At 44.3% G+C, this 67,074-nt stretch overlaps 8 protein-coding genes across 15 annotated transcripts in view; 2 read left to right on the forward strand and 6 right to left on the reverse strand.

Moving 5' to 3' along the window:
* Positions 1–2,593: 2,593 nt before the first annotated feature.
* On the reverse strand, positions 2,594–9,899 carry cfap77 (cilia and flagella associated protein 77). 2 transcript variants are annotated; one of them, XM_023959541.2, is made up of 7 exons: positions 9,763–9,899; positions 7,545–7,705; positions 7,276–7,372; positions 5,646–5,874; positions 5,475–5,568; positions 5,069–5,170; positions 2,594–2,754 (listed from the first exon to the last, which is right to left on the reverse strand). In XM_023959541.2, the coding sequence occupies exons 2-7, from the start codon at positions 7,605–7,607 to the stop codon at positions 2,689–2,691; spliced, it is 651 nt and encodes a 216-aa protein (XP_023815309.1). In that variant the 5' UTR covers positions 7,608–7,705; positions 9,763–9,899; the 3' UTR covers positions 2,594–2,688. The 2 variants fall into 2 exon arrangements, with proteins under 2 accessions (XP_023815309.1, XP_023815310.1); XM_023959542.2 differs by having other exon boundaries at positions 7,545–7,733; positions 9,763–9,888.
* A 117-nt stretch (positions 9,900–10,016) lies between these two features.
* On the forward strand, positions 10,017–19,682 carry mrnip (MRN complex interacting protein). 2 transcript variants are annotated; one of them, XM_078953896.1, is made up of 8 exons: positions 10,017–10,249; positions 10,370–10,401; positions 11,783–11,842; positions 12,003–12,106; positions 13,755–13,827; positions 13,899–14,014; positions 14,250–14,307; positions 19,252–19,682. In XM_078953896.1, the coding sequence occupies exons 1-8, from the start codon at positions 10,165–10,167 to the stop codon at positions 19,459–19,461; spliced, it is 738 nt and encodes a 245-aa protein (XP_078810022.1). In that variant the 5' UTR covers positions 10,017–10,164; the 3' UTR covers positions 19,462–19,682. The 2 variants fall into 2 exon arrangements, with proteins under 2 accessions (XP_078810022.1, XP_023815308.1); XM_023959540.2 differs by lacking the exon at positions 10,370–10,401 and having other exon boundaries at positions 10,017–10,224.
* On the reverse strand, positions 19,631–22,172 carry sqstm1 (sequestosome 1). 2 transcript variants are annotated; one of them, XM_078953895.1, is made up of 9 exons: positions 21,834–22,171; positions 21,300–21,395; positions 20,938–21,206; positions 20,667–20,811; positions 20,526–20,594; positions 20,320–20,456; positions 20,102–20,245; positions 19,981–20,059; positions 19,631–19,905 (listed from the first exon to the last, which is right to left on the reverse strand). In XM_078953895.1, exons 1-9 carry the CDS (start codon positions 22,000–22,002, stop codon positions 19,745–19,747), a joined length of 1,269 nt encoding a protein of 422 aa, XP_078810021.1. In that variant the 5' UTR covers positions 22,003–22,171; the 3' UTR covers positions 19,631–19,744. The 2 variants fall into 2 exon arrangements, with proteins under 2 accessions (XP_078810021.1, XP_023815306.1); XM_023959538.2 differs by having other exon boundaries at positions 19,981–20,245; positions 21,834–22,172.
* Positions 22,173–27,338: 5,166 nt separating this feature from the next.
* Positions 27,339–31,397, reverse strand: rnf4 (ring finger protein 4). Of its 2 annotated transcripts, none has more exons than XM_004086490.5 (8): positions 31,154–31,397; positions 30,350–30,424; positions 29,880–30,045; positions 29,463–29,545; positions 29,354–29,366; positions 29,168–29,282; positions 28,815–28,866; positions 27,339–28,338 (listed from the first exon to the last, which is right to left on the reverse strand). In XM_004086490.5, exons 2-8 carry the CDS (start codon positions 30,359–30,361, stop codon positions 28,189–28,191), a joined length of 591 nt encoding a protein of 196 aa, XP_004086538.1. In that variant the 5' UTR covers positions 30,362–30,424; positions 31,154–31,397; the 3' UTR covers positions 27,339–28,188. The 2 variants fall into 2 exon arrangements, with proteins under 2 accessions (XP_004086538.1, XP_078810025.1); XM_078953899.1 differs by having other exon boundaries at positions 30,350–30,399; positions 31,154–31,285.
* A 1,362-nt stretch (positions 31,398–32,759) lies between these two features.
* On the reverse strand, positions 32,760–37,798 carry LOC101172641 (selenoprotein T2-like). 2 transcript variants are annotated; one of them, XM_020701728.3, is made up of 7 exons: positions 37,627–37,798; positions 37,274–37,529; positions 36,822–36,932; positions 36,135–36,261; positions 35,978–36,065; positions 35,539–35,674; positions 32,760–33,730 (listed from the first exon to the last, which is right to left on the reverse strand). In XM_020701728.3, exons 1-6 carry the CDS (start codon positions 37,796–37,798, stop codon positions 35,553–35,555), a joined length of 876 nt encoding a protein of 291 aa, XP_020557387.2. In that variant the 3' UTR covers positions 32,760–33,730; positions 35,539–35,552. The 2 variants fall into 2 exon arrangements, with proteins under 2 accessions (XP_020557387.2, XP_020557388.2); XM_020701729.3 differs by lacking the exon at positions 32,760–33,730 and adding an exon at positions 34,608–34,734.
* An 86-nt stretch (positions 37,799–37,884) lies between these two features.
* cox18 (cytochrome c oxidase assembly factor COX18) lies at positions 37,885–42,076 on the forward strand. Its single transcript, XM_020701707.3, has 6 exons — positions 37,885–38,238; positions 38,966–39,066; positions 40,457–40,611; positions 40,686–40,801; positions 40,873–40,980; positions 41,225–42,076. The coding sequence occupies exons 1-6, from the start codon at positions 37,885–37,887 to the stop codon at positions 41,384–41,386; spliced, it is 996 nt and encodes a 331-aa protein (XP_020557366.2). The 3' UTR covers positions 41,387–42,076.
* A 1,788-nt stretch (positions 42,077–43,864) lies between these two features.
* polr2b (RNA polymerase II subunit B) lies at positions 43,865–57,143 on the reverse strand. The gene is made up of 25 exons (XM_023959544.2): positions 56,931–57,143; positions 55,748–55,820; positions 55,296–55,446; positions 53,402–53,514; positions 53,110–53,329; positions 52,868–53,026; positions 52,623–52,787; positions 52,350–52,546; positions 51,766–51,885; positions 51,031–51,217; positions 50,795–50,938; positions 50,511–50,650; positions 50,313–50,424; positions 48,358–48,512; positions 47,783–47,981; positions 47,532–47,700; positions 47,312–47,408; positions 47,137–47,231; positions 46,814–47,064; positions 46,625–46,714; positions 46,303–46,410; positions 46,105–46,218; positions 44,464–44,624; positions 44,165–44,360; positions 43,865–44,080 (listed from the first exon to the last, which is right to left on the reverse strand). Exons 1-25 carry the CDS (start codon positions 56,947–56,949, stop codon positions 43,991–43,993), a joined length of 3,525 nt encoding a protein of 1,174 aa, XP_023815312.1. The 5' UTR covers positions 56,950–57,143; the 3' UTR covers positions 43,865–43,990.
* Positions 57,144–58,917: 1,774 nt separating this feature from the next.
* The window catches only part of gar1 (GAR1 homolog, ribonucleoprotein), a 9,999-nt gene continuing 1,842 nt past the window's right edge, over positions 58,918–67,074 (reverse strand). For all 3 annotated transcript variants that reach the window (XM_004086492.5, XM_020701742.3, XM_078953898.1), the window contains exons 2-7: positions 60,105–60,359; positions 59,730–59,884; positions 59,597–59,656; positions 59,384–59,510; positions 59,221–59,307; positions 58,918–59,149 (exon numbers count right to left, since the gene is read on the reverse strand). In XM_004086492.5, the coding sequence (XP_004086540.1) occupies positions 59,139–59,149; positions 59,221–59,307; positions 59,384–59,510; positions 59,597–59,656; positions 59,730–59,884; positions 60,105–60,327 (663 nt within the window). In that variant the 5' untranslated portion in view covers positions 60,328–60,359 and the 3' untranslated portion in view covers positions 58,918–59,138. The remainder of the gene's footprint in view (positions 59,150–59,220; positions 59,308–59,383; positions 59,511–59,596; positions 59,657–59,729; positions 59,885–60,104; positions 60,360–67,074) is intronic.

The following is a 67,074-nucleotide window of genomic DNA, read 5'->3' on the forward strand; positions in this document are numbered from 1 at the left end:
TTTTATAATTATGGCTCGCAGCAGCAGTCACTGACAGCAAGGACCAGATTGTTTTCTCTGTTGCTGTCTGCATCTTTGAGCAAAATTTGACCCCCGCCACATGCGCGAAAAGTCACCAAAATATGCACACACCTAGGACCCGGCGAAAAATGAATTTTTGGCATACCGGTTCTAAATGACACCCCACCCATGACATCACAGCGGGCGAAAACATAAAAAAAATTAATGGCCCTTTTCTGAGGCCATTAATAAGTGATTACAGACTCTAGTGCAGTTTAGGTGAGGTCTAAACCCCGACTGAAAGTCTTCAAAGTGGCTATTGTCCTGTAGGTGGCGGTAAAGCTGCTCAACTACAACTCTTTCCAGGATTTTTGAAATAAAGGTGAGGTTTGATATTGGTCTATAGTTGGCCAGTAGCTACGATATAAACTGGTCTTTTTCGGAAGAAGGAATAACTTGATTCAACTAATGTCTAATATTTAAGATTTTACTATCAAAGAATTTAAGGAAATCTTCAGAGCTGAGAGTAACAGGAATATGTGGTTCTACTGAGCTCTGACTGCTGGTTAGTCTGGCTATCCATTCTCTGCTATTAAAGAGGAATAGTACTGGGTTCTAGCTCTACGCAGAGCTTTTTTTAAAATATAATTTAAGAGGCATCTTAAATCCAATTTAATTGTCAAATTAGACATTTCTAAATGAATTTTGCTACACATTTACCAGATAACTTTTTGAAAATGAAATGTCAAATACCATTTTCATTATCATTTTAATTAAGTGACAGAATAAGCAGTGTTGAAGAAGAAAATGAAAAAGCATTTTGGCGGATTGCTTTTTGATTTTAATTTTGAGTCAAAAAATGCAGCTTCATTTTGAAAATGAAAAAGTATTTCTGATTTTGACTTTTATTTTTAATTATGCTACAGAATTGCTTCCATAGACATTGAGAGACTTTTTAAACTAATAGTTCACACACCCCTTTTCATCAGTGTATAAGTTTCAACCTATTGTTGGTTTGAACTAATTATTAATGTACATTGCAGTTTACTTTTAAAAAGTTATTTATGGACATTTTCATGGAAACACGAAAAAAATATTTTGGAATAAATGTACAAAATGTTTGACATGTTCAGCAGTTTTGTGTGCCATGACAAAAGCAATCAAATGAAGACTATTAGTTGTAGAAACAATGACTATTCAGCCTGTAAAAGTATACTTAATTTTGACATGATAAAAACAAATTAATAATGATGAAGAGCAAGTCAAAAGTGATCATTTTGTAAAATGTATGTGTGTACGTAATCAACTGCTCTGTGTCCAAAAGCATTTGCTATTGGATGGAATAAACATGAAATGGCCACATAGTTGTGCCCAAATGACCAAATGTTGTGGAGGTTGCACTGACTGTTGTGAGAAGTGCACCAAAGTGACTGAGAACACAGTAAGCAGAGGAACCTTCAGAGCCATGTGTGATTTTAAACCATGACGTCTAGTGTATTACCAACAATAACCTTACAAACTGCTCTTTTCAGGTCATTGACCAGCTCTGCTGCCTTGCGGCTATATTCTTCCATGGAAAAGGCTTCAGGAGTAAACCTCGAGGAGTACCTAAGGTAGCTCGACGCTGCTTGCAGCCATGCTCTGGCAACTCCTGCGACGGCGCCGATGCCAAACTGTAGCAGCCTTGCTGTTTCTTTGGATCCATTGATGACGTGGAGAGGGGGGACCCGCTATGTGGGCGATAGTCTGTCCTCCATATTACACCACCCTGGCTAGTATCCGACCTCTGACCACCAAAGCGCGAGAGCTAGGACATGTCATCCATGGTCAACACTGACCGACGGAGGCCTAAGAAGACCAGCTCATCTTGGATTAAGTCCTCACCTTTCTTAGGATCACTGAGACCCCACAAGGTGAGATCTTGCATAGAGCTCCAGTATGAGGGAGATTGACAGTCATGTTTAGCTTTTTCCAGTTCTAATAATTGCTTCAACAGTGGATCTTTTTTTCACCAAGCTGCTAGGGAAATTGCCCCGTATCCCTTTTTTGTAGCCCTGTCCAGCCTTGTGAAGGTCTTCAATTTGGTCTCTAGTGTCTTTGGACAGCTCTTTGGTCTTGGCCACAATAGTAGTTGGAGTCTTACTGATTGTATGGGTTGGACAGGTATTTTACGTCATTATTTATACATATACTTTAGTTTTTTATTAACTTATCAACCCTATCAATAACAGCTATGATTAGGTATGTTAGGTTCACTCACCGTGAAGTTTTCTGGTGCAGTGTTACTTTGAGGCTTTGCCCCACCCACCATAGCAACCATAGACCAATCAAATCATTGTTATATGTTAAGTACTGCAGTGGCCACAGTTTGAATTTATTGGCATTCATTGACTGTTAATTTTTAAGAGCTGACCTCTAATCTTAAATGGCCCATTTTACCTGATGGCCCAATTTAGCTGATGTCACCCTACCCTAGTGAGATAGTTTGTAGCGGATATGTAGGCCATCCAAACGTATTAATTGTCTGTAAGATTTGTGTGTTTGTCTGAACTTTGTCTAGTTTCTGCTGAAACACACAGACTAACCATGAGAATTTGCAGCAAAAAGACAGTTCATCATTTATTAAAATAGGGAGTCAGTATATCCTTCAAATCAGTTTGGAGAATTCTTCCTGGGCACAAAACTGAACTAATGAGCTCTGAGGGCTTGCTCACGGTCCTTTGGATCCCTGAAGGTGTTAAGAGCTGGCGCCACCTGCAGGGGAAGCAGAAAATGAAAAGAAAGCAGCAACAACAGTATTTCATTGACAATCTGCAATAATTATGTTACATTAAAGTATCTAGGGGAGAACAGTGAAGTTTAAAAGATGTTATCTTTACTTGCACACTCATCTAACCACTTTTTATTTTCATGGTTTTGAATTAGTATGATCAAAACTCCTCCGTATGTACTTATAAAGGTAAAAGTCTAAAATATTTTTACAATTTGCATATGATTAACCAAGTTCAGATATAGGTTGTTAAAGTTAAAACGTGTCTGCATCTTAACTAGGTTAGCAATGCTGATGAAGTTTTTCAACACTTGCTGTCATGAGATGTCAGCTTATTCAAAACTATGGGCAGACCATTTCTGTAGTCAAACTGGCTGGAGATAAACATGTGAAAAGGTCTCATTATATCTGGTTTAGACTGGATAGATCTGATGTTTTTAAGATGGTAAAAGCAGATGGTGTTTCAGATTTAATGTGGTAAAGTTCAAGATGTTCATTATGTCTAGATTTCTAACCTGACTAAAGGGGAAGGCTAACGTTATCTCTGTGTCTCTCTAGGCCAAATATGATCATCTCAGTTTTGTCTGTTTAACTGCAGAATGTTGTTCTGCTCCTCTTGTCCGCTGAATCCATGACAGAGTGAGTCCACTGGTTCATCTGATTTGAGAGTAATTTATTCAGAGTGTCATCTGCATATATTCAGAAGGATATATGATTGTTGTGTGTTAGCTGGCCTGAAATGAAATGCATGTAAAGATAAAAAAGAAGTCCCAAGATGAATCCCTGGGGGACCACACAGGTCAAGATTTTGTCTGTGACACAGTTTTAATGAAGTTAAGCCATTTAAGGGCTGTACTGCGTAGCCAGTCCTCTATTCTCTATAGTGGGATTATATAGTTTGCTGCATGCTACAAGACATTGTGATGAGACAATTAGGAAGAACTGTGAGTTCACTAATGAGGTTCACTAATGAGGAATGCTTTTTAAGGCCATGAAAATCCTCTTTGGAGATTGCATCTACTAACAATAGGATGGCAAAAGTACAAAAGTCACTTTAAGCCCCTAAGGGGGTTTGTTACTTCCAAATCCATATTTTTGATGAGTAAAACACTGGATGACTACAATGAAGGATTTACGAAAACAGAAATTCACTGAAAAAGAAACTCCTGATAACAAGAATCCCTGCAGACTTTTGAGGAATGTTGCTGTTCATCTTTCAGCACATCCTCTCAGTGGCAGGTGCCAATAAATAATAGTAATAATAATAAAAATTATGTTCATGTTTTGTAATTTTGTAGATTTCTACTAGGCATCTCAGACAAATCTATTTTGTTCCTCTATTAGAGGTCTACCAATAGTGTTCTGAAAGATATCTGCATGTGATCGTAACAGCCAATTTGATCTATCCAAACTAGTCTTGAACAGTTCATCTTAAGTCTTTACCTGAGATTAAAACATTTTTCTTTAACCATTCTGGGTTATTACTTTGCTCATCCACCAACTTTCAATCTATCAAATTAGGAACTCAACATCAGACTAGGGGCCAATTATGGTGAAAAAAATGATTCAACCTAAAAAGTTGTAACTTTAATGACCAAGTGTCATTTGTACAGTTAACCAGGCCCTCCAGATGTTTTCCCAGATGCTGTTGGAGGTTGCTGCCCAGATCTTCTACTCGTCTAGTAATTGTATCATTTGACAGATTTTCTTTTGCTCTGGACAAACAATGTCAGCTACTTTCAGCATTTGTTCTTTTTACAAACTCCCCGTCACGTAAGGGTTTGCTATGCCGGGCCATTTCTAAAGCCACATCTTTGTAAACATCTGCTGTGCAGCATAGCCTTGTTGTAGTTGTTGGAGCTCATTGTTGTGCTCATCGCTGGTAAATTTGTCATAGTTTTTATGATTTGTAACATAGTGACGATTTATATTGAATTCTTTGAGCGTTTATCTGCTTGCAAATAAGGCACATGACTTTATCCAGCCCTTGAGGAACGACAAAGTAAGCATTTGTTCATTTAGCTTGAAAGTGCCTTTTCTCCTCGCCAATACATATTTTTCACAATATGAGAACCCCTGCTCTAAGTCCTTTGGTCGCATTTTAAATCAGCTTCCAATCTTTCTGTAAAATGTTCCAGGTTGCAGGGGAGAGTGAAGAAATGCTTTTCTCCCCAGCTCTGTACAAGCAACCCTTCAGAGATTGGTGGAACTGGCTTCACAGTTGTGTCTGTTTCAGTACTGTTTGTCTGCCTTGTAAGGACGCATGTGAGTGTTTATGTAGTTGTATGTGTGCAGTACCTGTGCAAACTCAGGCAGTTTGACAGGCTGTTTTATGATCGGCAGCGATCTGCTCTTCCTCAACAAGACGGTTCTGGTTTCTGCTGGAACAAGAGGTTTGACCTAGAAGCACCAAAACGCATTAGTGTTAGCAACACAGTCATAAACTAACCTGTTATGTGGCATAATATTAAATGTAACAAAGGGGGGCTGCTGGCAGGTGGGGGAAAACTGATGAGTTGAATTGAAGAAGCCTAAACTTTGATAGAAGGTTTTCTTTACTTTGATTTTTTTCCCAGGGTTTTTTGTGTTTCCAAAAATGTTAAGATCCACTTTTAATTTATCCAAATCTGAGATGTTTTTGTGATTTAATTGTGGAAAAACCAACCGTGTGGGTGTTTGAACTTCCTAAATTTTACTCTCTTACCCTTTTTCCAGGTTCTCTGGGTCTGCTTAGCTCCTTCTCCAGCCAGAGGTGGCCATAGGTGTGGGAGAGGAGGTCTGCCATTTTGTCGGATGGCCTGAAGACGCATTGATTGGTCATCAGTCAGTCTGGAGTGATCAGTGATGGACTGGATTAATCAGTGATGGTTCTTACTTGTGTGTTACTCCAAACATAATGTCAGGCACTGAGCGTCCTGAAGCGTTGGGGTTGTCTTTCGAAGAGCTCCAGCTCTGGATGGGGGCTTTGGCCCTCTGGGCCCGGTACTGACTCATCTCTTTGGACGTCACCACACCGGCTCTCACAGCATCCCGGTTTAGAGACATAAAGTTTGTACTTTGAAGGAGCTCCTTGGGGCGGGGTTGCACCTCCCAGTGGGACAGAACTAAAACCAGACATGCAAATAGTAAAGCACTGCAAAGTTTTTCAGAACTGGGAAAGGGGGACTTTGGTTCAACATCCCCTACAGTGTTCCCACTTTTAGCACTGGACAGCAGGTATGGCAGACCAGTCCTCCTTGTAACTACCCCAGCCATTCCTGCTTGTGGCCCTTTCAGCACTGGACAGCACCACTGAGATAGCTGTAGGCAGTAAGACAGAATCCCTGCTCTGTAAAGGTAAAGCTGTCTGGCAACTAAAACAGGGCTTCAGCACGTCAACTTAGCATAATCTGTGCTTGCTATTGGGTAGTAATAAAGTAATTGCGGACAATTATCACCTCTAAACAGTATAAGGCCCAATGCACCTTGCCGGTTAAGCAGAACGTGACAGCGTTCATGAACCAGGACTTCATTCTCAGAGTTTAAGCTTCTCTCTTTCGCATTTTGATCGTACCAGTGTTTCATCTGAAACTGGGCAGCAGACAGGCTCCATCTTTGACATGCACCAGGAATTTTGTTTTCCTGACATACATATTCAGGGTTCCTTAAGGAGAGGACGCTAAAGATTCACAGAGACTGCTCTCTGAAGAAGGACTTTATTCAAATCTCTGTGTATGAGTTAGTATGTATTCACCTCCTCAAACAGCAGCATCAGAAGCCTTAATATAATTTAAGAATGTCGCCATCCCATCTGACAAACAACTCCAACTCTTAGGCATCTAGTGAGCTTCATAAATTCTGCCTATTCTTTTTTTTATTGGTTTTTTGTTTATATCATATATTATGTAAATAAGACAAATTGCAAACCATTCCAATAAACCCATAAATCCTAACAAAACTTGGTGACAATATTTTTCACTTATGGTAGTCCTGACAGACTGACACCACCAGAAAAAACCTACTTCTCATTATCAAACTCCATGTGGATGTGAATATGGTTCCATTTTCCTTAGATGTATACCTTCTGTCTTTATGTCTCAGACACAAGCTTGTTGGTGCACAGCACCACAGTCCTCAGTTTCCAATAGTATTGTTGTGGAAAATACTAAGTATTTGGCCAAGTGTTTGTATGTTATTCTGCACCACAGGGTTCCCACAATAACTTCATGAAATGTTAGACATCTTTCAGTATTGTTTTGGTCCGTAGCTGTGAGAACATGCTAGCAGTAGATTTGTCACAAGGGATTGTGGGAACTGAATGTCTGGAGGCTGGGAGAATGGCTGTGAAATATCAATGTGTGAATGTGCTGAGCCTTGTATTGTTGGTGGCACTTTCACTCATGCAGCCCTTCAGCGTGCAGGAAGTTCCCTTGAGCATAGTGTCAATTATGGGCACAGAGTCCCAGTCCGTTCCAAGGAAGGTCTCCAGAGCCACCGTTTCTGCTGTAGATACGAGCGAGGCTTACCTTCAGCCACGCTTCCATTACAGTGAGACCTGATTCCACATGGGACGTCTGGTTCAGGAAAAAACAGACCCCTGGAACAGGCTCTGCCTAGGGGGGGCTGCACACAAAGGGGTGGGGGGTGGGGGTGTTACAATTAACCAACATTGAATTTATGGCCAAAATCCTCTCAAATTACACTGGAGAACTTCTGAAGCAGCAAGAGCGGCTCTCTCACTGAAACAGACGCAATCACATCTTTGAGTTAGTCTGAACAATGTCATGTGACTCACCTTGATTAGCAGCGGGTTGGTCAGCATGGACTTTCTGACCACGCCCAGCCTCGGTGATGACATGCTCTTTTGTAAAGCTGACAGTGAAAGGTGATGAAGGCAAGGAGTTTGCTGAACAATGATAGGTCACAGCTACTGATCCTCAGGCTTCAGGCTGGTTTCTGAGGTCAGAGGAAGGCTCAGGTGAATCTGTGATGAATTTTTCAAGTGACACATCAGATTGTTTGCTATTATTCACGATTTAATCGAAACACTGCCCATTCTTCCTGGTCTTTAGTCATACAGTAAATGCTCACTGTCCTCATACACACGTGCACACAGATACATTTGAGGGAAAGCCCTTCAAGGCAGCCATGGAACAGAGCAGCTTTTGTAGCATTTTAGGATTACTGAGTGAATTATTGATCAGTTATCAGCATTATCCACTTCACGTCTTGTCATGTCTCGTCAAGCTTCCTGTTGTCTCGTGTGGGGTTTCCTGTTTTATTTTGAAAGTCTAACCTACCTCTCGTTCCAGACCTTCCCCTTCCTGCCTTGTCTGTTCCTCACACCTGAGTCTGCCTCATCATCCCTGATCATTCCCACCTGTGCTTCCCCTCCTCATGTATTTATAGCCTGTGTTTCCCTTTATCCTGTGCCTGTTTGTCACGTGCTTTCACCTGCCAAAGCAAGCTCATCTCTTGAATCTGAATCAAGCAATTAAATCCTTAAGCTCTGCATCTGAGTCCGGTCCTGTGTTCTGCCTGGTCACGTTTTTTCTGATTAACTCATAAAAAACATTTTTATTCTCTTCTGAAAAAAACAAAGTTATCTTTTTTTTTGTAGTTTCAACTGTTCTTCACCTTCTGCTGCTAAATCCCCAAGTCACCCGAATTTTTCTCCAGCTTTGCTGTAACACCCTTTTTTTCATCATAATGATTACATTGTTTTTGTTGTTTGAGGTTTTTTTCTACATTTTAAAACTTTTAAATCACTCTTTAAAGAGTTTGTGCTCTGTTTCTTCAGTAAACAGCTTTGGTTTACTGGATTCACACTTGCATAATCAGAGTATTGTCATTTTTATGCTTCACAGTGGTTCTTTGTTTAGACACAAGGGAGTATATATAGAATATATATATATTTTTTTCTTTTCTATTTTCTTATAAGCTGAAAGTAAACTAAATGATGTAAAAGTGGTCAAATTATTTAGGCCATTTGAAATCTGTTACATAGATTTAGAACAATACTGCAGACAGTCTGGGCTGTTGTGACAATGAGCTTAAACATGGAGGACTGTCTCCTCTTAAGTACAAGATGGACATGAGGCGGTGCCTTCTGGAGCGAGCAGGAAACAGCACCAAACTGCTTCATTTCTGCTGAAGCACAAAGTCCACAGTGAAACTGATGTGAACAATGTTAGCAGAGTGGACTACAGCAAACAGTGAGACAGTTGCACTGCAGCTGAAGTGGCTCACTGTTTCCTTAGGAAGAAAGCAACAGAATCCCCTCTGAGGTGGAGCAAGTGGACAATTATACTCGTGACTAAGGCCAGACCAAGGTTTAGTTTTTAATTCTAGTCTGCTCCAATCAATCTCAAAAAATGAAAAACAAGCAATACAAAAAATAAACTGCTATACTCTTCAGAATTATTAAATAACCTTTAGACTGAAGTTTGAAACTAAATAAAAAAATAAAAAAATGCACACACACACTGGCTTTTGGACCCAACACATGTAAAGAATACTCCACTCTAAAAAAACAACACCTAGCCATGCTTCATCAGAGAACATCCTCTTTGTGTTGACATTTAAGAGAAACTTGACTTAAACATTTCCAAATGAGGTTAAGGACGGAGTCTGCCTCCACTAAAAGTGGTGAAACTTTGCATTACTTTGACTCTTTAGGTTCAGACGGTTTAGTTTTTCTCCTTGAGTTAGTTGCTGTAGTTTCTTCTCAGCATAAATGTTGACTTTAGTGTTCGCTTTGACCTCACTGCACTTGAATGAAGACAAAAATAAACTGCTTTTTTATTGTAATTCATTTATATAAAATGAGTATTTTTAGATGAAAATTCCCGTTTTTAGTGAAAGAGAATGATAACTGAATATTAGGAGAGGCTACAGAACCACTGATCTAGCAGATAAAATGTAAATAAACGACAATTTAAAAATTATCTTTGGGTTTAAGAAACTTCATCATCAGATTCAACAAAAGGGAGTTAAACAGAAAAAGGACTCACTTTGGTGTCGTGTCGGTGTCTTCTGTTGTTATGGCAACACGAACCATTGGCACGGATCCAAACCTACGGAAGCCCGCTGCGCTCAATGACCTTGATGAGGCCAAAAATATTCCCCAAGGAGTCATGAGTAAATAAATAAATAAATAAATAAATAAATAAATAAATAAATAAATAAATAAATAAATAAATAAATAAATAAGGGGTTTATTTCGTCCTCCGGCCGGTTGAGGGCGCTGTCAAAACGCAGGACGCTGAAATTCTCAGGTGACGTAGCAAAGCTTTGAAGTTCTCCTGAATCCCGCGAAACGCGACTGTTGGAAAAGCAGAAAAATTCGAGCCAAACGGCTGCCGTACCAGAGCAGAACCGAGTCGGGGAAGAACTGGAACAGCTGGGGGTCGGCCATGGTGCAGGAATTCCACGTGGTCAGGTGTTTCAGCTGTCAGAGCTTCCAGGTCCAACAGGTGACTTCTGACCACAGCACAGCAGGTTAACGCGAGCAAAGCGATCCTCCCACCAAGAAAACAGTTTGGCAGTGATATAGTAATCGATAAGCTGCTTGGCTTGAGGAATTACTAAATGTTCTTCTTATTTTTAACCCATTACAAGTGAAATATATTCACAGCCTGACACAGAATAAGGTTTGTTTCATTTTTGTAAAATGATAAATAATTTCTTGAACATACAGTAAAGCGGAAGTAAGAGATTGCATTTTTCTGATAATGATTTAATGGAGGACTTGCAAAGAAAATTAATATTAATATTTCCGAGTATTTATTTATTCAAATCTTTGTGAAACAGGAGCAGACAAAAATGCTCTATTTGTGACTTTAAAAATATGCTTAGTGGTCCCCCTGCTCTGCTCCATTCTGATGCATCTACTTGCAAATAGATCCATGAAGGTCTTTGTTTTCCTCGTCTGAGCTGGAATCTGGATCTAAACTGGATGGATAGATCTGATATTGCTCATTATTTTAGTTGCACTGCTAATGTTAGGTTGGGGGTATGAGGGGCTGTTAGCTAGGGGGAGAGCTGGTAAAACAGATTGATGAAGAGAAGTTTGGATGGGTTTATTCCTCACCAACAATCCTGCCCACAATTCTAACTCCTGCTTTTTGTTTTTGTTTGTTTGGTTTGTTGCGTGATGGACTCCAGCAGGTATTCCTTTTGTTTCTGGTTCTGTTCTTAATGTTTCTGGACAGACTTTGTAGGTGCAACCAAGGACTAGAAGGTGTTTGGTTTGGTGAGAGCTTTAAGTATCTTGGAGTCTATTCATGATGGAACGTGGGACTGACAGGCATATGATGCAGCAGCTACAGTAATGCTCTTGATTTACTGTATTTACTGTGTTCCCACTCTCACCTGTGGTGATGAGCCGTGGGTCATGACTGAAATGATGAGTTTCAAGATACCAGCGACTAAAATGAGTTTGGAAACGGCGTGGGAGATGAGATGAGAAGCTCAGTCATCCAGGATGACCCTCTACCTCTAAAGCTGCTGCCCCATACTGAGATCCCACCTGAGATGGCTCAGTCAGCTCTTTCAGATACATCCTGGGGAGGTTCTGGACTTATCCCTCCAGGAGAATCCCCCAGAGAAGACACAGGACATGCAGGAGGGACGATGTTTTGGCTTCCACTAGCAGAACGGGAGGCAGTTTCCTTGGAGAGGAAGGTCTGAGGATCTCTGCCAAGGCTGCTGCTCTGGTGACTCGGGTCTGGATAATGCTAGATAAGTCTTACTGAACATAAAAGCTACGTGCTCAGATGGTTGATATTTCTGACATATCCAAACCTTCAAACCTTTGTTTTAGGAAATCTGCCCAATGGATGACATTTTTGTCCTTGCTCTAGGTTCATAGGGGTTAAACTCTCACACATAACAGACTTGTTCTTTTGTAGGTTTGTGTAACTGATGCTGTCGTTTAAAAGAAGAAAGCTTTGCAGAGGTTTTTGCTGATCTCCTTCCATTGTGACTGTCCCTGATGATGATGCAGCCACTGCATGTTTCTGTGTCTACCAGGTGAAGAAGGTGAAGAAGTGGCTCTGCAAACTGTGTGGACAGAAGCAGTCCCTGCTGAAGGTCTGATGTTACCTGAGCTTCTCTAGAACTGCAGCAGAGCCAGGATTCTGTTGGACCCACATCCTGAGCTGCAGCCATGACACCAAAGACAGATGCTGTATATCTCTTACATGTAACACGCGTGCAGAGAGATTTAAGTCGGGGTCATTTTGATTGGCAGGAGTTTGGGCGAGGATCCGGCGCTGACTGCCGTCGTCACGTTCAGACGTTAAACGCCATGAGGGGAGCCATGATGGAGGAAGAACACTGCACCTGGGCATCACAGTAACCAGCTCCAAATCTCCTCTCTGTTGGTCTGGGAAAACTTGTCTGCCTGAAGGATGGAAGTCGGTGTTGATTCGTTTATCTTCTTTGACAAACGACGTGAAACTGGAGAAAGAGAATCTCCTCATCTCCTAATGTTCAACCTATCCAAACCTATTGGAGCAAAACAGGAGGGGAGGAGCAGCAGAACCTTAATAAACAATGCTAGAAACATCTAAAACTGTTAGAAATATCAGTAAATGGTCAAATATGAAGCAAAAAGCATAAGAGAACAAATGTTTACGAAACTAAGAATAAAGTTAGGAAAAACTAAAGTGCCAGTGGAGATGTCCTGATGGAGCTAAAGGTCTAAAAACTAGAATGCAGAAATACTTTCAAGTATTTAGGAGTCCTGTCAAACGTCCAGAAGACGATGTCAAGATTGTGAAAAATCTTCAGCCGTATTCCTAAAATGTACTAGTTTTTTGTTCTTTTTTTGCCTTGTTCCTGAGCGTTACAGAAAGATGTGAAATTAGCTCATTTGGTTCAAACGTCTTGACACAGATCTGTAAACCTGCACAGGCTCTGAAAACAGCTCTGCAGCTTTCCACTCCGAAGTTCCACTCCGATCCTCTTTGGATCCATTTACAAAGCGTTCCCAGTGGTCTTTTAATTATGATGATTGATGCTGCTTTTAGTCAAAATCCAAAAACCCGAGTCGTTTTCTAGAACATAGTTTCTGCAGAGCAGCAGGCGTTCTTCAGAAATTCACCCCTGAGTTGTGAGTAAGCCCTCTCTCTCCCAAATGCAGAGCAGACACTGAGCTTGTGGCCCCACCTGCATACTTTTATGTCACAAGATCTATTTTCAAATTGATTTTTTTGGGGGGTCTGAACCTGATTGAATAAGGAAATACTCAGAATTACGAATACATTATCTTTATTTCTGTCCCCATCATCAGAAAAAAGCTACAAGAACATGTGTAAAACACCAAAATCCGGTGATCAGCTCTGACCCTTTTCCACAGCTGTCCATGATGAAAAGTGAATGTGTCCAGATCCTGCAGCTGAAATGAAACTTATTTAAACCAGATGCAGTCTAAACAACAAGAAGGTTACGAAATCATAACAAAGGATTTCTGAATGTTCTGTGATGAAATATGACCAGCATTATGTCTGACACAAAAACAAATTCAAACGCAGGTTTACTTCATCAAACAGAAATGCATTAGGAATCTTTCAGGAAAATGAAAGATCGTATTTGTAAAAAATGTCCTAAAAATCCCAATCAAGACTCTGAAGCCAAAATGTTCAACTGGAGATCCATTCTGTTGTTTGGTTCTGCTTAACCTTTATCATTTAAAATGTATAGAACTCAAACATCTTTTATAAAACAGCTTATATATTAATTCCCTCTGGTCTTCACTTTGAGACAATTTCCATAAAAAAGGAAATAAAACAGATTCTGAGAAATCCGGCAGACTCTCAGGTGGGAGGAGCCTGAACTGAGCTCAGAGGTTCTTCAGGTACGTCTGCTCCAGTCCAGGTTCACGTCAGACTGTGACCACAGCAGTCTGTGCAGCTTTGGAAAGTTGAGCCTGTATTTCTATCATTTCAGCCTAAACTTTGTCAGCATTTCCATTTTGTGAAATACCGGCTTTTTGTGAAAGGGCTCAGTTGGATGAAGAGGAGGAGGAGGAGGGGGAGCAGCAGGTGGAGGTGGAGGTGGCGGCGGCCAAGGAGGTGAGATGGGTGTGTTTACAGCAGGATCCATAAAATGGGCTCTTTCTGACTTCCAGTTTGGCTGGCTGCAGGTGAGCCTGGGGAGTCGGTGGAGCAAGTACCTGAAGACATGTGAAGAGGCGGAGCCAGAGTCCCCACAGCAGGAGGAGGCGGGGTCTGAGGCTACAAAGCAGCTCTGTAGCAGCAGGTACAGCTGTGACGATTACCTGAGTTGGTGTTTCCTCTTTGGGCTGGCTCTGTCCTCACACTCAAGCTTTATGAGAAAGTTTCAGTTCATTGCAACAGGCCTCATCATCACTTTGACCATCCAGTTATGTCATCGGCTCACCTTTTGAGTGACAAAGATGGAAAAACATCTGAAAATCTAGACAGAACCAGTGGAAGGAGTTCTGAACAGTGATCACACGTGTCACTCCTAACAGGAAGAGGAGGAGGGCAGAGGAGCTTCCACACACAGGAGGAGGAGACGAAGACTCTCAGGTGAGCTGCAGAGCTCTATCAGAGAGATCAGACATGCTGAGCTCAGTCATCTAGAAATACTCACACAACACTGAGACTTGGTGTTGTACCCCCCCCCCCCCCCCCCCATCCAAACCTTAGTGCTGAGTATCAGGGAGGATTTTTAAAGTCTTTTAATGTGTGTGTGCGTGTGTGTGCGCGCGTGCGTTTGTGTGTGCACGTGCGCGTATCCAACTGCATGATTGACACAAATTTCTAATCATCCAATCACATGGCAGCAACTGAATACATTTAGACTTGTAGACATGGTCTAGACGATTTGCTGCAGTTCAAAGCGAGCATCAGAATGAGGAAGAAAGGTGATTGAAGTGACTTTAAACGTGCCATGGTTGTTGGTGCCAGACGGGCTGGTCTGAGGATTTCAGAACCTGCTGATCTACTGGGATTTTCACCCACAACCATCACTAGAATTTACAAAGAATGGTCCAAAAAAGAGAAAATATCCAGTGAGCAGCTGTTCTGGGGGCCGAAATGTCTTCTTGATGTCAGAGGTCAGAGGAGAACAGCCAGACTGGTTCCAGCTGATAGAAAGACAACAGGAACTCAAAGAACCACTGGTTCCAACCGATGTCTGCAGAAGAGGCAAGGCAAGTTTATTTGTATAGCACAATTCATACACAAAGTAATTCAAGGTGCTTCACAAAACAGAAAAATGCATTAAAATCACAATACATCATAGAAATAATCAACATAAAATTTACTTTAAAAGAAAAGAAAAAAAAAATTGAAAACTGATTTAAAAATAAAGGAAGGAAAGGAAAGAAAAGTGCAGATAGGACCTTTCAGTCATATACACGGCTAAACAGAGGTAAAAAGTCAAAGTCAGCTTTATTGTCAAATATGCTGCATACACAAGACATTCAGCACAGATGAAATTGCTTTTCTCTCGCCCCACAGTGTAAGCAGCTTATAAAATAATAAATAAAATAAAATAGATAAAATGACAGTAATAATGATAATAAGAAGAAGAGTAATCTAAACAGTGCAAAAGAGCAATGAGATGGTTAAAGTGGCAGTTGAAAGTGACAACAGTGCTAAGAACAGTGAGTAGATGAGTCTGTGATGGCGGTCTTTGGTGAAGATGATGTTCTGAACAGGCGTGAAAGTTTTCAGTGTGAGTTTGAAGCAGGGAGTGGAGGGGGCAGAGGGGGGAGGGCGGGGAGGAAGTTGAGTTTCCTTATCGCCTGATGGAGGAAACTGTCCTTGAATCTGCTGGTTCTGGCCTGGAGACTTTGCAGTCTCCTCCCTGATGGCAGCAGGAAGAAGTGTCTCTGGGATGGGTGGGAGGGGTCCCCGGGTAGGAGGGGTCCCCTGCAATCCTCATGGCCTTGCGGGAGAGGCGGGATGATAAATGTCCGAGAGGCCAGTGAGAGGGACCCCGATGATCTTCTCAGCTGTTTCTCCAATGTGCTGCAGAGTCTTCCGGCAGGACGCGGTCCAGGCTCCGTACCACATGGTGATGCAGCTGGACAGGATGCTCTCGATGGCGCCCCTGTAAAAGGTCTGCATGATGGGGGGAGGAGCTCTGGCCCTCTTCAGTTTGTGGAGGAAGTACAGGTGTTGTTGGGCTTTCTTGACCAGTGATACAGTGTTGAGGTTCCAAGACAGGTCATAGGAGATGTGTACCCCCAGCAACTTGGTGCAGCTCACCTTTTCCACAGCAGCACCATTGATGATCAGTGGAGCGTGCTGGGTGTGAGTTCTCCTGAAGTCCACAACCATCTCCTTTGTCTTCTCCACATTCAGGTGGAGATTGTTGTCTTTGCACCACAGAGCCAGCCTGTTCACCTCACTCCTGTAGGTGGTCTCATCGTTGTTGTTGATGAGACCCACCACTGTTGTGTCATCCGCAAACTTGATGAAGAGGTTGGAGCTTGATGTTGAGGTGCAGTTGTGAGTCAGTGAGTGAAGAGAAGGGGGCTCAGCACACATCCTTGGGGGACCCCTGTGTTCATTGTGATGGTGCTGGAGGTGTTGCTGCCGACATGAACTGCCTGTGGTCTCCCTGTCAGAAAGTCTGGCAGCCAGTTACACAGGGAGGTGTTGAGTCCAGGTTTGTCCGGCTTGTGGATGAGCTGCTGGGGGATGACTGTATTGAAAGCGGAACTGAAGTCAATGAATAGCATTCTGACATGAGTCTTTTGTTTCCAGGTGAGTGAGGGCTGAATGGAGGGCTGTGGAGATGGCATCATCGGTCAAACGGTTAGACCGATATGCAAACTGGTAGGGGTCCAGAGTGGGCAGAGTGGGGGGGAGGGTAGACTTGATGTGCTGCATGACCAGCCGCTCAAAGCACTTCATGAGAATGGGGGTGAGAGCGATCGAGCGGTAGTCGTTGTAGCAGGACGGAGAAGACTTCTTTGGGACCGGGATGATGGTGGTGCCTTTGAAACATGACGGGACAACAGCCTGGCTCAGTGAGAGGTTGACGATGTCGGTGATGACATCTGTGAGCTCATCAGCACAGTTCCTCAGGACACAGCCAGGAATGTTGTCAGGTCCTGGGGCTCTCTGTGATTTTATCCTTCCCAGTGAGCACCTCATGTGATAGCGTCAGCGCCAGGTCACTGGGAGGGGGAGGAGTCTTATGTGCTGGGGTGCTGGTGTCTTCCTCAAAGTGGCAAAAGATGGTGTTTAGCTGGTCCAGCAGAGGGGTTGAGTCGTCGCAGGCCTGGGGGGCGGGCTTGTAATCCGTGATGGTCTGAATGCCCTGCCACAGGTTCCTGGTGTCACTGCTGTCTCTGAAGCGGTCAGCCATCCTCCTGCAGTGCTCCCTCTTGGCCACCCTGATGCCATGTGACAGGTTGGCCCTGGCTGTTCTTAGACCAGCTTCATTCCCAGCTCTGAAGGTGTGTTCCGTGCCCTCCAGAGTCTGTGGACATCTCCTGTCAGCCATGGCTATTGGTTGGCTTGAAGGGTGATGGTTTTGGTGAACGCACTGAACGCACAACGTGTCCAATCTTGATGCAGAAGACCGCACCAGGTCTCACTCCTGTCAGCTAAGAACAGGAAACTGAGGCTGCAATTCACTCAGAATCACCAAAACTGGACAACAGAAGATTGAAAAATGTTGTCTGGTCTGATGAGTCTCCATTTCTGCTGCCATATTTGGATGGTAGTGGCTTTTATCAACGGTTCAGACTGATGCTGGTGGTGTAATAGTGTGGGGGATATTTTCTTGGCACACTTTGGACCCCTTAATACCAGTTGACCAATGTTCCAATGCCACGCCTACCTGAGTATTGTTGCTGACCATGTCCATCCCTTTCTGACCACAGTGTACCGTCTTCTGATGGCTACTTCCAGCAGTATAAGGCACCGTGTCATAAAGCTGGAATCATCTAACCCTTGTGCTATCCTAGGCACTTTAACGTTGGGAGTTGGGTCATCTAGACCCACTAGACAGTGCTCTGAACCTTTTTTCTTCAATGATTTGTGATCTTCACTGGTGTCCATGGATTACATGAAATCTTTCCACCTTTATCCACCTTTGTCATGGTAGGAAGAACACGTCAATGTAAGGGTGGGGTCATAGCACAAGGGTTAAGCTATGTGACCGGAACTTCTTTTTAGCCGTACATTATCACTGTGGATTATCATTTTTTAATGGGGTCATAGGGTGGGGTCATCTGGACCCCATAGGATAGCACAAGGGTTATGTGGTTTAAGGCAGTTCTGAAGGCAAAAGGGGGTCCAAGGCAGTACTAGCAAGGTGTACCTAATAAAGTGGCTATTCAGTGTATATTTCTTGTGGTTTGACATTTTATATAGAAATTCCTACTATTTTGGTGATAGCCATATACATGCATTTCTGCAGTATTGCATTTAGGTGTGCCTGTGCTTTACATCAAAGCCTTCAGTTTGGAATAACGGACACTGGCAAGTGTGTGTCTTCTTTCTGAATTTGTGTGTCTGGCATTAGGAACAATGTTACTTTTGAAGCAATTCTTTTTTTACAGGTTTTTTTGAAGGTAGTTTGTGCTTTGTTTTCTTCAACTGATTGTTTTAAATTCTTTTATGCTTGAACTGAAACACATCTTTCCTTTGTCTTTGTTCTGAATGTTGGCAAAGAGAAAATCTGACGACCTTTTTAAACTATATTTACTTTTGTCTTTTTTAAATCTTTGTTCATATATGGCAGACAATTCTTCTTTATATATACATTTGAAAAACCTTTTATATTGTAATATTTTTTATTCACTGAATAATGGATTATATAGATGTGTGTAATTACTGCCAGTGATAATAAACGTTATTGCCTTTTTTGTAGAATACAAATTAGCCTGTTTCCCTAAATTTCAATGCAGTAGTTTAGAAATGGAAGAAACTGAGTTAAACCGTAAAAACGGTGCTTTGTTATCAAGAGCTGACTTAACTTTATGAAACGCCAAGTAATGCCCTCAATGATGACTCCCAGAAATTTCACATTCTTCACTCGGTCAGTTTTAATTCCATCCATTCAAATAAATTATATTTGGGTTTGTGTCTCTGTTGCCAAGTATCAAGAAGAAGATACGTTTGAACCTTTTGGATGTGTTAGCAATGTTATGTATATACAGACTGAAGAACTGGTCCTAGAACAGACCATTGAGCTACTCCACAAGTTCTATTCCAAAATTGTGATTTGATCTTATTTGTAGATACTGTCGTTTACATGAGTTGTTGGCCGTTGAAGAGCTTTCCCTCCAATGCTATATTTGAGTTCAAGGAAAATATTGGGGTTTGTGTCAAATACCTTTTTTAGTTCAAGGAAAGTTCATGGATTGTTGTTGAATGAGAATTTTTCTTTCAATATGAGAGATCAGGCTGCTGTTTAGCACGTGGTCACTTTGAGTGAAACAGTTCTCTCTTCAGGTTCTGGTGTTTCTGTCATCCAACTTTCACTACTGTGTTCTTTATCTGCAGCTGATTGGTCCAGCAATGAGACGTTCTGCTGATGAAGCTCACTTCCATCCCCGCGCCTTTAGCTCAGCCTGCTCTCTCAAATCTGATTCCGAAATCCAAGAGGAGGAGCCTCCAGCTTGTGGGCGGAGTCAAGCCCCCAACATGCCCCACCCAGGACTCAGTGTTTCCTCCCTGTTCGAAACTGAGGAAGACTTCAGTATTGACTTCTAGCAGCTCCTATGTGTAGTCTGGTTCAAGTGTGCTGCTGGTGGAGGTGTTGCCGTGGAAACAGGTGATATAAAATTACATTTAGTGTTTCATTTGGACTGTTTTGGTTCTCAAAAGCAGCCTGCTGTGCACTTGGCAGTACAGGTGTGTATCAAGACTCCACCCACTCGGATTCCTTCATGTTTTTATTGTTCAGAAACAGATTAATAAAAGACAGAAACAGGTTAAGGAGTTGATTAACAGTTGAACAGATAGAAACTCAGGTTAAATAAAGCAGCTGGTGCGGTCACTGTGGTGGGCGGGGCTGCTTGGCGTACTGGATGGCGTCCAGAGCCGCTCCAATGTCAAAGTTTTTGGCCTGGAGGAGTCTGGTGAGCCAGCCCCCCTCATCAGTGAAGCCCATCGACAGCATCTGAGCCAGAGACTCCACCAAGTGGGGGTCCGCCTCTGTGGGGGGCAGAGGGAGGAGCTTACAAGAGGGCAACAGTCATAGCAAATGATACTTGTGAGAACTAGACTCACCTTGAGGCAGGTGGGGGTACAGCGCAGCCTCCCGCAGACCTGTTGGCCCCTGCTGCCCTCCCGACGGGGGCCCCTGCTTCCCTCCCGACGGGGGCCCCTGCTGCCCTACCGACGGCTGCTGCCCTCCCGACGGGGGCCCCTGCTGCCCTCCCGACGGCAGCTCGCACTCGTGGTTCTTGGGGTCTAAGGATTGCAGCTCCCCCGTGGACGGGTCCACCTCTTTGGAGCTCAGGTGAGTCCACTCCTCGTCAGAGTCCCGGCTTGCCTGCGTGTACGTGGGGACGAGGGTCAGTTGTTGACACGTTCATTTCAGTCATTGATCAGTGAACACAGACTGACCTTTGACCTCTCAGCAGTTGCAGACTCCCCTTCGTTTACATCCATTGCCACATTGTCATCCCCCCCTCCAGCCTGAGTGGGTGGATTCACCTTCGACCTCTGCCCGTCATGCTCAACATCAATGTCCACGTCGATTCCTGCATGGAAATCATGACATCACTTCCTGCCTGTCCCCCAAAAACAGCAACTCCACTATGTACACTCACCCAGGGGGCTCAACATGGCGGCAACCCCCTCCCCAATGTTCTTCAGGAAGTCCACACTAGCCTGGGAAGCTGCAGAGGTCAGAGGTTAAGGTGGGAGCATGTTAATGCCCTAGGCTCAAACGTTTTTTGAGTTTCTCTCACCTGATGGTTCTCCACCGTCACCCGAAGATGCTGATGGCCTTGGCTGGTCCTGCTGTTCCTGCTGCTCTGGGTTTTGGTTTTGATTCTGGTTCTGGTTCCACATGCAGTGTCTCATTCTCTTCATCCACTTTCCACGGGGAAACCACTGCAGACACAGTTTCTGGTTCAGTCAGTGCATTTTGGCTTTGACCAAAAAGTCCTTTCTTTTAAATCAGCACGATGTCCAGACAGAAGTGGAAAGACGATTAGATGGTTAGATGGAGTAACTCACCTGCAGGGGGTGCCAGATGGGCAGCAAAGCGTGCTCAGTGTGCTTCCCTTGAGCCTGGCAGGTGGAGCAAAGGTCGTAGTCGGGACAAACGGAGCACTTGAACCGCATTCCCACAACCGGCCCTTCACAGCCGTCACAGGTGACGTTAGGGTGCAGGGCGGGGGGAGGGCCGTGATGTGGAGCATGAGGGGGGCCATGGGGTGGTGGGTGTCCAAACATGAAAGGGGGTAGGGCATGCAGTGGGAAATCACGGCGGTGCTCCTTCTTCTCTGTCAGAGTTCAGGAAGAAAAAAAAAAAAAAAACCGTGAGGGAGGACTGCTGGGAGGTCACTCTGATCTCACACAGGAGGCCGTGCATTTACCTTTGATGTAGAGGCGGAAGGTGGAGTCCTTCACGCAGCCCAGGCCCATCATCAGCTCATCATCAGAAGAAAAGGCCACCAAATCTCCATCCTCATCTGAAATATAAACCGGAATCACACCTGAAGCTCCTCCCCTCTACGTCATAAGGTCCCACCTACTCCGCCTGTGTTTGTGTGTGGGTGTGGGGGGGGGGGGGGGGGTCTAAACTTCGGGCCTCCTGATCAACTGAATATTTTCAATTGCGCACAAATCAAAGGACAGAAATTTGTGGGCGTGGCTACATGCGTCACGTGACAGCAATCCCTTTAAATTAGCTGTTTCTTAAATAAGTCAGTGGGCGGATTATGTTTGTACAGATTCAAATGTCTACAGTCCTTCTATATACTCGAATGTTTCTCTAAGTTGGTCTTCCGCGTTACTGCGGCTGTTTAATAAAGTATTGACAAAAAGTTCGGTTCCAGGTTAGTGAGTATGACGGTTCCGATCAGACCCAGCGGATCCCGGCTCTGTCTGACCCGGCCCATGCGGCTCACCTTTGTAGAAGAGGTTGAAGGAGGAGTTCATCAGGTTGGAGAAGACCGCCGCGGTTTTCTTGCTGAGATATTCGAAGTTGCAGGACACGTCCTGGTCCACCGCGAAGCGGCGGATCTCCTTCACATGCTCGTCCTTCCCCAGAAGGTAAGCCTTCACCGTCACAGACATGCTGCTGCTGCTGTGGACTCCGAACCACAAAGTTCTGACACCGGGAGCAGGACCGAGACACAGACGCAAAACCGTCACTTGAACAGTCCAAGAAAAATCCCAGTTTGTGACGCAGCGATAAATTTCAGCCTCTTTTATGTTTACTTCCGCAGGTGACGTGATTCTGTTAACAGTTGCGCAGCCGCGGATTGGTCCGTGTAAAAGGAACGCCGGTTCCAGAGGTCCAATCAGAGGCCGTCTTGTGTGTCACGTGATCAGGATCCCAGCAGACAGTTCACACACATCGCGGAGTCACCGTGAGAAGGCAGACTGCGGCCATGAAAACACGGAAACGATGAATCGCCTAGAGACGTCCTCCTGTGTTTATCAAACCTGTGGCCCATCGGAATGGATCCTTCTAGAATTAGTAGGAAAGTTCTAGACTGCTTCAGTACTTTTAGTGTTTCAGACTAAACAAGGGAAAAAATTTAATCTTTTCAATTTAAAACTATGGAAGTTCATTAAAGAGAAATTAGTAACTAACCATAAAATGTCAGTTATTTTAAATAAATAATTCATTTAACATTGGAATTTTTTTCCTTAAAACAGTTAAACTTCATTAGATTTTTTCTTTTGGAGAAAAAAAACGTTATATGTTTTTGAAATTTGTAATTCATTTTTTCTCAGCTGTTCAAGGAGGAGCCTACATTTTTATGTTATTCTTGTTAATGTTATAATGTAATATTTATTCTTTAAAATTATTATTGTTTTAGAGATTACTTCCAAGTCAAAAGGAAAAAAGTTTGTCACAAGAAAATAATAATAAATAATCAGGCCTTATAACATCGAAGACAAGTGAACAATCTAAACCTAAGATACAACTTTACTTAAATAAATAAACCAAAACTACAACGCCATTGTTTATTGAAATCATCAGGGTTTTTTGTTTAAAGCCAAAGAGACCTAATGGAAGGTTAAAATAGCTGCATGAAGACTAATATATTGTATTCTAGTAAATACTCATGATTAGTTAACTGTAAGCATTTTTCATGTCTACCATTATTTGTCCTGGATCACTGAGAGGGAGTTGATGTCTAAAATTCTTCAGTTATTTTTCCTATTCAGAGGGAAAAAAAGAAAAACAATTTTCAGAAGTGTAGTAAATGGATTACATCTGTAAACTACCAGTAATGATAAATTCATAGTCAATGTTTATGAGGAAATCTCCTGATATTCTGTCCACCTTTAGGTCTTCTCTTCAAATCTTAATGATTAATTCACCAACATGGGGAATTTGCATGCTTTGTTCAGTTGTGTGTACTGTTGTGTGTTTGTGTACTCTGCCTTCATGCACGCCTTTGTGGTGATGTCACCCACCGTCCTGAGCCAATCAGCTGACAATGACTCACAGTCACATGAAGTCAGTAAAACCAGTTCAATGACCACTGAGGAAAAAACCGTGAAGTCATGGAAGGTGGTTCCCTGAGAAACCACATCAACCCTGAAGACCTGAGAGAGGCTCACCTCTGCAGGACTGCAGCCTGGAACCTTAGTGACCTGGAACCCAAAACCTTCCGTTTATCTGAAGCTCCCACAGTTTCACAGATGAAGAGTGTGACGATCAAAGAGTCTGACTTTCACCTGTTTCTTATCTTAAGAAGAGTCTGACTTCCTGTTTCTTTGTTAGGGTGGGTGTGATCTCGTCTTTGTTCTGTCTAGATCACTGTTGACATTCAATGCAGACACTTCAGAGCTTTTCTCCAAAGCTGTAACCAGTCCACCAAATCTCTGCTTGTATCAGTTCTCATCCTCAGTCTGATGCCTGTTGTTGATGATGACACACAAGGAGGTAACACTGACAGTGCTGCAGCTACACCAGACAGAACGGTCTGTTGTGATTAACTAAGATATATTGTGACATTTCATCTCAATAAAGGAGATTTCCACAGCTAATCACACAGGAAGACCCACCATCCAATCAGAGGAACACGCAGATACAAAAGCACCAATCGCAGCATTTGTTGACAATAGACAGCAGGAAGACATTAACCGTCTTTTCTGAGCTCCTCTTTTTGGTCTCCATCTCTGCACCTCCTCTCTGCTCCTCTTTTACATCTGCCCCCAGCTTCCCCTGTCTCTGCTCTTTCAATTCACTCTTATCTGTTGCTGCAAATCCTCATTTCTGCTTGATTGTTGAACTTCTGTGAAAAAGTCTGTTCAGCGAGCTGTGAATCTGTGCAAATAATGAAATCCTCTCACCTTTGTGTGAACTGAAAGTCCGTGTTACTGTCTCCGGCTGGGATACAGTTCTAATATATTCTTTAACTCTGGATAGAAAATCCCCACCAGACCTGAGCAGAGTTTTTCTCTATCTGCTCCTGTATGGTTTATTATTGGCAGTGACATTTTGGAGCTGGGATTGTGATTTCTTGCTCTTGATGAGCCGGAACAACAACCTTCTTTCTTAGTTCTGATGAAATCAGGCTTATACCAACAACAGACAATCTATTTGAATCGATTGAAATTTATTTTATCCACAAAGGTCTATTTTATCCACAAATATTTAATATTTAACAGTTTCTGTACATATTGTTCATTTTTTGTTAAGAGTTGTAAATACAGTATTTCTATTTCCATTCTATTTTTTATTTTTATTTTATGCAACTCCTTCACTCCAAGGCTGCTGCAATTTCATTGTATCCCCATGTACAATGACAATAAACGATTCTGATCTGATTCTGATTAAATCAAACTGTGCTGATAAAGATAAATAAATACATGGGGGGGGGGGGGTCACCAAATCCAATCAACGCGGGAGCACAGCTTGGCTCACCTTGAGTTTATCTTTATTTTATAGTACAGACCTTTGACTCAAAATGAATGGGGGAAAAATAATAAATTGTGGCTCTAAAATGAGCATTTTTGACCATATTTGACTGAACAGACGAGTCCGGACTGCAGCCACGGATTGACCTCAGGGTTAAAATGAAAGAAGGAAAGAAATTCACTGGATTCTGGCAAAAAAAGGTTCATTTCAATACCGAGCATTTTTACTTGAAGCTCCAACACTAAAAACTCATGAAACGTCATTTCAGTTTTATCCACATCGCCAAAAAAAGTGACATCAGAAAAACATACAATACTCTCAATTCATACAATTAACATAATGTTTATACTTCATTAAATATTATGAAGTATATACCAATGCTTTGCTGGATAGCCTATATGCTGTTTCCTGTGGGAATAATTTCCTATAGAAAACATTTAAAATTGTTTTAGTTGATAGAATGAACTTGAAAATTAAAGCTTAATAGCTGAATAATCCAAAAGGCAGAAAAAGTCTCCTAATTTTACACTTGGAGATAAAAATTGTTTGACTTATCCACCCAAGATTCTGGTATATTTTAATTTTACAAAGATGCTTTTCTAACGGTCTGTAACCCTTGTGCTATCCTAGGCACTTTAACATTGGGAGTTGGGTCATCTAGACCCACTAGACAGTGCTCTGAACCTTTTTTCTTCAATGATTTGTGATCTTCACTGGTGTCCATGGATTACATGAAATCTTTCCACCTTTATCCACCTTAGTCATGGTAGGAATAACACGTCAATGTAAGGGTGGGGTCATCTAAGATAGCACAAAGGTTAAGCATAAAAAAAGTACATTTCAGGCTGAAATAAGTTGGTTTCTAACTGACTTATGGAAAGCTTTCGTGTTACAAAGTTGGTCTTTGAAGGGGCAAAAGTTACAATGAAAAGACCTTTGTAAAGGAAAGCAATCAGGCAAATCTGTAAGGGATTTCTTGAATAAGGATTATTTATGAAATATCCGTTTAACTGAAAGAAGCATCATGACTCCAGCATCTTTGGACAGTAGAATCAAAAGGTTTGAACATGTTTTCATGTTGACAGATTTCTCTGGAAGTGATTTCTAATGTCATGTAAAATGAAGACAGCCATGGATGACATTTTGAAAACTACATTTCCGTATAAATCAAGACACTGAATATGGACTTTTGCTGCTGAGTCAGATGGGGAGCTCTTCCACCTCATCTAGGTTCTCTCACAATCCTAGAAGAGGTGGAAGACGAAACAAGCTAAATGTTTACAGGACTGTAATATATCATTTTCTTTACTTTGCACTACAGCACACTATACCATAGAAGTCTAAACTACAGACACTTGTATGATTATGATAATACCGAGCAAATCAACTTGTGCTGAATAACCCTTGTTCTATCTTAGATGACCCCACCCCCTTCCATTTACGTGTTCTCCCTACCATGACTAAGGTGGATAAAGGTGGAAAGATTTCATGTAATCCATGGACACCAGTGAAGATCACAAATCATTGAAGAAAAAAGGTTCAGAGCACTGTCTAGTGGGTCTAGATGACCCAACTCCCAATGTTAAAGTGCCTAGGATAGCACAGGGGTTACCCTAAATTACACTTGTGCTGGTGTACTGTGAACTGACAGTAGCTCTCCCAACATTTTGCAGCACTCTTTGACCAGCCACAGCCGTGACTTTCCACTTGATCCACAAAAGTTTCCCTGATTTTATCAGCAATCTGTGGTTTGCTCCTTCTTCCCTGGTTTAGTCCCCTTCCTCCATCCCTCCTCACCCCTCTTCCACAAGGCTGACCTAAGTGTTGCAGTTTTGTAGATACAATAAACACCTCATGCTGATCCTGTAAGTTTACAGAATACATACGGTACTTGTAGAGTGGGAGTTCATGGGGTTCATCTGTGTGACGTGACGGAGAAGCTTATCGTTGCTTTGAACTAATTGTATATTGAGGTTCACTTTTAAAAAGTTATTGGATATTTTCATGGAAACACAAAATCATTTTTTAAATTAATGTACAAAATGACATGTTCAGCAGTTTTGTGTAGATACAACCAATCAAATGTAGAAACAATGACTATTCAGCCGGTACAAGTATACTTAATGTTGACAGACACGATAAAAACAAATGAACAATGATGAAAAGCAAGTCAAAAGTGATCATACTCATACTTAATTAACTGCTTTGTGTCCAAAAGCATTTGCTATTGGATGGAATAAACATGAAATGGCCACATGGTTGTGCCCAAATGACCAAATGTTGTGGAGGTTGCACTGACTGTTGTGCAAACTTTAATTAAAGTGATTGAAAAAAAAAGACATTATGGATAAAAATGGCTAAAAGATTTTTCCCTCCAGAATTGTCATGCGTTTGGTTGCATGTCTCTCACATTTACACCCTAAAGCAAACAGGAAATGCAGTTTTCCGTTTTAGGTGTTTCTCAAGCGGAGAAAAAGTCAAGAATGAAACAACACATTCATGTGTAGGTGGACGACAGAAGACGTTTAAGCTCATTTAACTTGTTTTAATTGGGTTTTACAAAAAGTCATCATCCTCTTTAAATAACTTCAATCTAACATTTCTGCAGCTTTGATCCTCTGGGGAACCACAGTGAATGTGAAGCTAACATTTCAGTAAAAGGTCAACAGTCGGTCATGGCGGTGGTAGGGCCATGGTTTGGGGCTGCTTTGCTGTTCGAAGACTGTTGCCATGGTAACTGATCATATGAATTCTGCCGTCTACCCAGAAGGATGCGGTCCTGGTGATCTCAGACTGGGTTCTGCAGAAGGATGAAGATCGGCAGCTGAGAGCTGAAGAAAAGCTGACAGAAGTCTTTGAAGTGACCGAGACTCTTTAAATTCAGGTTTCTGTTACATGACTTTAAAATGGTCATGCTGGTGACCGTTTTGATAACCGTCGCACAAAACTAAGGAGATTTTTTCCCCCCTGAATTAAAACAATTCTGCTTTTTTTATTTGTGCCGATTTCTTTGAACGGTTTGCAAGTGAAAACATGCGAACAAACGAGTCAAACAGGACAAACAATCTTTCAATCACTGTTCAACACCGCCGAGGCGGCTGTTGCCCCAAAGACAGCCGTTTGCTCACACGGCCGTGCTCGTTTAAAGCTTGAAGCTCTGTGCAGCGTCTGTCCTGTTTAAATGGGTGCAGAGTTCAGACGGGTCCACTTCAGCCAGACGTTTTATTCAAACTTAAACTAATCTGAGCTCAGCTCCATCACCTTCAAACAATCCATCACCAGGAGGAGTCTGGCTGAAAAAAGCAAAAGTCACTGTTGATGACATCACAGAGCGGACGCGGCGGTGTCCAGTAGCAGCTGGGTTCCCGCCGGCATCACGCTCAGACGTAGAGGGGGTGGTACTGTCGGGAGGTGAGTCTCTTCCTGCAGGTGGGGCAGGTGTGCGAGGAGGTCAGAGAGTCTCTTAGACACTGGCTGCAGAAGACGTGACCACACTTTGTGGAGACGACCAACCGGCCACTCCCGACAATCTGAGGAAGAAACAGCCAATCAGAGTGCAGCTTTCATGAGCATCATCATCATCACTGACCGCCTGACATCAGAATTCTGATAAGCTCCATCTTCTGTTCCCATGCAGAACTCTGCTCAGGCTAAAGGACCTCTGGAGGATCTAGAAATGTCTGACACTAAAACAGAAGCAGAACCTTCAGCCATCAGGCTCTGCTCAGCTGGAACTGGTTCTGGACTCGGGAGTCAGAAGGTTCTGAGAAACACTTTTATGAGCCAAGCTGCTGTTCTCACAGCATCAAGAGGAACAAAGTTAGGAAGAGAATAGATTGCTTTCACAGGTGGACAGCTGTCTGCATTTCTGCTGTTTTTCTAAACGTTACCTTTCCATGAGACAAAGGTTCTCTTTAGATGCCGAGTTTTTAGTTCTTTAAACGGGTTCTGGTTCAGACTTCAAAGGCAGGTTCGTTCATGCCTCTCACCCGTGCATTTCTCTTACCTCAGAGTACAGATCCAGACAGACCGGACAGCTGATCAGGCCTGGCGTCGACCTGAAACCCAACAAGAACCCAGTGACTTTTACTTCAAGAACCTGAGGAGCTTTGCTGCTTTCTGTCCTGGTTCTGCAGAACCATGAGCCCTACTCAAACTGATGTGAGTCCGTCTGTGTTCTCCACCCTCCTGTTTTGAGTTCACACTCCGCTCATCCCTTTCTAAATATCACCACAACATTTACTGTGACCTCTATGGATTCGGGGGAGCTTTGGTGTGCACGCTCCCCCGTCGAGCGTGCACACCGGGACGCTCCCAACTCCCCTGAACTAAACGCAGGCGCAGAGTTCGGTTCTTCACCTTGATGCATGTGCGGCCGCCGCGGTGGCGGCGCTGCTGAAAAGGGGCGTGTCCTCATCTTCATCACTGCTCAGGACGTAGCTCTCACCTGCAGGGACTGTGCTGCTCTGAGGATCTAACACAAACAGAAGGTCAGGTGACCCTCAGATGACCTGGTGACACACACTGAGGTCCAGGAGGACTTACCCTCATCCACCAGCTGGAGCGCAGAGACAAGAACAAGAGAAGAACATCAGCTTACAGCCCGTTTCCACAGCCCCCCCCAAAGTGAATGATGAATGACAGAGCGTGTTACCAGCACAGAGTCGTTGTTGTTGGTCAGGTCCACCACAGCAGCTTCTGCTCCCTCACAGGTAAGGTCCACCACCTCCTCCACACCTGCACACACCAGCCGTCGGTTACAAACACCTGAGGACAGCGAGGCCGTCAGAACCTCCAGGCAGCACTACAACCACCTGCTTTGATCCCTGAGGAGAAGCTGCTGCTGTGTTTGGGTCTAGAGGTCAGACTGAATCTTCCTCAAAAGAAAAGCTTCTGCTGGAAGCGTCTCCAGACCATGACACTTCCACTGCCGTGCTACAGGATGAAGACAGAGCCAGCTGAAGCTTACAGCAGACCCGTGCTCTCAGAGCAGAGGTTTAAAATGAGCCTAAACCCCATTTCCAAGTGAATCCTGGGGAAAAAAAAGGCTCCCGGAGGCTGACACACTGACCGTCGTCCGTGTTGTCCATCACGTCGATGGTCTCGGCAGGGGGAGCGGAGTCTGCACCGGTATGAGTCCCCCGGTTGACCGCTCTCCTGGATTGAGCAACTCTGCTGGTCTTGATGCTGGGCCTGGAGACCCGAGGACTTTCGGTGGGCCTTCTCTTCCTCTGGGCCTGAAAACACATGAACACGCAGGGCCTCAACCACCTCAGGTGAGCTCAAAGGCTGACCTGACACCTGGGAGTCAGGTTCACAACAGTCACAGTGAGCATCACTGAAGCAAGGAAAGCTGCTGCCAGTTTTCAGTGTGGTCAGAATGAAGCTCCACCCACTGCTCCACAGAAGCTTTAGGTGGAAACTGCTGACTGCAGCTCAGAGCAGCTTCCACAGAAACTGCTTTTTTCCAGATGATGATGGAGGAAAGCAGACGTTCCTTTATCATTACAGGGCGTGATGAAGAGAGGCATGCAGACGTACAGAGCTACTCATGTCCGTCCAGGAGCTGCGGGCGGCCGGGCCTTCGGAAGCTGCGGGGGGCCGGGCCTTCGGGAGCTGCAGGGACCCAGAGGAAGGGTTAAGGTTAGGATTAAACCCCCAAATGGTTCCTGAGCACTGCTGTTTCTGCAACTCGCCGCTCCTCCAGAGGATGGATCAAAAGAAGGTATCTATTTTTATAAATAGATTACTAAAACTGTCCCATTTCAAACTGTCGCGACTGCTTTTCAAACGTCGGGAGAGTTTCTTCTGTTGTCATCTGTGAGGGACTAGAAATGTTTGGTCAGACAAGGAGGATTAGGGGTGGATTATGTCAGACTTTTGTATGATAGAAAGATATACAAAGAGAATGTCAGGCATGGCCCATTGAAACATTTTGTTAAAATGCATTAATCTCCATTGGTTTAAAACATGTACTCTACAATCACAGAAGAAAGACGTTTGATCTTCCACCGCGCCACGAAAAAAGCTCCATCCAGCACCAGCAGTGTTTCCCTGTCCTCAGCTTCTGTTTTGTGCCTACACGCTTTCCGTAGCAGGTACAATTGGTCATTTGTCCTCAGTTATATGATTTATTCATCTGCTTTTTATATCAAAAAACTATTTCATAACGTCTCATTCGAACAAGCTAACAAGAACACACGTGCAGAGTGATTGGAGCAGTTATTCAACCACCGCTGGCTGCAGTTAGAACTGACGTACAGAGTCACGTGAGGAGCCGGTTTCCAAAGTAAACCATTTCTGTCACAACACCAGCATTTCGGTGATCTCTTTCTCGACTCTTACCGTTTGATGTTGCTGTCGTTTGCTGCTTGGCGCCTTTTCGGCCTCTTATTTTACTCCAAAAGTGTTATCCGAAGAACTGAGTCTGGTAGAGGCTATACACGCTGTCTGGACCGAGTCAGAACCGAACTCAGGACCACTGACACCATCTGGGAGAACAGTGGAGTGTGGGCCTCTATCTACTTCCGGTCTGCGGGCTCTTCTTCTGCAGCTGCGTCTGATCTGAAAGCTGCAGCGCCACCGTGTGGACAGGTCACCTTGTGTTTACCAAAATAAAACACTCAAAGGAAAATGGTGTTTTGAGTTTTTGACATATTTTTGCGGCATTTTTTTTCATCATGGGGCAAATGAACATATATAAAAAAAACTAAGAATAAAAAAGCATTTCTAGGCATTTTTTTTCCAAATCGTGGTGAATCAAGAGCAGATTTTATCCTTAGTTTTAGAAATGTAAATTTAAAAAAAAAAAAAATAATTAAAGATATCTTTTTAATTTAGCATTTACAAAACGTCTTTTACTTTTTTATTTGGCCTTTGAGTATTTTTTGATTTATCACTTATACATTTTTACCCTATTATTCTAGACGGTACCTTCTCAAACCATCAGCCGTACCGGTTTGACCATTTTATAATCATCTTCTGATGTTTTTAGTCTTTGATGTGTCATGATTTTTTTCTTTCATCCTATGATTGTGTCTTTTATGTTTAGTACCTTGGATTCTACCCTTGCTCCTTGATAGTTAGGTGCTCTGTAAATACATTAATGGAAAAATATATTTTTGTTTTGTATTTTGTTTTTAATAGCTTTTCCCCCTCTGTCAGTTTATCATATATAAACTAAACTCTGCTGAGATCCTGTTTCTGTCCTTTCCTGGTTCCTGTCTGAGCTCAGCGTGAACGTTGAAGACGTGTCTCGTTAACATCCTGCTGTGCATGCGTAGAAGGACCAAAAATCATGTCTTAGTCACTGCAAAACACTGAAGAAACTCGCTTCAGCTGTGTTCACACAGCAGGGACCCTAGTGGGCAGAGGACCAGAGTCTGAAAAAAAAGAACTTAGTTACATCAGAACAAAGAGTTTGGTTAGACTGTCTCATCTCTATCTCAGAACCTGCAGCTGCACCAATGTAAACGTCTGTGGAGCCATCAAGGGTCTACAACATGTGTCAAACTCAAGGCCCACCATGTCATTTTCTGTGGCCCGCCAGAGCATAAAAGCTTTTAATTTCTTAAAATAAAAGTTGGTGTGTATTTATTCATATCTAGGGGGAATCTGACTTGAAATATCAGATTGGGGAACTAAACATTAGGACTTAAACACTGTCTATATAACCTAACCTGACAGAATCAATTGTTAAAGGATTTATGCTAGAATAACAAGCAAACATATGTTTTCTATGCAACTGGAATTGTCACTTTAAAAACTTATAATAAATAAATATATTTAACATTAAGGAGTAGTTACATTAATTTTTCATTACATTTAGTTACATGTATAAGTTATATCTGGCCCTTTGAGGACAACCGCTATGCTGATGTGGCCCTCAGTGTAAATGAGTTTGACCCCCCTGGTTTACAGGGACTTGAATGTTTCAGGAACCAGGCAGCTCTTTCCAGTTAAGACTTTATTCATGAATCAACAACACTTCACACACATCAATTCATGAGCAACAACTCGACCGATTCCTAGGGTGATCAGTGTCTGTGACACATCACACCAGATTTCTGTTTGACCTTAAACATTACGGTAAAAACCAGGACATAAGCTCCATCTTCAGACGGCTGAGGTGGGGTGCAGCTCTGTCTGTAGTGGCTTCCTGTCAGAGGAGTCTGCATGTCACAGTGGTCCTCAGTCTCTGCTCACACCGACAGCAGATGGAACTTATCCACCGGCTGCTTCTCACCGTCTTCATGCTCGTTCTGCTCAGACTCTCAGAGCTAAAAACATCTCAACTAACATGCAGAATGGATGCTGCCGGGCCACAGTCCTGATCCAGAAAGGGTTCTGTGCGCTCAGACTCAGACGTGAGGACCTGGGTCTGACCATCAGCCTGTGAAGGCTGAAGTCAGCTGCAGGAGCCAGGCGTTCCCCGGGATCCTGACCGAGGGGTGAAAGCAGCAGACTTTGAACGCACCACTGCTGGTTTCAATGAGCTGAAGGAGAAGTCAGGAACTTTCTCACTCTGAGGACCACAGAGGAGAGAAGTCCAGCTTTCCGGGTCCGTGTGGAAAAAGGAGGAATTCCAGATGTTATTGGTGCGTGTGATGAGAAGTGATGTCATACTGAAGGACAGCTTCAGAAAAAACATCAGCTCAGAGGATCAGGAGACAGGAAGTGCAGCAGCATCATATCCTGTTTGTGCCCCTCCCCCACCCAAACATGAAAGTCTACACTGAGAAGCAGTGGGCCCGACCAGTGCATTGTGGGTACTGCAGCGCGCGGTGAGCTGGTGCAGAAGAAGAGTCTTTGTGGCGAGGAGAACATCAGGAGAGACCCCTCAGTGTCTGCTTTAGGGCCAGACCTTCATGAACGCCACAGACCGAATGTCCTCCTGAACCAGGACACCTGAATGCCGCACGGCTGTGGACACACAGGAGAGAGGTCAGTGGGTCAGCGTGGTCCGGTGTTCAGGGTCAGACTGAGGTCTCAGCTGAAAGTTACTGAATGGCAGCGTCTGCAATTACTCTGTCACATTTTAAGTTACGAGGTAATCTGACTACTACTGACTGCCGTTTGTGGATACTGCTAACGCGGTACGTCACTGTAGATGGATTGAGCAGGTTAACAACAGGATGAACGACTATGATTGGCTACTGCGGTGTCACAGGAGCCAATCAGAGCCCACATGGGGCGATGGAGGTCACGGTGATGTAATTTCCCCTCCAGAACGGCGTCTATTGCTGGCGCCGCCTGTGTCAGAGAAGGGAAGTGACATCACCATAACCTTTGTCACCCGATGTCAATCATGTCCCCACTAGCCAATGAGCTCAAAGCCCCACCCCCATAAAAAATTCTTAACTGTAACTGTAAACAGAGGATTGAAAGCAAATAAGAGAAACAAAAAAAAAAAAATCAAAAGCTGAAAATACAAAACACCAGTAACTTACAGTAATTTAGTAACAATTTGAAGATTATAGGTTTTTAATTAAATTTACTGTTTTCATTTTTCAAGTTTACAATGTCTATTTTCGTGGGCGAGACTGTTTTCCATTTTCTTCTATCTAAACTGGTTTTTCCATTCACTTAAGCTGATCCTGACTTAACCCCAAAGAGGTTTTAGGTCTCAGCCAATCACAGGGCTGTATGACTGAAGCTCCTCCTCCTCTGCTTAAAAAAGGAGGGTGAAGCGAACCCTGGTTCCAGGAGCATGTGAATCTTGTAGTGTGAAACTTCAGAGAAGGAGTGAGACGGCATTCCTCTGAAACGACCAAAGGCGGCGGCGGCGCCCTCACAGGTGCAGACACCTGCTGCAGGTCCATGACGGTTAGCGTGTGTCAACAACAACAAGCAGGCGTTGTCACGACGATCCAGTGTTTCTACAGTCCCACCCCGAGTGAACCTCCTGATCTCACCGTAAGACTGTCCTGTTGAAGACACATTTTTGTGTGTAACGCTGTATACATTTTCTGGTTGGAGGTTTAAAAAGGATTAAAAATAATAATTCCTGTCTATTATGAGCTTCTTTTCAAAGAAGTCATAATTTTTGGCCTATCGCTACACAACAAAGTAAATAGTTTATGTATCAATACTGTGTTATGTTTAGCCATGTTTTTATACACAAAAAAACAGATTACAGAATTGTCACCCCCCCCAACATGACCTTCTTTAGTAACAAAGTCAATTTATACTTAAAATCCATAAGATTAACCCTTGTGCTATCGTATGACCCCACCCTTACATTGACGTGTTCTTCCTACCATGACAAAGGTGGATAAAGGTGGAAAGATTTCATGTAATCCATGGACACCAGTGAAGATCACAAATCATTGAAGAAAAAAGGCTCAGAGCTCTGTCTAGTGGGTCTAGATGACCCAACTCCCAATGTTAAAGTGCCTAGGATAGCACAAATGTTCATCAATTCACCAAAAGCCATAACAGTTCATGATAATCCAAATACCTGAGACCGTTATTTCAATGTTGCACCCCCCCTGCATTTGTACCACTATCAAACTCTGTAATTGTGGTTTCCTTTTTCGTTAAGATTACGTGTATGTTCATGTACAAGTGTGCTTCTAGCTATGTACTCTACTTTTTTTGCTTCCTTTTAAATTGCGGTATTCCTTCCACTTGTATCCGCCATATTTTGTGATGTTATGTAAGTGTTCTGGTGTTGTTTTGTGATGTGTTCAGTAAATTCATTCATGCACAAAGAAGAGCGTGAGTGTCACCTGTGGGTGTAGCTCTAAGTGGTGGAGAAGCCGGTGTGCTCGGCCTGGTTCATCTTCAGGTGGGTGTCCAGGATCTGGAACATCTCCTGGATGTTGGGCACATAGCCGGACTGCAGCTTGGACCACACGGGAATGTCTGAGGGACACAAACAGTTCCAGGAGGAGAGTTCCTGCACGACCGAGCTTAACGGGACGAATCCGTTAACGTTCTTTCACGGACGCCCCTGAAGGTAGCAGCTGCTCCCTTCAGGGGCGTCACAGCGTCTTCTTCTTCATCACCTTCTGACTGTGAATTTTCTTCACTCGTGAATGGCTGCTCTTTGTAAACTCCTTGTTCCTGAAGCTTCAGTCCTGACCAAGATTACCTGGATCTATCTCCAACCAATCACAAGCTAGAGCCATGACTCCTGCCTCAAGCTTTGGGCCAATCACAACTCACCGTTCAGAGACACCTCAAAGGCTCCAGTGGACAGGAAGTGGGTCTCCATCATGTTACAGAGGAAGAAGACCATCAGGCAGGAGAAGATCTGGGGAGGTTACAGACAGTTAGCTGTGGCGCCAACGGCTGCAGTGCCAACACAGCTGCGGTTCCACACCTTGTTGTCCTGACTCCAGGTCCAGACGCTGGGGGTGTCCAGTCCAATGTGACCAAACGGGTTTAGACCAGTGACGATGAGGAGGATGGAGAGCAGCTTCAGGTAGGAAACCAGGTTTCCAAGAACCCTGAGGAGGCGAGAGGACGACACTGATCAGAACCCTCTCTGGACACATCACTAACAGCTGACAGACGCTGTTCACGGCTCCTTGTTACGCCCCTCTTCAGGGAGGAGGGAGAAAATAGGTAACGAAAAGAAAATATAATAACCAGGCGGGGTTAAAGTCGGCCACACAGCCGTTTAATTGCGTGACACATAAAAATGAAAGGAAACTAACCAAAAAAAACACCAAAGGTGAGATAAATTATGGACACTACCAAGCAGACACTACCAGGGGTCGTAACACCCCTCCCCTTAAGGGACCGCTGTTGCTGTGAGGCCAGAGCGCCAACCACCGAGCAAACAATCGCAGATGTTGAAGCAGATTCTGGACACCAAAAAGGACATTTAGTAGCCTTATCAAAAAGAGTTTTGTGTTGACGATGAAGAACCAAGTCATCCATGTAGACGCAAAGATTTTTCTCGACTGCTTCCTGGGGGTTACCCGACTTTTCTTCTCCGTCTGATTTACATAAAACGTTTATGGAGTCCTTTCCCCTTGCAAACACCCTGATCAAGGCCTCTCACCTGTTGATGGGGGTGGGGGGGTAGTTGTCTCCCTGGATACGGACACCCGGGTACACCTGGCTGATGGCCTGGGAGTACTCCTGGAAGACTTTGCTGTAGCCTCAGGAGATGCTGCAGACACAGAGGAGCAGAGGAGCAGAGGAGCCTGCTGAACTGGGAAAAGACGCTCCGCCTTCAAATTTGGGGAAAAACCCCTCACCCGCCCCACCACCCTTCCCTTGTGCCCATGGAAACCCAGTTTTTCAGGGAGAAACGCATCATGTGTTTTTGAGCTGAAATTTCAATTTAAACATGAGAGGCGTTCAAGGAACCCTGAAAAATTCCACTTCAAGAATCAAGTAATGTTCACAACATGAGGTTCCTTTTAAACTAGTCCTCAGAATTAATCTACAATCAATGTGGTCGAATATTTTTTTTTCTTAATAAAAAATGTAAAATGTAAATCCACTCACCAGTACCGGAACCTCAGCACGGGCCCGGTGTACGCGGAGGCCCTGGCGTGTTCTCCGGGTCCCGTGTCCGGTAAGGGGCTTGGACCGTCGGCCGGCTGCTGCTTGGACCTCCCGACGTAAACATCCCGCAGCGTGAGTGCGGTGAAGAGCAACAGAACCGCCAGCAGGCCCGAAGGCCCGAATTCCGACATGACTGCTTGAGGAAGGATCGGTCTGCGCAGTCTCAGATCACCCGGCGACGATCGCAGCTGCGCACCTTCACAATAAGACAATCAGAATGCACGGTAGAAATGACGGGGCGCAACAAGGAAGGGTTCAACATCATATCATAACTCATACACGTAACGGCTCACCTGCTGACAGATGCTCACGCGTGTACGTCTTTATGAGCATCTGTTGAGCGTACACACCGGCCCATGCAGGAGTCAGAGCTTTTATTGTGAAGGTTGACTTGGAGATGTTCCGGGTGGTGTGTGTCGCTTCATGATCTGCAGTTATCCGCTGGCTTTCCTGAGGTTTTGACATTTATCCTGAACGCGGACACACGTTTTCGTCCTTTTAGTAATGATTGGTGTTTGGAGACATCACTCTGAGCGCTGTCGCTGACCAGCATGCTCCGGGTGGGGGCGCTGCTGCGGGCCGCGCCGGGACTCCGCCGGACGGAGCTCCTCCGCGGCAGGTCGTCCTGCTGTCCTCGCCTGCTCTGCTGCGCCCCCGTGCCTGTGGCCGCCTCCAGGGGCCTGTCAGGGACTGACAGGAGCCCCGGCGAGGCCCCGGCCCCGGCCCCGGGGTGGTACGGCAGCCTGTCGGACTCGGCGCCCGTCCACCTGTGCGAGGACCTGCTGGTGAGCGTGCAGCAGCTGAGCGGGCTGCCGTGGTGGATGAGCATCATGGCGGCGACGCTGACCGTCAGAACCGCCGTCACTCTGCCTCTGGCTGCGTACCAGCTGCTCATCGTCTGCAAGGTGAGGCGGACCCCGCTGGACCCGGGGTCTGGTTCAGCAGACAGCGGCCTAAGACTTTAAACTTAAACTTTACTGTTTAAAGTCCCACTGCGATCCTCCTTTAATCTCATTTAAAAGCGTTCCCAGAGGCCTCTTACTGTTTTTCCACATTTGTTTACACACATTTTCTGAAAGTATGCCTTCATATTTATCGGAACTCTACACACAAATAAATAAATAAAAAACACACACAATGGGCAAAAATGGGCAATTTCCTGCGAAACGAAAATTTGCATTCAAAACAATGTTATTTCCTCTCAAAAATGGAATTGTGTTTTTAAAAGAGACACACACGAACCATCATATGAATAGACATTTATAAGCACCAGCTGAACACTGATGTGATCAATGGAAAACACTCATTCTCCATTCATCATAACAACATTTCCACAGTCTTCTCTGTTCCTCAGCTGCTGAGGAGAGCTGAAGGTTTCCATGGCGACACAGATTCAGTCGCTGCAGTGGGCTTCAGTCAGAAGTCTCCACATGACGTAAACAGGTTTTGTGTTTTGGTTAAAAGCGATATATTCGTACCTAAAAAACCAGTTTGAAAATAGATCAAAACATAGTTAGAGTGGGACTTTAAAGATGCACAATTCAAGACCGTAGCAGATCGTTTCCTCTGTCCCTGCAGACTGCATAAATGCACAGACACCTTTGCCCTGAGAAACCATGGTAACCATTGCAGGTGGAGGCGCTGCAGGCGGAGATCTCTGAGCTGGCTAAGAGGCTTCGCTATGAGGTGTTGGTGCGAGCCAAAGAGAGAGGCTGGACTGAAAAACAAAGCCGGTGAGGAAAAAGAAGTTTTTATTCCATTAAATAAATGAATCCCCATCAGACATTACTGGCGCCTGGTTCTAGGTAATTGTTCTAGGTTTTAGGCAACTGTAACAATAACTCCGCTTTAAAAGAGTCTGAAAATGTTCCTTCTTTAGAAGTTCAGGTCCAGAAGGAACTGGAATTCTGAAACGTTCAAGGAGGTTTTACATTTTCTACTGGTTCTAAAGAATCAATCAGTCTTTATTTATATAGCGCTTTAAAATCTGCCAGACATCCAAAGTGCTGCACAAGTATAAATACACTAAAACCATAGGTGAAATTCAAAGAAGCACAGTAAAATGATAACAATAAAATCATCAATAAAGTAATGTAATGTAAAAAGATGAGTTTTTAGCAGAGATTTAAAATCATTTAAGCATCTGGCAGATCTCACTGACAGGGGAAGACGATTCCAGAGTTTAGGAGCAGCCACTGAAAGCGCTCAATCCCCCTTGGTCACAAGTCGAGTCCTTGGAACCACTAAGAGCATCTGGTCTACAGATCACAGAGCTCTACGAGAACGATGGCTCTGCAGGAGCTCAGAAAGATGAGGAGGTGCCAGACCCAGACCATGTAAACATTTGAAAACCAAGAGGAAGATTGTAAAATCAATTCTAAAAGAAGCAGGCAGCCAGTGCAGAGAGCGCAGTATTGGTGTGACGTGATCACGCCGTCTAGTCCCCGTTAGAAGTCGGGCAGCTGAATTCTGGACCAGCTGAAGACGGCGGAGGAGAGACTGGTCCATCCCGGAATAAAGGGAGTTACAGTAGTCCAGTCTGGAAAAGATGAATGCATGAACAACCCTTTCCAGGGTGTCATGGGGGAGATCAAGTGAGGAGCTTATCTTGAAGGACAGACGCTTCATGTCCTAAAAGCCTTTAAAGTCATCTATTGATCTACTTTCAAAGCTTTCTCAGTGGTCTTTTAAATGTGAGTATTTTTTTTACCATATCTGTGTCATCTGCTAGGACATAGTTTCTGGAGAGCGGCAGTATTTCATTACAAACTTTCCTCATAGTTGTGAGGGGGGACTGTTGTGCGGAGTAAGCCCGCCCCCATTTTCCATCATCCATCTGTTTACATTCTCTACTGCTTGCTTACAGTCCGTAGAAATCATCATTTTTTTCATCTGCTCATTGATTCACAACAGTTTGAATACATAAACACTCAGAAATGCAATTTTGAGCTTAATTTTCTTTATATATGTCCTGCACCAGGAAAGGCCTCTAGAACATGCTAAAAACACCATTTTCATCAGAGTGGGTCTTGAAAGATCCGTGAGATCATCTGAGTCTGGTCCTGAAGAGTGTTCTGGATCTGCAGCAGTTCGGTTCTGGGAGAGTCTTTGTTCTGTGTTCAGGTTCCAGTTTAAGAAGAATCTGCGCCGCATCGTCTCTCAGCTCTACATCAGGGACAACTGTCATCCCTTCAAAGCCAGCCTGCTGGTCTGGGTTCAGTTGCCCCTCTGGATCAGTCTTTCTCTGGCGCTCCGGAACCTGAGCTTGAATCAGTCGGGTGAGTTCAAGTCTGCCGGGTCAGGCTGCCTCGTCCCGGAATGGACCCTCATAGTCGACCGATGTTGTGTGCAGCCCTGCAGGAGGAGCTGGCAGCAGGGGGCGCTCTGTGGTTCTCTGACCTCACGGTACCGGACTCCACCTGGATCCTGCCCGTTTGTCTGGGTCTCACCAACCTGCTCATTGTGGAAGTGAGTCTGTGCGCTCACGGCGATCCCCTGACCTGTAGTGATGTCACACTGAGCATGCTCCGTGTCTGCAGGTGTTTTCCCTGCAGAGAGTGGGCGTGTCTGGCGTGCAGCGGCTGGTGCTGAATGGCATCAGAGGGTTCTGTGTGCTGATGATCCCCATCGCCGCTGTGGTTCCCTCTGTGAGTCTCACACACACATGTGCTGTTGTTCAGGTGTGCATCCCTGCAGGTCTCTGGGGTTTCGAGCTGATTGGCTCGACATCTGCAGACTCCCCAGACCTGATCCAGAACAGGCTGGACATTATCTTTGCAAATGAAGATTGTTTCCTTTTTTTCTGTTTAGTTACTTTCTTGTCTGCTTTTACTTTGAAAGGTTCCTTTATGTTCTGCTCTGACGCCTCTGTTTCTCCCTCCTCCCCCCAAGTCCATGGCTCTGTACTGGTTTACCTCCAGCCTGGTGGGCTTCAGCCACAACCTCATCCTTCGCTCTCCTGCTGTCCACAAAATCCTTCGGCTTCCAACTCGGCGCTCAGAGACTCCATACAGAGACCTGCTGTCTGCCTTCATCTCCAAGTATGGCAAATGACGGCCTGAGTGTCTGCAGAGAGCAGCTGCAGATGGAGCATCCCACCTGCAGCTGCTCTGGAACCTCTGTTCTGGACAGAAAGCTGCGAGTTCACGCTGAAACGCTTGTTTGTCTCAGGAATCACTTCTCTGTTCAAATCCCTATCCAGATGTGGTCTGAAGCAGACCTCCAACGTGCCAGACTCTCAGTTCTACAAGCTCTGAGAGATGAAGGATCATGGGAGAAAAGCTGCATGGTTCTGAAGCTGATCTGCCTGAACCAACCAATCAGAGGCTTTCATCATAATTAAACGTGGAAACTGAGGAAAAACTCTGATCGGGAAATGAAATAGAGTTCAAATTGTGGAGAAAGATAAGTTTGATGTGTTAACAGACATGTCTATAAACAAAAGTTTTGCTTTTTTGGTTTGTTTTTGACTAGAAATGTCTTTTTTGACTTGGTGTTTTGTTTTTGCTACACTGGTTTGGGTCAGGTCCTTTAACAGAAATGTTCCTCCTCTTTTGACAAAAACACCACAAACTGTGTTTTCAAAGAGATGAATCCACCAGCAAATCTGTTTTTTCTGAAGGAAGTACAGACTTTGTCTTTGCTCAGCTCAGAACGATTGTTGCACTTGGGGTAAAATTTGGAGTGGAAGTTGTCTTGAACCCATGTGTGCAGTTACAATAAAATCTAATCTAATATGTGTGACAGCCGTTTAACCCTTTGTGAAAACAGCAATATTATGCAATACCAGCACTACATTGTAAAATTTGACCTGTCATATCTGGATCAATGTGATGTCTTCATCAATAAGTTCATCTTGGTTATTTGATACTATTAATACTTATGGATTTGATAAATGATCTGCACCTGGACTGGTAAAGTCCAGGTGCAGAGGAGGTTAAGTCCATAACTCTGATTAACATTTATGAACCAGATTATGTAGAGAATAAGTAAAAAAGTTCAAAACAGGCTGGTCTAAGTCTTGGAGCGAGTTCTTTCTTTCCAGCTAGAACTTCTGCAAAGCCTTTGTGCCAAACATTTTCTTTTTCCTCCACCACAGTTGGACTGATCTCTGCAGGCGGTGATCTCAGCAGTGACTACTGAGGTTTTTTTTTTAGCTCCTTCAGGACGTGTTATTTCTGTCTGGAGATTGTACCTGGACAGAGGAGGCTGCATTTTCCTTTCCAGATGTTCCTGAATTTTTTTGTGTTGGTAGTTCTTCAGCCACCACACTCTGCTGTGTCTTTTCAGGAACAGCGGCTTCTTCTTCTCTTCATCCCCTTTAGCAGAATCACCAGCTGTTGCTGGTCTGCGGGAATTGGGTTTCATAAAACCTACAAGACGCAGTTTACTCTGTCTTTTCACTTCCACTTGTCCAAAGCTACAGTAGGGACAGGTTTCTGGACTGCAAATCAGGGTGAAACTCTTGCTGTTGGGTCATGCTGGGAGCCACAGATAACCCTTCTCTGTTGGGCCATTCTCTTGGTAACTCTTCCCACAAACCCCACTTCTACCATGTCTCATCAGTGTGTGTGAGTCTTTACTGCTGATCTGGCACATTAACACTGTCTCCTTCTTGTGGAACATGTCGTGTGTCTTTAGTGAGCTCTTCTGCAACAAAAGCTGCAGTTGAAGGGCTTTTCACCTGTGTGGATCCTCATGTTAGAGATTGTCGAACTGTCTGCTTTTGCTCTCCAGAAGGAGGAAGTCGGGGTCATCTAAATCCTTTATTGGGTAAAGAATTCCTGCAGATCTTGCAGGAATGAGGAGTCAAACCTGGTTTTCCATGTTTGTTGGCTTTCAGATACCGGGCTTTGGACATGCCGCCTGAGCTCTGTGCTCGTCTGTAAGCCTTCAGCACAGACTTTGCAGCTGAATGGCATCTGCACTCCAGCTTAGTGATGTTGTCAGGAGTCACATGTTAGTCAGATGACTTTACTTCATATGATCAATGTTCAGAACGTGCTGTGTTAACAAACCATGTGCTCTGTCTGCATTTGAGCTGAAGCTCTGGGAATCTTTCTCTTTAAAGGTTTGTGTTGTTGTACCTGCTGTGCTGAACTGGAGAGAGTCCTGATCAACATCTAAAAAATGCATGAGAGCTGCATGAGAGCTGTCAGATGTGGTTTCAAGGTGGAACTGCAGCAAAGATCAGCTTTCAGCTCCTTCTGGTTACTGTGGTGATGGACAGACTGACAGAGGAGGTTAAAAAGGAATCTCTGTGGACCTTGATGTTTGCAGATGACATTTTAGTGACTTTGTAGGGAGCAGGTGGAGGAACATCTAGATTTTCCGGTTTTGGACAAAAATAAACTAAAAATCAAATAATGAAAACCTTTAAGGGATCTGGAAGTTAGAGTAAAGCTTCAGGCTCCACTAAATTGAAACATGCTTTGTTACCATGGTGATGATCCTTCCTGTAGAGTTCATTAAACCTGCTTATTGGAACCGAAGCAGGTCATGTGACATTTTGCAAGTAAGTAAACAGAATCATTTGAGTCCAAAAAAAAGAAACAGATTTATTTTCACCAACAAAAAATTAAAACTAAAAAAAGGTTTTCTACTTCCAATCCCATTCGTAGATGTCAACAGCTCTGTCTGCTGATTGGCTGTTATGCTCTATGATGTCATCATGCGAGGAGCGATGCTCATTGACATTAGTTCCTGGAAGAGCAACTTGCAGGCGTACGGCATCCGGATCAGAGAGATCTGCACCCAAGCAGGAGAAAGAACCGTCATCCAGACAAACCTCTCCCAGACCCCAACCTTCTGTAACCGGTCGCTGGGATTTACCTGAGTCTTGTTGCGGCAGCCGCGGCACTCGTACGTGTGCGTCCGGGTGTTGGCGATGGCCATCAACCCACACAGGTTGCACACGTGGACCTGATACGGGTCTGAGGCTTCAAACAGACGCTCTTTCAGGAACTGAGCAGCTCCGTGAGCAATTTGACAATCACGCTCCATCTCGCCGAAGCGCAGGCCGCCGTCCCTGAGGACGCAGAGAAGACGATGCTGACGACCGCTGCCACCCGAGCCTAAGGCATCACGTTCATCTCAGCCGGCAGACAAAGCCTGCTGTGTGCGACACTCACCGAGAGCGGCCCTCCATGGGCTGCCTGTTGAGAATCTGGACCGGGCCCCGGGCCCTGGAGTGGATCTTATCGTCCACCATGTGCTTCAGTCTCTGGTAATAGGTGGGCCCGATGAAGATCTGAGAGGTCAGCTTCCTTCCAGTGAAGCCGTTGTACAGAACCTGACCGTCACAGAAACTTTATTAACAACACGATCAGCTACAAGCCTGTTACCATGGTTACTGATGCTGAAAACTCTGTCGGCACGACAACAGCCGAAAAACAAAAATAAACACCCCCCACCCCACTGCAGCCACAGCAATCCTTCAGCAAACAAGAATCAATGAGAAGCTGACAAACGTCAAACCACATCCAGCCTCCATCCATCTGTGGATGGGATGTTGGAAGAGCGTCAGCAATAGCAATAGTTTGGTCGTGAGTGGAACATCTTCAGATCTTAGTCCTCAGATCAGCTGTCAGCAGACAGGACTCCTAGTGAGGAGGATTCTGTCATGTTCTCTGTCTTGGTTTTATCTGGTGTTGACTGTACAGAAATGCTTTACAGTAACTGCTGTGAACCTCAGGGTCACCAGTGCACAGATCCATGTAGAGCAGTGTTTCCCAACCCTGGCCCTCAGGGAACGCTGTCCTGCATTTTTTAGTACATCCCTGCTCAAACACACCTGCCTTTGATGACTGTCAGTGTCAGGCTTCTGCAGATCCTGATGATGAGCTGAATCAGGTAGAAAACGTGCCGGACAGTGAGGACCAGGGCAGGGAAACACGGATCAGTGTCCAACAACAAGCTGATGACTCCAACAGTCTCAGTCCAGATCTTCAAATTTAGCAGATTTAGCAAAACCAGAAGCCATCTGAACCTGCTTCACTGCGTTTCTTCTCCAAACAGAGTTCACATTTACTGGAACTCTGAACTCTGTTCCAACACCCAAAGGAGGGGAGTAGATCAGGTCTATCAGTGAGGACCAGCATTTGTGAGGAAGATGAAGCTCCTTCCTGAAGAAGAGCTGTAAGGACTTCAGTCCAACTGACAAGACAAGGAACAGGGTTCCCTCACTATATCGCAGTTCACCTTTCGCTGTTTGCAGTTTTTTTTCATTGAAATTTTGCACGTTTATTTTTAAATACACAGTGCTCTGTATTCTGCTGTTAACCTGATCAATCAACCTCCTCTGTGCCGTTTCTCCCATACAGTTTGGCAGAGTTACATTAATCTCTGATCAGATCTTTGCTTTCATTCTATAACTGTGAACTTTTATTTAAATCAAGGTTTAAACTTTAAGAGTTTAAGCAAAAGAAAAAAGTTCATGTCTGTCTGAGAAAAGTATATTAAGTTTATTGAGAGGACTTTTACAGCCTTAGAACATCTGTAATCCTACTTTCACTTATGGGTTAATTTCAGAACGTAAATCCTCACGATAATCGATGGAACACTGTAGACTTTAAATCTAGTTTTCAATTAAAAATATTAACTATGAATGGAAACTGTCAGTCTGTCATTACCTAGTTCCCAGAATGCACCTGTGCTGCACCAATCCTAATATATGAAAACGTAATCACAAAAGCTCCACTTCAGTTTGTACAGGTTTTTGGTTCCCAGTAAAAGGAATCAAGTCGACTGACAGGAAGTGACTTCATCCTGACCTCGTTTCCTCTCAGGTGGTATCCGTACTCAGAGAGCAGGTTTGAAACCTTCTGAACGTTGACGGCGTCGTTGAACGGAGTGGCGTCTCCAATCTCCCCTTTGTTGGCAGAAACCTGGAAAAGGAAAAGCCGATCAAAAAGATATTCCAGCGCCTGCAAGTCAACACCCAGGGCAGCATTAAGGTCATCCATCATTACCTTGCCCTGCAGACACTCGATCAGATGACCAACTGTCATTCTGGACGGAATGGCGTGGGGGTTGATGATGATGTCAGGCGTGATCCCCTCACAGGTGAATGGCATGTCCTTCAAAATAAAAGACATCCTGTTAAAACCTTAACACCCACTGCATGACTTCAGCTGGGGGTCCCAGATGTGTCATTTGTTTAGGAGACACAGCATCACATCACCACAGATCAGACTCCTGAGGGAGCTGGATGTTGATGATGGGGGCGAAATCTGCCATGAACCCCAACAACAGCTTGTTGATCTCTCTGCTTCAGAGCCAAGTCAGTTTTACCTCCTGTCTGTACTGAATGCCACAGGTTCCTTTCTGCCCATGTCGACTGGCAAACTTATCCCCGATCTGAGGGATCCGCACAGAACGCACCTGCAAGAGAGAGCATGCTGATCAGGAAAAGACGCTCATGACTCTGGGAGGACGGGGCTCTCTGGAGCCTCAGGCCCAGATGTGGCTGTGAGCTCATACCCTGATCTTACAGAACTTGTACCCCTCCTGGTTCAGGGTCACCATGACCTGGTCCACAATGCCAGTCTCACTTGTTCTCAGGAAGGTGCTGCAGTCCCTCTTGGTGTAGCGCTTGTTGGTGCTGTCGAGCTCATCGTCGTTTTCTGGCAGAGTTACCGTCTTTCCGATGATCACGTCTTCGCCGGACACACGAACGCCGGGCGCGATGAGTCCGTCATCGTCCAGTTTGTCATAGATGGCATGCCTCATACCTGTGAATGGTTTAAATTCAGTGAGTGATGCTCCACTGCGTGTCAGTCACATGGCTGGAGAGAGGCACACACCCTGGCAGGTTTCGCGGGTGGGTTTCTCAAAGATCTCCTCCTGGTCGAAGCCTTTCTTAGACTCCTGCTCTTTGTAAGAACGATAGAAAACAGACCTGATGAAGGAAACAACAATGAGAACAGCAGCAGCTAAACAAACCCTGAGCTGATCCAGGTGAAGACGTCAGCCACGCACCTGAAGAAGCCCCGGTCCACAGCAGATCTGTTCATGATGACAGAGTCCTCCTGGTTGTATCCCGTGTACGAGGCTATAGCAACAATTGAGTTGATTCCTACAAGCAGCATCAGAAGACGTTAGACTGCGAGAAACAACGGTCTGTTACAGGTGTGAAATGTTGCAGCTTCAGAGGTTTCAGCTGTGAGATTCTGATGCGTTTTGTGTGCCGGTGCCTCACCTGCAGGCAGCTCTCTGAAGCGCAGGTACTCCATGGATCGAGTAGTGACCAGCGGTTTCTGAGGGTAGTACAACACGTGCGCCAGTGTGTCCATGCGCACGTGAAAGTTGGTGATGTACACACCCATGGCCTGTTTACCCATGGCAGATTGGTACGTGTTCCTGGGAGACTTACATGGGAAAAAACAAAACGGCATCACCGTGGAAACCGTCACGAGAACACGTCAAACAGGGAGGTTTTCCGTTTTGTACCTGGTTGTGGTCGGGGAACGGGATGATGGACGCGCAGACTCCCAGGATCATAGAGGGGTGGATCTCACAGTGGGTGTAGGTGGAGCAGTAGGCCACGCCCTTCTCCTGGAGGTCATCGGGAGTCATCGCCAGCATGACCGTCTCCTCCTCCAGCGTGTCGATGTACTCCACCACGCCACTCGCCACCAAGTCCTGCCAGCTGCTCCCAAAACAGACAAAATGGTTCATTCAAGATGCGCCATCTTGCTAGATCAACTCACGCTGTCTCTGTATGTGGGGGGGGGGGGGGGGGGGGGGTCTCAGTCCTCCTTTACGTTACAGGGTAGGGGGAGGGGCCACAATAGTTTCAAGAACAAGGTCTGTTCAGAATCTCTTTATAATTTAGGGCATATGGAGAACGAGCGACACAGACCCAGCATGCACCTCTTTCCAGGAAGTTTACATGCTTGACCAATCACACAATAGTATTGAACAAAGGTGACACAAGCTGCCAGATGTAAATCATGCATCGTCTTAGCAGCGGTTGTTCAGCAGTTGACACAACAACTGAACTTAGAGTGGACCAAAGGTCTGACCTGTAGTTGTTGTACTCTCTCTCCTTCAGTTGGTCAATGTGGCGTCTCTTCAGCAGAAGTTTCTGCTTCTCCACGATAAGGAGCGGCCTGCAGATCCGACCAGCGTCCGTGTAAATCCTGATCTCACGCTCTCGAATGTCTCGAATCATTGATACCTGCAACGGCATACATCACGTCACCAAGAGTGACAGGGGGCGGCACTGTGAAGACTCAAAGTTACATTCACTAACAAGAACAAATCCCGCTGAGGAATATCATTTCAATCTCTTACAAACCACTTTTTACTGATAATAGAAGAACTTATTTGTTTGTGTGAGACGTCATTTAGAGCAAACACTTCCTAGTTTATGAAAAAAAATGTACAGAAAGTTTGAATATTGATAAAGATTCTTGGGATTTTTTTAAATATTTGAAAGAACCAAAAAGTACTTCAAGGAAGCATAATTATTGCAATGAGTAAATATATATGGTCAGTAAGCAACAGTCCAGATGAACCAGTGTGCTGTGGGAAATTGCCCTCATTAACTGATCTAAAAACATTTCCCATCTCCAGGATTTCAGCTCTCTGTTCATCCAAACAGGCCCTGATAAAACACTGAGGAGTTAGGAATATAAAAGATCGTAAAATACTTTTTCTTTGCGTTTATTTTATTTTATTTTATTAAAGACATTTTGATAAGAATGACGGCAGCGCGATTCAGCTACAGCTCCGGCTGTATTTAGGAAAAGTCCCCCCCCTTTACCTGTCTCCACCAATCATTCTTGGAGGCTTAATCACATGTCATCAGTCTGACCAATCAGAAGTGGTTAAAGTCTTCACTTCCTTGCTCTGATTCTGCTCAAAGTCTCTCAGTTCCAACAAAAATTCCAGCTAAAGCTCGTCTTTAGCGGTGTAGCTTTCCACAGAATCCGGTGTCAGACCGTGGAACAAGTGAACAAAATAATGAAGCTCAGAGAAGAGAGTCTGTCTGGCATCACTACATCTCCCATGATGCATTGGGTTAAAGTGACAGCGTCTCAGCGTACAATGAGTCGTCCCTGTTAAACGTCTTGAAACCACAACGAACCACCATCAAACAGTTTTTAAATCTTCTTGATGAAATCAGAGGTCAACAGTTTAGTTCTCCTTCAAGGTTTGTGTTTATTGACAGCCAAACATCCCAGAGTTTGGTCCAAGTCATCTTTCTAACTGAAACACTTTAGAAAAACTAATTAAACCTCAACATGTTCACTTTTTGTGTAGCTACAGAAAACATTAGTATAATGTTAGTTTGTTTGTATAAATTTTATCAAACAAATTGTGATAATTAGTTTATTTTGGACCAACATTTAAAAAAAATGTTTAAAAAATAAATGACTATTTAGAAAGATAATATTTGTTTTTTTTTGTGAGGTTACATAAAATTGCATGTTAATAAACTGAAGGGAAAAACAACAAGCAGAGTAAAATTTCAAATAATTTAGTTGAAAATTATTCTGGAAAACTAACATAACTTTGATTAATTCTTTTAGAAAAAAATAGCTGCAACTTCCAGCTTTTTCTGCCACAATTATCACAAAAATGCATGCGAGACTGTGGAGGGGCTGTACATCAATAGAGACTATAGAGTTTCTCCTTTTTATAATTTTTGGATGCTGGTTTGCATTTCTGTCAAGGATGAAGTGTGCCTTGACTCAAAAAAGGTTGAGAAACACTGATCTATACTGTATGACATCTATGGTTCCCATTTGTGGTGCCTTAAATGAGCACAGGTACCAAAGTGCAATGAACTGTACTAAACTGAATGAAACCGTTATGAACCAAACTGCACTAAACTGTACCGAACCATTTGAAACAAAACCAAACTAAAGGAAACAGTACCAAACATGACTGAAGTGCACCAAACCCCAACGCACAAAGCCAAACCTCCCAGTGCTGTACACTGATGAGGATGCAGCTGTCCTGAGCCGGTTACCTCGGAGACGATGATGTCCATCTGTCTGCGCAGCTTTCTCAGAGTGTTCATCAGCTGCTCAGGATCTTTGTGGATTCCGACCCAGCAGCCGTTCACAAAGATCTTTGTTGCACTAAAACATCAAAAGCACACATCAGGCCTGCAGGTGAAGAAAGCGGGAGTTGAGGCGTGAACCTGGGAAGAAAACAGGTGGCTGACTCAGCAATGGCGGCAGGTGAGATCTCCTCCAGGTTCTCCATGCTCCACTCCTCCAAGAACTCCAGGATGGGGGACGGTTGGGAGCCCACAGAGATGTAGGCCATGAGGGCCAAGTTCTTCACCAGACCCACAGCATGACCCTGCAACCGGGGGATCCAGTCAATAATACGGGACTCAATGACGCTCTCAATGCCAGCCTGGACTAAACTGAGAATGCCTTCATTTTGATGAACTTCTGAGTTCTGGTTGACCCACAGGAAACCCAGAGTGAAGAGGAAGTTCACCTCTGGAGTCTCAGCCGGACACACCATCCCCCACAGGGTGTTGTGCAGCTGCCTGGGCTTGGCCAGCTTTCCGTCTCTGCCGATGGGAGAGTTGACTCTGCGGAGGTGGGACAGCGTGGAGGCGAAGGTGAGGCGGTTCAGCACCTGCAGGCACCAAAAATCACCTGGAGGTCAAGTCACGTGGAAACATCTTTTCTGAGCAAAGGCACGACTAACGGGGCAGATTCTCCTCTCACCTGCGACACACCGGCCCGAGCCTGGTGGGCTTTCTTCACGTCCCCCCAGTTTCCGGTGGCCAGAGAGTATTTGAGTCCATCCGAGATGATGCGAGTCTTAATGGCGAGCTCGAGATTAAAGTCCTTTCCTCTGTCGATGAACTTCTGAGCGTAAATCCTGATCTCCTTCAGCAGGTTTTTGAACATGCTACAAGTGTAGAGACACAAAGCTGTCATTATGCAGACCCTGCAGGGAGGAAGCCTCCTCAGACCACCCACAAGGTCGATGCTCCTTAAGGACAACCTAATTCTAACATCCACCTATGGGGGAGTGAGGTACTACTCTGTCATGGGAGGGGTGCTCTTTAAAAAACACTGGAATGAAGTTATAATAAGGACAATAGACTGGGATGGCTCCTTGGGAAAGTAACCAAAGTTTAGCTACAAGCTCCAGAGGAACTTAGTCTTATTGAAATATTTTTTTAATCAAAGTGCGTGAAAAATGTAATTTCTTTGGTCAGATGCAAACCTGCAGGCCGCCAGGCTTGGTGGAAGCGTTTGAACCCTGATAACTCTGCGGGATGCATTCAGATGAACAAAAACGTGAGTGTTGTAGGGACAGCAGCCCTGCTGAAGCAGGCAGGAACGTCCGCCACACTCTTTGGTGGAAGAGCCTTTTTTTTACTCTATTCTCTTCATGGTTTCTCCACAGAAACCATCGAGCGTGTGTCTGAGTGGAAGCATCAGCAGACCCACCCTCTGAACAGGAAGGCCAGCAGCGGCCCAGCCAGGTCCAGTCTCTTGTTTCCGTAGTGATCTCTGTCATCCAGCTCTCGTCTGCCCAGGGCAGCCAGCAGCAGCCTGTGGACCATGTACCTGAAACACACCAGACGCACACCTGAAGACACTCCAGCTCACCTGCACAGGTGGGGAATCCTCCATCCTCAGTGTTTCCTTCAACATATTCGTAAAGACCCTCCGTGTGGAGGTGGGGGGTGAGTCCACTCAGGCTATCTCTGGTGTTTCTTTGGCGTATCCTGGATCATTTCTACATTTCTAATGTTTTCTTTTTCCCGCAGATACATTAACATGTAGACAAAACGTAACAGACATCAACCTTATCATTACGCTGGCTTGTAATGTCATTGTTGGCACTCCTACAGTTTAAACAGCGAAGGCTCAGAGATTTGATTCTTCTCTCACTTCTATTCAGTTTGAGTATAAAAAAAGATTTGCTTTCAACAACACACTAGTATTGACCGTCTCATCAGCTTTCGACACTGTTGAACTGCATAGATAGCAGCTCCTTTGATCCATCAGCTGTTTTCAGGGAGTCTCACCCTAAGAAGTAGGCCTTCTTGGTCTCACAGAAGTCGCTGACTCCAACGTGCGGCAGCATCTCTTTCTGTAAAACCTCTTTTGCGTATTTGATTCTCCGCTCTTTGGTGACTCCTGGCTTGGCTCCTCTGGAACCGATGAAGTTCAGCGCCACATTCTGCTCCTGGATCACAAAGGCTTCATCCAGAGAAGGCTTCACCTGAAAACACGGTGGCGTGATCGTTTCGGTGACACTGTTGCCTTCAGTTCCTGTTGGAACTGCGTGACAAACGCACCATCTCCATCATCTCGGGGTCATCAAAGTCGTAGATGATGTGTTCCAGGATGTCTCTGTCAGACACGAAGCCCAGAGCTCGAAACACGATGATGATGGGAACTTCCTGTCTGATATACGGCAGCGTGGAGACGATCCTCTGGCCGATGGCGCTCTTCTTGACTCCCTGCACCGACGCAGCCGTTTGTGAGAAACTCTTCACCCAGAACCAACATGAAGCAACTCTCCTGAGTGAGGAGGACTCACCTGTCCACCCCTGGCCATCATGCTGACCCAGATGGTGCTGGTGGGCCGAGAGGAGTTCTCCAGACAGGACCGACACTCTGCCGTGTAGGCGTACTTTGAGTCCTTTTTGGCAAAGACGTAGACGGTGTTGGTGGCCATCTTCTCCTGCGCGATCAGCACCTGGAAAGTTGAGACACAGGTTTCAGGCGTCAGAACCAGCTGGAGCGCCCGTCTCTGACCCGGACAGCAGGCGCCGGTCTCACCTTCTCTGAGCCGTTGATGATGAAGTAGCCTCCGGGATCCAGCGGACACTCGTTAAGCTCACACAGATCTCGGTCGGTCAGGCCGCTCAGCAGACAATAGGTGGAGCGGAGCATGATGGGTATTTTCCCGATGAAGGTCTTCTGGTGCTGCGTCTGTAGCTGGTCCTCCCCCTCCTTAATGATGGTCTTCGTGATGTCCACATAAAGGGGGGCCGAGTACCTGCGGGCCAAGCAGACTGGGTGAGGGCGGCGCAGAGCGACGTCCGGGGAGCGCACGCTCGCAGAGACCTACGTGAGGTTTCGCAGCCGCGCCTCGTTGGGCATCATGGGGGAGGGCGCTCCGTCTCTCTCCCAGTGGGTGGGCTTGGACAGGTAGATCTGCTCAAACTTCAGCAGGAACCGAGGCTACAACAGAAAACACAGTTCTCCCTAAAAGCCTCCGGTAGGCATTTGAGTGTGATGGAGAGGAACAGATGAAGGCTCCGGGGTTTACTTGACAACAAAGCTGGTTTTTGATAGAGCTGCACGATGAGGAAAACTCGCGATATTAGTGATCAATATAGCGATAGCGATTTAACTTGCGATACCTGAACAAACAGCAAAACAACCAAGAACATCCATTTAACTGCAACAGTTTAAAAATGACACTCAATGATCCTCGTCTGCATGGGAGGCAAACGTCTAACATAAAAGAGCTCCATCTGATTGGTCAACAACGTGAAGGCGTCCATCTGATCGGTCAAATGCATAAATGGATTTATTTGATTTGTTAAATTCTTCAAGCAGCCATAAGATTGTTTTAGCACATTTAACGTAACCGTTTATTGCACTTTTCGCCGCCTTTTGCGATTGAATGTGATCCTTTCACCTGTGCTCTCTCTCTTTACCCTTCCATCCCCCCAAAAAGCTTCAGAATGACCTCTGGGGGGGGGGGGGGGGGGGGGGGGGGGGTCATGGACTTGGATTTGCCTTTAATCATAAGCCGAGACGGTGCACCTCATGGTTACTGACGTATTTATTCGCTCGTGATTTTCTAAATACATGCAGTCCATGCTGAACTTTTCTCTGGGTCACACAGACCCGGAGGAAGGTTTAGGTTTTGGTTACGGTCACGGCGGTGCATCAAACGGGTTACGGCAGCACACCGCTCCCGTCCCGCGGGACTCGGGTCAGCTGAGGAGAATAAATGTCCCACACCTACATGCGTGACAGCTAACGGGGCTTGAACTTTAAACACGCTCGAGCAAAAACAAGATTAGTTTTAGACACACTGAAAATACGTGGGGAAAATGCAACGATAGACGTGTTTGAGATGAACCGGCACCTCGCCTGGATCGTTAGGGAGACCAGGCGGGGGGGGGGGGGGGGGGGGGGGGGGGGCACTGTGAGATGAAGGCGAATCTGCAGCAAGACTGAAGGACAACAGTTGGAGTTGTCCTTAACATTCAATTTAGTTTTAATATTCTTCTCCCCCTTAGTATGATCTGTGTTATTATATATTTTATGATTATTTTAATGTTTTGTGATGTATGTAGCCTTTTTAATGAATTGGTATTTTAAATTATTTTAATTAATCACTCCACTACAAAAACCATCAGGACACATGTCCCATAATGCATTGTTTTGTAGTCTCTAGTTTCCAGCTGTGTCCGGGTAGGTTTGCCCCTTGCTCCCACCCCTTTCTCGCGATATTTTTGTGATGATTGACAGTTGATGTTGGAGCAAAAACAAAAATATATGTCTCACACCAGGTGATCTGTGCAGCGTTGAGTTCACCTGGGTGATCTCAAACACACTTATTGTGCATCTTGGCTGCACCTATTTGGTGTCACAAAGATAAATTTCCATCTGTTTTCTTTACTATTTGTACTGTCATGACAGCGATGGTGCTGTCAGTTTACCTTCTTGTTGCATCTTCAAAAGTGAAGAATAAAATGTGACACTGAATTTGAAACAGCACATTTTAATTTCTGCATCTATTATTAAAGTATTTATTAGTAATACAGTGGAAATGAATAGATTTGGTTAGCATGTTGATTTACGGTATGCGCCCCTAGAATTTTCAGTTAGGGGCCACAGTGCTCCTAGTGAAAAAAGTTAGTCTGGAGCCCTGATGTGGCATAAAAATCAGAAGCTCCTACTAAAACTGAAGGACCTGCAGCCCAAACCAGCCAACGCAGACTCACCGGCTCCTCCACCTCCCCTGACGTGTGCTGTGCTTCAGCCTGCAGGTCGATGGGAGGCGCGTCCTCCACAATCCTCTGCACGGACATCTGGATGAACTCATCGAAGGAGTCCAGCTGCTGCCGCACCAAACCCTTCTCATCGAAGTACGAGCTGCAGAACAGACAGCAGTTCAGGAAGAGCTCGGAGAGCTGCAGCGGATCAGAACCGTCTGCGTCACATCCTGCACCAGAAACTCACAGAACCGATGATTAAAAGAGATGACTGAAGAGGCTTAAAGTGTAAAAGATGATCAGAAAAAGGTTCAACTTTTCCTTTGTTTTTTATTGAACTCTATCTAAACAGCAGTTTGGGTTTCTGATGCAGAACGCTCTGGTGACTGCGTGACTGCTGCGTGTGCGGCAGCAGAAACCCACTCATGTTTTGTCACAGTGGGCCTGACAGGTGAGCTTACCTGATGACGATCCAGCATGCTTCCTGCCACAGATCTGGGGTGATTTCATCATCGTCTTCATCATACTGGTTATCTAACAGACACAGAAATGATGAGGCCACATCCACACTAAGACATTAAAGGTAACTGACAGCAGCTGGTCATCAACACTGAGCTGTTGGTTCCTTAGGGTTACGCTCTAGTTAGTTTGGTGGGTGTCCGTCATCGGTCTGGACTGCAAATAAAGGTTTGTTTGTATATGACTGTGTTATCATGACAGAGGGAGTGAGGGTTTATGTTCATATTCCTTCTCTACATCCTAACTACTTAAAAAACTATCTATTGCCCTGGTTATTAAAGCCAATTAAAGCCATGTTTACTGCTTTTCTTTTATGGCAAATATGACATTTTATGACGTAAATCTGAACATGTTTGATGATGACCATCATCATCATCATGATGATGGTTAATAGAAATTCCTTTAAATACTTTTTTTTCAAATGAAAAATTGTTCAAACGCAATGCATTGTGGTCCAAATTCACCAATCAAGTGACCATCAAGGCACACTGGTTTTTCGCAGAGACTTCTGGGAAATTTCTAGCGATCTGGATTTTGGAATTGTAGATTTGGATTATTCGGACAGTCACTTAACCAGAATCAGTGAGCGTGTTTACAGGTTAACAAACAGACTGAACAGATGTTAAAGCCACTCAGCTGCTGCTCCTGCTGCTGTGGAGCGGCGCTGCTCCTGCACGGCAGTCACCTCCCACAGCATCCCACTGACCAGGGAGGGTGGTGGGCCCATTCCCAGAAAACAGTCTTCTTCTTCTTCAATTCTCCAACTATTCAATGATGACCATATTGGTGAACAAACATTTCTGGTTTGGCATAAAATACTTCAAAATATCGCGACAAAGTGCTAATGTTTCCCCCCAGCCGGACTGACTAAAGTTATTTGCGTGTTTCCTAGTCTGCTCGTTTTCCACGCGTGTTTTTCCCCCCTGGTTACTACGTGCGTCTCGGTTTTAAGAGTCTGTTCAACTACAGAAAGTCCGGTTCCAGAAACTTGCTGCATGCAAAGAAGCTTCAGACAGGTTTTGGTTGAACAACATGGAACATCATGATCATGGATGGAGGAGACGTTCGCCATGCGTGAGCGTTCACGCGCAGCTCTAACGGCGCTGCGTGGAATCCGCGCCTCACCTTCGTCCTGGTCGTACATGATGGCTTCCGAAAATCCCTCAAAACAAAGACGGCTTCAGAAAAAAGAAGACAAAAACACGGAGAAGCGGCGCGCAGCCTGACACAGAGACCCGGAAACACTTCTTCTTTTTCTGCGGGGTTTCCGGTGTTTGGCGGTCATCTGCTGTGACAGCGCCCCCTGCGGTTGAGGCCAAGAACAGCAGTGTGCGAAGTGCAGTTAGTAAAACAAATGTAACAATAATAAATCAGACATCAAAGCTAACTATAGATACTTAACATTTTACTCTAATATCATTAGGTTTTCCCTTCAATCAGTGTTCAACTTACAATGTTTAAATATCCATAAATTCAAGAAATTGTAGAAGGAAACTTTTGTTTCTCAATATGGAGATGAGAGGACTTACAGGTCATTTTGTGTTCATGTAAATCCCAAATATAAGGATGTGTGAACTTATAACTAATGTTTTTGTTGATAATCAATGACGCTTGGTAGTGCATCTTAATGGTCTAATGTAACGTGCATGTGTTCTGTATGCATTAATGCAAAGCATCTATTTATAATTATGAATAAACACACTGTCAATATGATAGCATCATCTCATTACATCTTTTTTCTTATCAATTATTACTTTTTATCTGAAATGGATTTAATCTGTTTAAATTTTGGATTTCTGTTCTTTATTGTATAATTCCATGATTTCAATACTTAAAATGAATCATAAAATTAACTATAAAAAAATAATCACTGCAGTTTAACAAGAGGCCAAGTGGACTTCACTTCCTGCCGGAAGCCTTTCCTCTGTGTTGATTAGAAAATAATGAAGTCACAGGACTTTTTTGAAAGGATTTTAAGTATGTTTGATTAAAATTAACAGTAAATTTGAACAAATTGACAAACATCCAGAAAGTGAAGCTTTTAGTAAAACATGAGCAGAGATGCAGCAGGTTTTACATCTGATCCGTTTTCCTAACATTATTTAAGTTCACTATCAGAGGTTTTAAGGTGTTTCTGTAAAAAAGAAGATGGTAGAACCCAAATAACGTATAAATCCAGATCCATCTGAAACAGACGTAGCCTGTAAGTGTTACAACCCTCTGCTACATAGTGGAGGGAAAAGCAGAAACTCTTCTATTGATTGAAAGATTGTCTAAAAATGAGATTTTATTTTTTCTAGTACTGTTGGGAATTTTATGTAAAACCAGAGTTTTATAACGATCTATTTTCTGTACCATCAGTGAATGGAGTCTTTGATGAGGAAAAGCTTAGTCATCACAAACGGTCCTATTGTTGCAGCTTTTAATCCCCCTCCCAACACCTACAGAACAATTCTAATCTTTGTAGATAATCTGGGTTAGCTAGAACTGTATTTTTCATAATTGACACATCAGAAGAGAGAGAACTCCACCATCAACTGCAGCTCATGTGAAGGACGTGATGTGATGGATTTGAATGCCACTCTAGACGCTGCAGGAGGACCAAGAACCACAGAAAGGAAGGGATTCAACCATTTATACAGAATTCCTTTTTACAAAACTGATGTTTAGTGTAAAGCTGCAGGGGGTGGAAGTCCAACATTGATAGAAATCACGAGTCATGGTAAACGGAGAAATAAATGCTGCATTATCCAAAACTACTTGTAAAAAGTTAAATTTTTTAATAGTTTAACATAAAATGACTTGAAAATCAAACAAGAAAACAAAGACAGCCCAAAAATGGAATAAATGTCTAAAAAAAAAAAGGAAAAAAGAATTTTCTTTTGGTTGTCATTAAAGCGTAAATGATTGAAAATCTTTGTGGGATTTTTCAAAGCTGCAATTCAGTGAACATTTGAAATGTCGTTGCTCTCAAAGAGCTTTCCCTTCTTCATCCCTGAGCCTAAAACAGAGGGATTTTTGGAAATGACAGCTTCTCATCACTCATCCGTCTTCCAGACAGCGCAGCTGCTTTTTCAAAAGTCGGGTAAAGGAAATAAAACACACACACGTGTTTACAAAGCATTGTTTAATCAGAGCCTTAAAAAAGTGTCCATCCGTGGTTAAACCACCACAGGCTGAAATAAACCCGTTCATGAACGCACCACAGAGATGCGTCACACAAACCCTCCGAAGGAAAAGATCCAGGTCCACGGCTCTTCCAAAAAAACAGGAAGAGCCGCTGCTCCTCGTGAGGAGTCTGTCCCACGCAGATGGAGGGCCGCGCCTCCTCCTTTATCGTCCTCCTGCGAGGAAACAGCGACACAGCTCAGACGACACAAACAGCGCACAGTAGGACGCCTGACGGTGAACCCACCTCTGAATCCTCGGCCACCACCACCTCCTCTTCCTCTGAAGCCTCCTCCACCGCGTCCACCTCCGCCCCGCCCACCCCGGAAACCTCCTGAGACAGACCCGCAGGACCGTTACTCCTTTCTGATTCCACGACTGTCATGCAGTCATGTCATGTCATGCCTCACCTCCACGACCTCCTCCTCTTCCTCCACCTCGCCCGCCGCCCCGCCCTCCCCGGGGCGGACCCTTTTCCCCCGGAGGCCTGGGCAGAAACCTCTGCAGTGGGAGCAGCTTCATGGGGTCTATGTAAAACTGATAGAGAGGGGTGTGAGTGTCCCACAGACACAGCAGCATTCAGCCACACAGCAGGAGGAAGAGGAGGAGGAAGAGGCCTTTACCTTCTGCAGCTTCTTGAAGGAAGACGCCTTCATGTTTTCAGACAGTTTGACAGAAAAGTACTGCAGGACTCATAAGGAGCATGCTCTCATGCCGGTGTTTCAGACTCGCTCCGCTCACGCACCAAAAGGATACGAAGTCCCGCAGCTGCCCGAAGATCTCATCCACTTTCCCGATCTGCTCCTTGTTTTCCAGGTAGACCGGAGCGTTGAAGTAGGGGACTTTGTTCTCCTCGGTGGTACACTTGCAGACGATGTCATCTTCACAGGGATGGACGAACTCGCCCAGAGCTGCAGAGACAGGATTGAAGCAGGCGGTCACCTCGTGTCAGATCCTCTGAGGTGTGAAAGCGTTTGTGTTCCAGGCTGCAGCTGTGTCCCCGTTTACACGCGTGTGACCCCGTTATGCCAACCAGGAACCACGCTGAGAACGTGACCTCCTCTGATGACCTTCAGGACACAGCAGCTGCTCCTAACAGTCTGCATGGACGCCTCTACTGGCTGCTCTTACCGACCACATGCTCGGGGGGGCCATAGTCCTGTTGCCTGTTAAAGCCCCCTCGTCCACCTCCGCGTCCAAACCCTCCGCCTCTGCTAAAGCCGCCTCCTCCTCCTCGGTTGAAGCCTCCTCCCCCTCTGTTAAAGCCGCCTCCTCCTCGGTTAAAGCCGCCGCCTCCTCCTCGGTTAAAGCCCCCTCCTCGTCCGCCGCCTCGTCCGCCGCCTCTGAAAGACATCCTGGTTGGATCCTCGCCTCACACACAAACACCTGAGAGAGTGGGAGGGGCCAAATGAGAGGGTACATTTAATTACAATACTGCCCCTTTTATCTCGCCCACAACAGCCCCACATTCTTCAAGGGTGGTGTTCTACGTAAGTAAGTAAATCTTTATTTATATAGCACTTTTCTCAGAGAGCGACTCAAAAAGTGCTTCACAATGTTAAAACAATATAAAATCAGTAGTGAAACCCAATAAACAAACACAAGCATAGAAGTAAACAAACAAACAAGCAAAAGTGAACACAAATAAAAGTCAGCTAATAGCTCTCTTAACTTGAGCTTTAAAACACTCGACTGAGTCAATCTGGCGGAGAGACGGGGGGAGGTCGTTTTCTGCCTGAAAGGCGAGGTCTCCCCTAGTTTTAAAACGAGTCTTTGGAACACATAAAATATTTTTATCAGTGGAACTCAAGGAACGTGCAGGAGTGTAGGGAGTTAAAAGGTCAGAAATATAGTTCGGGGTTTGTCCGTGCAGGGCTCTAAAAACTAAAATCAAAATTTTAAAATCTATTCTAAATTTAACAGGAAGCCAATGTAGAGATGAAAGCAGAGGGGTGGCATGAGTGCGCTTTTTGGTTCCAGTTAAAAGCCATGCAGCATAGTTCTGGACCAGTTGGAGACGTTTAAGAGACTTTTTGTTAAAACAAGTAAAAAGAGAATTACAATAGTCTAAACGAGAGGAGATAAAAGCATGGATGATCAACTGAAGGTCAGATATGGTTAACATTGTCTTCAGTTTAGCCACATTCCTTAAAAACAGTTTTTGACCAAGAGCTTTGAGTGAGTCTAGAGACATAGATTTGTCAAACCAGACACCAAGATTCCTGAGACTGGCCTGGACAGAAGAGCTCAGTGAACCAAGGTGTCTTTTGATGGCGGGAATTTCCTCATCAGAAGCAAAAATGATTGTATCCGTCATAGTAGGGTTCGGGAGTAAATGGTTGTCATTTAACCAAACTCTAATGCTGGCCAAGCAGTCTAATAGATACGATAGATTTGCGTAATCATTTTTTCCAAATGAGCAATAAAGTTGAATGTCATCAGCATAAAGATGATACAAAATATTTGAAATTTTGCTGATGAGTCTCCCAAGGGGAATCATGTAGAGAGTGAATAGAATGGGTCCCAATACGGAACCTTGGGGAACGCCAAAAGACAGGATTTCTGCTTCTGAAGATAGAGAGTCAACACAGACCTTATAAGATCTACCACTGAAATAGGAGACGAACCAGCTTAGGACGGAACCAGATAAACCGTAGTCGTTATGAAGACGGTTGAGCATGATTTCATGGTTTACAGTCTCAATTGCAGATTTCAGGTCTAAAAGAACGAGAACAGTGTATTGACCAGAATCTGCCGCCATGAGCACATTGTTGGAAACTTTTAAGAGAGCCGTTTCAGTTGAGTGGTTCTTTTTAAAGCCAGATTGGAAAAGGTCACAAATGCTACTTTGTTCTAAGAATGACCTTAGTTTCTCCACTACAACCTCCCCCAAGATCTTAGCAGTAAAAGGAAGTTTTGAAATGGGACGGAAATAATTTGGATTAGAGTGGTCCAAGTTAGGTCTGCTCCTCCATCCACTCATGACCTCATCAGAAGGACTGAAAGGGCTGTATTTATCCCAGAGAACACACAAGTTCACGCATGTCTGAACGTAAAAAACATGTGATTTTACAAAATACTTTTGTTGTGAAATTATAATATCTGTGTATCAGATGATTAGGCAAAATGCAAGAATAGGTAAAAAAAAGATCTTTTCTAGGTTAAAAGGCCTTTATCTTGAAAAGTGGTTATATTATTGTCTGGTAAGTAAACTTCATTACCCACCATGCATTTGATTGATTTATTTATAATTACAACAAATAACATTTGTAGAGTTAGTTTAAAGTTTCACAGAGGCCGTGTTCATTTACAACCCAGCCTTGTCTCATCCTTTTTAAATACATCTTGTTAAATTGATATTATTCTCACCTAACTACTTCTTTGTACTTAAAATATTGAAGTCAAAAAAAGCAATTAAAACGTGTAATTTTGCTCGGCTTTATAATTTAATATAAGTTTATCTTGTGTTTGTATCCCCCCTGGCGTGTTCTCTGAACAATTCATGTACAGTTTATTGTTCTTTGCTGTATTTCACATGTGTTCTGAAATTAAAAAAAATAAAATAAAAAATAAAAAAGGAGGGAGAAACTCATATAAGCTAAAGGAAAATAAGGAAGACTTTCCAACAGATCATAGAGCTTTTTGTGGAGAAAGATCGACACACAGACTCAAAAAGTAAGACCAAACATGTTTTTCAATGTTTTTTGTTTTTTAAATAACATGGGAGTAAGTGGATAAAAATGTAAGTAAAATCATTTTTTTATGTTTTTGATCATTTTCACAGACAATATTTGATAACTGATTAAAGCACCAGAATTTGAAGTTGGAAAAATAACGGAAATAGTTACTAAGGGTCAAATGTGTGCTGAACACATCTGTACACTTTATTTGTTTACAGTACATTTGAATAATTTATACACAGGAAGAGAGTTCTATCCATCTATAAAAGAAATATTCTCTGTAGGACAAATATGTTCTTGTGTGTATTTTATGAGCTGTTAGCTACTGTTGGATGAAAGGTGAAATATTTAGTTTTATCATCGTAAATCTGACTCCAGAGGAGTTGGTGACTCACCAGCCATCAACCTCACCGCACATCACTGGAACGCAGTATACAAACAAACAACAGTAACAACAACTAACTATACAGGTAAACATTAACAACCTTTTTTAAAGTGCAAAATAGAGCAAAAAGTGAACAAGTGCCGCTTAAATTAGTAGGGCTGCTGCTTTAATTTTTCTGTCTTCATGTTGCGTGACAGGAACACCAACATGTCAAACTTAGCGAAGACCTTAACGAGGTGACGATGTTTCCAGCTGCACTGAGTACACGCTCCGATGGAGTGCTCTAGCGCAGTGTTTTTCAACACCTGTGGAAGATGGTCAAGTGTGCCGTGGGAGATTGCCCTCATTAACTGATCTAAAATCATTTCCCATCTCCAGGATTTCAGCTCTGTGTTCATCCAAACAGGTCCTGATAAAACACTGAGTAGTTAGAAATATGAGAGATCATAAAATAATTTCTTTGTGTTTGTTTTATTTTATTAAAGACACTTTGATAAGAATAACAGTACTGCGATTTAAAAAAAAAGTCCCGCACCTATAACTGTCTCCACCAATCATTCTTGGGGGGCTTAATCACATGTCATTAGTCTGACCAATCAGAGGTCAGAAGTTAAAGTCGCCACTTCCTTGTTCCGATTTAGCTGATTAAGTCTTTCAGTTGAGTTCCAACATAAATAGCAGCTAAAGCTCGTCTTTAGCGGAGTAGCTTTCCACAGAATCCGGTATCAGACCGTGGAACAAGTGAACAAAACCATGAGATCTGTTGTTAAACGTCTTAAAACCACAACGAACACACCTCAAACTGTTTTTAAATCTTCTAACTTAACTTTTATTAAATCTTTTAGAAAAAACAGCTGCAGCTTCCAGCTTTTTCTGCCACAATTATCTCAAAAATGCATGTGAGATTGTAGAGGGGCTGTAGATCAGTACAGACTGAGTTTCTCCTTTTTTTTTTTTTTTTTCAATTTTTGGATGATGTTGTGCCGCGGGATTTTTTTAAAGGTTAAAGTGTGCCGTGGCTCAGAAAAGGTTGAAAAAAGCTCTAGCACATACAGACAAATATTTTCTTGCCACTTTTGACAGAAGAGGGAATCGAGCCTGACCAGGCAAGGGGATCAGAGTGCAGATCCAGGGCTTCCTCCTGCAAATATCTCCTGACTTCAGTGTCTGCACGGATTCTTTTTGGACTGTTGTAGCTACGCTTAGAGCTGTGACGGTGTGGGATTTTTGATCACCACGGTGATGAACCAGCAGGGGGTTAACCGACTGTTCCTCCCTTGCGCAGGAGGATGCAGGCTTTTTACCCCAGAAGCCCTTGCAGTTTGAAAATAGAGCTCGCGGAAAAAGTAAATTATTAGCAAAGACGAATGTTTTTATTATAGTTCAAATCCCACACCATATGCAAGCCTGTAACTTTAAAAAAAACCCAACAAGAACAGGAGGTGATGAGTCATCACTGCAGTGATGCGGTTATCGTCACACCCCTAAGTAGGGTTGGGCGATGTCCCTTAAATTGGCCGTTGACGATGTTTGCCGTCAACCATCGGGATGGACGATGACTTTTTTCATTTTATTTCCCAACTAATGACTAATCCGCGATGATCCAGTATAAACAGAAGGAAGTGACTTTAACAAAAAAAGTAACAAAATAGAAAAGAAGTAGTCCGCTCCCGCACTTCACTAGTGAAGTGAACCGGCGGAGTGCGGATTTACAGCTTTGTGTTTGATGGGAAGGGGGGGGGGGGTGTACATGAGCGGTATGTGTGGGAGATTTAAGACTGCGATCCGTCCCGCAGCTCTAGGGGTACTAGCTACCGAACTCAGAACCGGGTCTAAAAGTGTGTGTCTGACTAGCTGTAACTCACTTAGGGGTAGGGTTGTGCCGATGGACGATATCATCGTCCATCGTGATGGGTGACTGACATCCCGATGGAGAGACCACCATCGTGATGCCACGCCCCCGCCACGTTGCGCGTCGACACCATAAGCCGCGGTTACATGTACAAAATATTTTGATGGGATCAATGGTCGGATTAGAATCCAACCGTGTAGATGGGCCCAGAAAAATGTTTTCAGAATATATAAACGTTCACTAAGGTCACAATTTCGGTCGGAATAAATCATTCGCACATGCGCAGTTTGAAAACCGGAAGGGGATACAACTTCCGCCGAGCGGCTTTTTTTCCCAAACTTTATTGAATGTAACAATTCAATACAAAACGATAACAGGGCCGAGCGGCTATATACATTGACATGTCAGCTCGGTAAAATACGAGATGATCTAAACGTGCTTTTAATAATGTTACGGTTATTATGAAACACCTGTTCGCTCATCATTTGAATTTTAATCCGTGTGGTCAGTGCTTTTTCTGAACGAAGCCAGGATTAGCAGTATGCTAACACGGGCTAACAACATAAGCTTTGGGTGGCGCTGCATCCTGTGAATAACATCAGCCTTTATTTAGTCGGGACACGACTGGAAACACAAATCCACGTGATTGTTTGAATGTTTTCTAAGGACTGAGCGACATTTCTGCTTTGATGCTTAAACCTCTGTGTGTGCTGACGATCCGAGCTGTGCTCAGACACACGTTGGTCGACCCGGTTCTGAGTTCGGTAGGTAGTACCCCTAGAGCTGCGGGACGGATCGCAGTCTTAAATCTCCCACACATACCGCTCATGTACCCCCCCCCCCCCCCCCTTCCCATCAAACACAAAGCTGTAAATCCGCACTCCGCCGGTCCACTTCGCTAAATGCGGGAGTGGACTACTTCTTTTCCATCTTGCTTGTTACTTTTTCTGTTAAAGTCACTTCCCTCAGTTTATACTGGATCATCGCGGATGAGTCATTAGTTGGGAAATAAAATGAAAAAAGCAAAATAACGAATAGCAGTTATATAAGAACGAAAAATGTAAAAAATCCCCCCCCCGACGATGTCATCGTCCATCCCGATGGTTGACAGCAAACATCGTCAACGGCCAAATTAGGGGACATCGCCCAACCCTATGTCTGACTGAGCACAGCTCGGATCGTCAGCACACACAGCGGTTTGAGCTTCAAAGCAGAAATGTCGCTCAGTCCTTAGAAAACATTCAAACAATCACGCGGATTTGTGTTTCCAGTCGTGTCCCGACTAAATAAAGGCTGATGTTATTCTTACATGTTTACGTGCAGCCAGCAAGCAGCACCACCCAAAGCTAATGTTGTTAGCCCGTGTTAGCATACTGCTAATCCTGGCTTCGTTCAGAAAAAGCACTGACCACACGGATTAAAATTCAAATGATGAGCGAACAGGTGTTTCATAATAACCGTAACATTATTAAAGGCACGTTTAGAAGATTGGCTCGTAAATTACTGAGCTGACATGTCAATGTATAAAGCCGCTCGGCGCTGTTTAACATTGTTTTGTATTGAATTGTTACATTCAATAAAGTTTGGAAAAAAAAGCCGCTCGGCGGAAGTTGTATCCCCTTCCGGTTTTCAAACTGCGCATGTGCGAATGATTTATTCCGACCGAAAGTGTGACCTTAGTGAACGTTTTTATATTCTGAAAACATTTTTCTGGGCCCATCTACACGGTTGGATTCTAATCCGACCATTGATCCCATCAAGATATTTTGTACATGTAACCGCGGCTTATGGTGTCGACGCGCAACGTGGCGGGGGCGTGGCATCACGATGGTGGTCTCTCCATCGGGATGTCAGTCACCCATCACGATGGACGATGATATCGTCCATCGGCACAACCCTACCCCTAAGTGAGTTACAGCTGCTCATTTCTCTGTAGAAGTCTATGGAAATTTGGCTTCTTGGAGACAGCGGGAACTTCCTGTTTGGAACTCTACGGGAGAGGAGTCACTCAGTCCAGTTCTCATATACAGTCAACTGTCTAAACAGAGGGAATTGTAAGGAACTGGGTTGAAAAATATGAAGGGTGTCAGTTGGTCTGGACTGAGTCTGCTTAGTTTGGTCCAGATTGAGTCCTGAGCGTTGCATTGGGTCTGTAGTCAGACTGCCTTCAACCGGACATTTCTG

The sequence above is a fragment of the Oryzias latipes genome, chromosome 10 (genome assembly GCF_053564925.1).
Source record: "Oryzias latipes strain Hd-rR chromosome 10, Olatipes_Hd-rR_3.1".
In the NCBI taxonomy this organism is placed as follows: Eukaryota; Metazoa; Chordata; class Actinopteri; order Beloniformes; family Adrianichthyidae; genus Oryzias; species Oryzias latipes.

Excerpts from the sequence above, each read along its gene's own strand:
- cox18 (XM_020701707.3), top strand. The coding sequence starts at position 37,885 with ATGCTCCGGGTGGGGGCGCTGCTGCGGGCCGCGCCGGGACTCCGCCGG. Across the intron at positions 38,239-38,965 it reads AGCTGCTCATCGTCTGCAAG|GTGGAGGCGCTGCAGGCGGA; the intron begins GTGAGGCGGACC and ends TAACCATTGCAG. Across the intron at positions 39,067-40,456 it reads TGGACTGAAAAACAAAGCCG|GTTCCAGTTTAAGAAGAATC; the intron begins GTGAGGAAAAAG and ends TTCTGTGTTCAG.
- cfap77 (XM_023959541.2), bottom strand. The coding sequence starts at position 7,607 with ATGTCATCACCGAGGCTGGGCGTGGTCAGAAAGTCCATGCTGACCAAC. Across the intron at positions 5,875-7,275 it reads TAATGGAAGCGTGGCTGAAG|TTCTGTCCCACTGGGAGGTG; the intron begins GTAAGCCTCGCT and ends GTCTGGTTTTAG. Across the intron at positions 2,755-5,068 it reads AACTGCCTGAGTTTGCACAG|GTGGCGCCAGCTCTTAACAC; the intron begins GTACTGCACACA and ends CTTCCCCTGCAG.
- polr2b (XM_023959544.2), bottom strand. Across the intron at positions 46,411-46,624 it reads GCATTCAGTACAGACAGGAG|GACATGCCATTCACCTGTGA; the intron begins GTAAAACTGACT and ends TTTATTTTGAAG. Across the intron at positions 46,219-46,302 it reads TCGAGTGTCTGCAGGGCAAG|GTTTCTGCCAACAAAGGGGA; the intron begins GTAATGATGGAT and ends TTCCTTTTCCAG.
- rnf4 (XM_004086490.5), bottom strand. Across the intron at positions 29,546-29,879 it reads GATGGACAACACGGACGACG|GTGTGGAGGAGGTGGTGGAC; the intron begins GTCAGTGTGTCA and ends TGGTGTGTGCAG. Across the intron at positions 28,339-28,814 it reads GTCTGGATCTGTACTCTGAG|ATTGTCGGGAGTGGCCGGTT; the intron begins GTAAGAGAAATG and ends TTTCTTCCTCAG.
- mrnip (XM_078953896.1), top strand. The coding sequence starts at position 10,165 with ATGGTGCAGGAATTCCACGTGGTCAGGTGTTTCAGCTGTCAGAGCTTC. Across the intron at positions 14,015-14,249 it reads AAGCAGCTCTGTAGCAGCAG|GAAGAGGAGGAGGGCAGAGG; the intron begins GTACAGCTGTGA and ends CACTCCTAACAG. Across the intron at positions 14,308-19,251 it reads GAGGAGACGAAGACTCTCAG|CTGATTGGTCCAGCAATGAG; the intron begins GTGAGCTGCAGA and ends CTTTATCTGCAG.
- sqstm1 (XM_023959538.2), bottom strand. The coding sequence starts at position 22,002 with ATGTCTGTGACGGTGAAGGCTTACCTTCTGGGGAAGGACGAGCATGTG. Across the intron at positions 20,595-20,666 it reads TGACGGTGGAGAACCATCAG|CTTCCCAGGCTAGTGTGGAC; the intron begins GTGAGAGAAACT and ends TGACCTCTGCAG. Across the intron at positions 20,457-20,525 it reads CGCCATGTTGAGCCCCCTGG|GAATCGACGTGGACATTGAT; the intron begins GTGAGTGTACAT and ends ATTTCCATGCAG.